This window comes from Leucoraja erinacea, chromosome 13 (assembly GCF_028641065.1).
Source record: "Leucoraja erinacea ecotype New England chromosome 13, Leri_hhj_1, whole genome shotgun sequence".
In the NCBI taxonomy this organism is placed as follows: domain Eukaryota; kingdom Metazoa; phylum Chordata; class Chondrichthyes; order Rajiformes; family Rajidae; genus Leucoraja; species Leucoraja erinaceus.
Window position 1 is genome coordinate 47,709,145 of NC_073389.1, and position 72,089 is coordinate 47,781,233.

Consider the following 72,089-nt stretch of genomic DNA (forward strand, 5'->3'; position numbering starts at 1 on the left):
ACCGTTTGTATCAGAGAGGGGGAGGTCTGGGGGATGGTGAACACATGGCAGGGGTGGGGGTTGGGGCCGGAGGAAGGCAGGTGAGTGGACTGAGGCCGAGGCGATGTCTGGTGGGTGGTCAGTAGGTAGGGTGGTATGAGGACTGTAGTGTTGGTGTGGAAGAGCTGGGGTCACATGGTTTGAGGGGAATGGGGAAGACCCAGTGGAACAGCCACTGAGATTACCAGGGTTGGGGGGGACTAGCATTAGGACCCAGCGCAGTCAAACCCGGGGGAGTGGGAGTCTGCAGAGTGGAAATTTCAGGCCCGGTGCTGTGTCCAGGCTGCAGGTAAGGCGATGGCTGCGGACTGCTGGAGGGCGGTGGAGTGGCCAGGGTCAGCAGGTGAAGAGTAGGAGGTCCCGGTGGGCGGATGGTCGGTGGAGGGGGGGGGGGGGGAGATGGATGAGATGAGAGGCAGGACAAAGCATGGCATGTAACTTGTGAACACAAGCAAGAGGGGATTTGCTGTGCAGGTGGTTGAACAAAGGCCAGAGATGCAAAAAGGTGTGAGACAAAACGATTGAAGAGTTGCAAATTATGAAGCCAGAGGAAGGAATGTAGGTGTGGGGGTAGGGGTGGCAGGGAGAAATAGGTGTGAATCTAGGTAGGGCGCAGAAAGAAAGGGGAAAGGGTCAGTGTGGAGGAGAAAGGGGAGGGGGAGGGGAGCGTTATTTGACGTAACCCAAAATTCGAGAATTCAATGTTCATACCATTGGGTTGTAAGCTACACAGACGGAATATGAGGTGTTGTTCCTCCAGCCATTGGAAATGGTCTCTTTCAATCTGCCCTGCCTCTTCCCTTCATGGCTTTCCACAAAGTGTAATCCATGCAAAGGCAAGTGCAACATCATGCATTAAAAAGACTGAGATTGGTGGGTTGTTATTACTTAAGGACAAATCTGGAGGAAGTATTAGATGGGAAACTATACTGCAATTCAGACATATCCGAGGACATTGCGGGAAACTAGAGAGGAAATTACAGGAGCCCTGGTTGAAATTTACGAGTCATCCGGAAGACTGGAGGGCGGCAAATGTTGTGCCTCAGAGACTGCAGGGACAATGTTGGGAACTATAGGCCGGTGAGCTTAACATCTGTAGCTGGAAAGTTACTAGAGAATATTCTGGGGGATAGGTTATACAGGCATTTGGATGGGCAAGAGCTGATTAGGGGTAGTCAGCATGGTTTTGCACATGGGAGGTCATGTCTCACAGATCTGATTTTTTTTTAAGACGTGACCAAAAAGGGCGATGAGGGCAGAGCTGTAGATGTTGTGTACATGGGTTTCAGTAACGCATTCGACAAGGTTCCGCATGGTATGCTTCTCCGAAAGGTTAGATTATCATTATCATTATCATCCTTTTATTGTCATCATGCAAAGCAACAATTGTACAATGCAAAATGAGAATACGTTCCCCAGGGAATACCGGAGCATCGCACATAAAAACTTGAACATTTCACGCATAAATAAAAACAATCCAGTTCCTGATAAAAAAACAGTACGAATACCACGAGGGTGGTAAAGAAAGCTTTTGGTGTGCTGGCCTTTATAAATCAGAGCATTGAGTATAGAAGTTGGGATGTAATGTTAAAATTGTACAAGGCATTGGTGAGGCCAATTCTGGAGTATGGTGTACAATTTTGGTCGCCTAATTATAGGAAGGATGTCAACAAAATAGAGAGAGTACAGAGGAGATTTACTAGAATGTTGCCTGGGTTTCAGCAACTACGTTACAGAGAAAGGTTGAACAAGTTAGGTCTTTATTCTTTGGAGCGCAGAAGGTTAAGGGGGACTTGATAGAGGTTTTTAAAATGATGAGAGGGATAGACAGAGTTGACGTGGAAAAGCTTTTCCCACTGAGAGTAGGGAAGATTCAAACAAGGGGACATGACATGAGAATTAAGGGACTAAAGTTTAGGGGTAACATGAGGGGGAACATCTTTACTCAGAGAGTGGTAGCTGTGTGGAATGAGCTTCCAGTGAAGGTGGTGGAGGCAGGTTCGTTTTTATCATTTAAAAATAAATTGGATAGTTATATGGATGGGAAGGGAATGGAGGGTTATGGTCTGAGCGCAGGTATATGGGACTAGGGGAAATTATGTGTTCGGCACGGACTAGAAGGGTCGAGATGGCCTGTTTCCGTGCTGTAATTGTTATATGGTTATATGGTTATATGGAATAGTTTAAAAAAGTGCAGGTAAAAAAAGCAACATTAAAATACAAGTAAAAAATTAAAATAAACAGTCATAAAATGTCCAGGGCAGCTGATTTAAGTGGCCTGAGCCAGTGCCAGAGTTATTACTCAGTGCCAGTTATTAAATTGTCAGTGCAAAAGCAGCAGAATCAGGTGGAGTGACTGTTTAGCAGCCTCACAGCCTGTGGAAGGAAACTGTTTAGCAGTCTGGTTGTCCGGGCTTTGATGCTACGGTATCTCTTGCCTGATGGCAGGAGATCCAGATGTGTGTGGAGGGGGCGCAGTTTGTCCTTTGCTATGCTCAGTGCTTTTTTCAAGCAGCGGCTCTGGAACAGTTCTTGTACCGAGGGTAGGGAGACGCCAATGATCCTCTCTGCTCCCCTCACTACCCTCTGCAGAGACTTCGTGTCTGAGCAGTTACAGTTGGAGTACCATGTGTTCATGCAGTATGTGAGTACAGACTCCACCGTGCCCCTGTAGAAAGTCCTGAGGTTGTTGGTGGGGAGTGAGGCCTGTTTGAGTTTCCTCAGGTAGATTGCGTGGGATCCAAGGAGAGATAGCTGAATGGATAGTAAATTGGCTCTATGGAAGGAAACAGAGGGTGATGGTGAAAGGTTGCTTCTCGAACTGGAGGCCTGTGACTAGTGGTGTGCCTCAGGGTTCTGTGCTGGGGCCCATTACTGTTTGTCATCTACATCAATGATTTGGATAAGAATACATAGCGCAAGATTAGCAAGTTTGCTGATGATACAAAAGTTAGTGGTTTTGCAGACAGTGAAGATGGTTGTGAATGATTGCAGCAGGATCTGGATCGATTGGCCAGGTGGGCGGAGGAATGGTTAATGGAATTTAAGTTGTCAAGAGAGTTTATTGTTAATACAGAGAAGTAGAGAAGTGAGGTGGTGCATCTTGCAACGTCGACAAGGGCAGGACCTACACAGTAAATGGTAGGCTTCTAGGTGGTGTTGTAGAGCAGAGGGATCTAGGAGTACAGGTGCATTGTTCCTTGTAGGTCGAGTCGCAGGTTGATAAGGTGGTCAAAGAGGCTTTTGGCACGTTGACCTTCATCAGTTAGAGTATTGAGTATAGAAGTTGGGAGGTCATGTTGCAGTTGTATAAGACATTGGTGAGACCGCATTTAAAATATTGTATACAGTTCTGGGCACCATGTTATGGTAAAGATATTGTCAAGTTTTAAAGGGTTCAGAAAAGATTTACGAGGAAGTTGCCAGGACTAGAGGGTGTGAGCTATAGGGAGTGGTTGAGTAGGCTGGGTCTCTATACCATGGAGCACAGGAGGATGAGGGGTGATCTTATAGAAGTGTACAAAATCATGACTAAATTGGGTAGATGCCCAGAGTAGGGGAATCGAGGACCAGAGGACACAGGTTCAAAGTGAAGGTGAAAAGATTTAATAGGAATCCGAGGGGTCACTTTTTCTCACAAAGGGTGGTGGGTGTTTGGAACAAGCTGCCAGAGGAGATAGTTGAGGCTGGGACTATCCCATCATTTAAGAAAGTGTTAGACAGGTACATGGATAGGACAGGGTTGAAGGGATATGGACCAAGCACAGGCAAGTGGGACTAGAGTAGCTGGGACATTGTTGGCCAGTGTGGGCAAGTTGGGCCACAGGGCCTGTTTCCAAACTGTATCACTCTATGACTCTAATTCAGCCATGCTCCAATTGAATGGTGAATGAAATTCAATAGGCTTACTCATATTCCTTCAAGAGTATTAATTAAATCAATAGAGAATCCAAACAATGTTAAAAATGCTGGCCTTCTCCTCACCCTGCTCCTAAATGTAGGTGTGCAATGAACAACAATGTGTGCAATGTGCAATTTCAATCAACCGCCTCTTGCCTCTTAACCGCCTCAACTCGCTGGAAAAGGTGTAGAAAAGATATACGAGGATGTTGCCAGAACTTGAGGGCCTGAGCTACAGGGAAAGGATGGGCGGTGATCATATAGAGGTGTATAAGTTAATGAGGGGAATAGATAGGGTGAATGCACACAGTCTTTTACCCAGATTAGGGAAGTCAAGAACCGGAGGACATAGGTTTAAGTTGAGTGTAGAAAGATTTAATGGGAACCTGTTGGGCAACTTTGTGTATTGGGACTAGTATATTATTCTAAATTCCAAAGGATCTAAGTCAACATTGAACAATCTTTCCTTAGAAGCATACAGCCATTTCAAGTATTTGTCTGATATACCAAATCTCAATTGTCTCAAATTCATCAACTTCTTTCCTTAAACAAAGCAATCAATATTGTCCACAGTACTTGAGAGTTGTTGCATAGTAACTCCTTAGTTTTGTAATCAATCGCAATAAATGATAACATTCTGTAGGCTTTCCTAATGACCTACTCTTCCTGCTTATACGCCTTTTGTTAATCATGTCTTTGCCCAGCTTTTCAGAAATGAAGCAAGGAAATACTTCGACAGATAAAGTATGGAAGAAATATGGAAGCTTTTATCCACAAATAGCAATTAAGATTTATACATTTCTCTACATTCATATAACTCTCCTATTCTCTTCACTCAGTTGATATTATGGTCTTTCAGTTGCTTTAGTGCGGTCACGGTGGTGCAGCGGTAGAGTTGCTGCCTTACAGCGAATGCAGCGCAGGAGACCCGGGTTCGATTCTGACTACGGGTGCTGTCTGTACGGAGTTCATACATTCTCCCCGTGACCTGCGTGGGTTTTCTCCAAGATCTTCGGTTTCCTCCCACACTCCAAAGACGTACAGGTTTGTAGGTTAGATCGCTCGGTAAATGTAAAAATTGTCCCCAGTGTGTGTAGGTTAGTGTTGATTCACGATAGCGGGCTGAAGGGCCTGTTTCGCGCTGTATCTCTAAACTAAAACATTTCAGAATGCAACAAAACTCATAAATTGATAGTCTATAGAAGGGGGAATACCTACTTAACGAAGTATTTGCTAAGGTCTTTAGTCACACAGAGGCAAAAGATATCCGTTATGTTTCCTGTGTTTGAAGTTAACTCTGGAGAACATTTGGTAAATATAAACTTTTTTTAACATCTTAAAAGAATCCTTATATCGGTTGAATGACCTAGTACAAAATCTAAATAATCTATTCACCTATTACTGGTCATGCCTTGTCCTGCCCCTCTTCTCTTCAAACCTTCATAGAAACATAGAAACATAGAAAATAGGTACAGGAGTAAGCCATTTGGCCCTTCGAGCCTGCACCGCCATTCAATATGATCATGGCTGATCATCCAACTCAGTATCCCGTACCTGCCTTCTCTCCATACCCCCTGATACCTTTAGCCACAAGGACCACATCTAACTCCCTCCTAAATATAGCCAATGAACTGGCCTCAACTACCCTCTGTGGCAGAGAATTCCAGAGATTCAACCCGCCATCCCCTGCAATCAGTCTGAAGATTGGGTTCCACCCCGAAACATCGCCTATCCATGTTCTCCAGGGTTGTTTAGGAAGGAACAGCAGATGCTGGTTTACACCAAAGATAAACACAAAATACTGTTGTACTCAGCAGGACAGGCAGCATCTATGGAGAGAAGGAATGGCTGATGTTTCAGGTCTGAAGTAGGGTCTCGACCCGAAACATCACCCATTCCTACTCTTCAGAGGTGCTCTGAGTTACCTCTGAGTTACTCCAGTCTTTTGTGTCTTTCTCCAGAGATGCTGCCTGACGCGCTGAGTTACTCTAGCATTTTGCGTCTTTCTAAATAGTTTTACCGTATTTTCCCCCTAATTTTCCATATATTTTTGACCAAATGTAGGGGTAAAACGAGGAGATTTCTTTTTTTCATTCAGTGTTGAATTTTTAGAACACAAAACATAGAAAAGTGTAGTTACACAAAAATGCTATTTCCTACGCTCCATAGATGCTGCTGCACCTGCTGAGTTTCTCCAGCATTTTTGTGTACCTTCGATTTTCCAGCATCTGCAGTTCCTTCTTAAACACTTAGAAAATAGTGCAGGAACAGGCCCTTCCATCCACATTATCAGCGCCAAACATGATACCAAAAAAAAACTAATCACCTCTGCCTGCACGTGATCTATATCCCTCCATTCCCTGCATAACCATGTGCCTATCTAAAAGCCTCTTAAACGCCACTTTCATATCTGCCTATGTTTTTGATTTCTCCTCCCTAAAGGTTTGTTGAGGTGTAGCCATTGAGTTCATTCAAAGTAGAGATCAACAAAGTATTGAATGTTAAAGAAATTAATGGATAAGTGAATGAGGCAGGGGGGAATGGGGTGACAGGAGAAATTCGGCCATGAATAGCAGAGAATGACTTCCTCCTATTTCTATTTTACGTGTTCATATGTAAACATATCTCAATAACTCATAGAAGGTATAAATTCTATTGGTGTGGTCAGAGTCAGACAACCATTCTCTCTTTGTGAACCAAAACATTCACATTTTCTAAAGGAATTAACTGCGTCCTGGGGGAGTTTATAAGAGGAAGATTCCTATCAACTTTACTCAAGTGACCATGGTTCATGTTTGAGGCTTGATGGATGTTGTCAAAAGCTATCAGACTAGAGGAAGAAGACAAATCAAATTTTATTTGCTTAGCATTCTGGCTAACGTTAGATATTTCCTTCCTTATGCCGGGATGTCAAAGGCAATTATACATAGTACATCAAAAGTGTTTCAGGTGAGATCAAGTCGCATAGCGTGGACAAAGGGTCAACCTTAGTATTTTTTTTGGACCATAACAAAGAAGTATGAACGTCTAACTGCATTACAAGATATTCCATGCATTAGAAATACACTTGAATGTTTATGAGGGATGAGAAAAAGTTCCATACATCAGCAAATCTTTCTTTTTTTAGTTTTAGCTATAAACATACAGTGTGGAAAGAGGCCCTTCGGCCCACCAAGTCCGCACTGACCGGCGATCCCCGTACATTAGCACTTCCTTAAACACACTAGGGATAATTTGACATTGCTACCAAGCCAAATAGCCTACAAACCCGTACATCTTTGGAGTGTTGGAGGAAACCGAAGATCTTGGAGAAAACCCACGCAGGTCACAGGGAGAATGTACAAACTCCATACAGATCAGCACCCGTAGTCAGGATCGAACCCGGGTCTCTGGTGCTGTAAGGCACTAGCTCTACTGCAATGCCACCATGCCGTCTTACTGTTTTAACTAGCTGAAACATCAGGGCTATTTGTTGAGCAACTTGATGTTCCAAAATATTGCCGGAACACACATGATTTCATTCCTTTCTATGTTACCATATGCTTTGGCTGACTTCCCTCACAGAATTGAAGTATTTCACTCCATCCATTTTCAATCTGGGAGAGAAAGGGTTAATTGTACTTAAAAACTTTTGTTTTGGTAGTTTACGACAACTTTTTCAAGAGCAAGAACGATAAGTCAAGGGTGAAAGTCTCATGCACAATTTGTAAACAATATGTTGCCACACGCAGTTAAGCTATTTATTTGTTGCAGAAGTGTGCTGGCATTAAATAATTTAACGATATGTTAGTGATGTTCAGAAGTTTGATTAAGATATTATCTTTTTTTTTCTCAAAGATTGAGTTTTAGTTGAGAAAAAGCCTTGACAATTTCCTTAAGCCCAGAAAAGGTTTGGATTCCCAGGACCTTTGTACCACTTTAACAGCAGGAATGAGATATACACGTCAAACAATCTACAGCTGCACTATCCATGACTATATATATACATCCATTGGACAATAGACGGAAAGGTGCAGCCATATTTAACATAGCAGACTAATGTAAAGGCATCAAAGTAGAGTTACATACCAACTTGAAAAGGAACATAAACATTAGGCGTGTACAAAATGGGATCATAAATGGAGTGAAAAAAATGTTAAACAAGATACAAAATAATGAAGCTAGATGAACGCAAAACAAAAAGCAGAGATCTGGAAAATCAAAATCAAATTTTAAATGTATGTTAACCAAAGCATACGGTAGCCTAGAATATAATGAAATAACATGTATTAAGGCAATATCATGAGGATCAGGTTGCCCAACAAATAGCCCTGATAGTTCAACTGATTAAAACAGTAAGATAGAAATGTATGGGCCAGTCTAGATTGCAGAGAAGGCGGAGAAGGGCAATGGGTGAAACAAAGGGAATTTCACTGATAGATTGATGTAACCATTAAGGACAGCGTAGGTTCACGAGATTGATCCCTGGGACGGTGGGACTGTCATATGAGGAAAGATTGAAAAGACTAAGCTTGTATTCACTGGAGTTTAGAGGGATGAGGGGGATCTTATAGAAACATATAAAATTATAAAAGGACTGGACAAGCTAGATGCTGGAAAAATGTTCCCAATGTTGGGCGAGTCCAGAACCAGGGGCCACAGTCTTAGAATAAAGGCGAGGCCATTTAAGACTGTGGTGAGATAAAACGTTTTCACCCAGATAGTTGTGAATTTATGGAATTCCCTGCCACAGAGGGCAGTGGAGGCCAAGTCATTGGGTGGATTTAAGAGAGAGTTAGATAGAGCTCTAGTGGCCAGTGGAGTCAAGGGATATGGGGAGAAGGCAGGCACGGGTTAGTGATAGGGGACGATCTGCCATGATCACAATGAATGGCGGTGCTGGCTCGAAGGGCCAAATGGCCTCCTGCTGCACCTATTTTCTATGCTTCTATGTTACCTTTGCTGTACCTGCATGAACAAAAAGTCCTTCTACATCATAGCACTCATACTGAATTGGTTTAAGAAAGACCCATTTCCCACAACTTCCTCCTGTTACAAGTAGCCCAGAAAGCAGCCCTTACCTTTCTCATATTGCATCATTCAATAGTACTCTATGAAGAACTATTCCTATGATAAAATCACCACTAATATGCTACATGTTGCAGTTCAACAGGCTATGACCTCTATAAGACTAGATGGTCACATATTGAGAGAGAATGAGATACTGCTTTCAGCAAAACCATGATGTTATGCAGGCCTCCTGTATATTTTTTTCTTCCTGTGGTTTCCAGATACTATAACTTGTACTCCAGTCAAGATTTTCCAGTACTTCATTAAAAACACAGTAATACCATTCTAAGAATAGCAACTACTTAGACTGAATTTAAGCTATAATTCTGCCACAGTTTTATGATAAGAACCATTTATCACTGCTGTGGTAAATTGCTATGTATTAGTAATTTAGGAGTCTACATACACATTTGGCAGACACTTCAATATGAACTGTAACATGAATTTATCTGAGATATTAAAAAAAAACATTGTAGTATTGGAGTGTTTTTTTTTCAATTCACCGTCAGGATGTCAGAAAGGCTGGTGTTCCATGTCCACCCAAATTTTTCTGAGATTGTGATTGAGTATTTTGAAGAATATTGAAGAAGGCTTACCAGCGTCTCTTCTTCCTGAGGAGACTGAAGAAGGTCCATCTGTCTCCTCAGATCCTGGTGAACTACCGCTGCACCATCGAGAGCATCCTTACCAACTGCATCACAGTATGGTATGGCAACTGCTCTGTCTCCGACCGGAAGGCATTGCAGAGGGTGGTGAAAATTGCCCAACGCATCACCGGTTCCTCGCTCCCCTCCATTGAGTCTGTCCAAAGCAAGCGTTGTCTGCGGAGGGCGCTCAGCATCGCCAAGGACTCCTCTCACCCCAACCATGGACTGTTTACCCTCCTACCATCCGGGAGGCGTTACAGGTCTCTCCGTTGCCGAACCAGCAGGTCGAGGAACAGCTTCTTCCCGGCGGCTGTCACTCTACTCAACAACATACCTCGGTGACTGCCAATCACCACACCCCCCGGACACTTATTATTATTTATTCAAATCATTTGCTATGTCGCTCTTCCAGGGAGATGCTAAATGCATTTCGTTGTCTCTGTACTGTACACTGACAATGACAATTAAAATTGAATCTGAATCTGAATCTGGATCTGAAGAAATAAAGGTTGATGAGGGCAAAGCCATAGATGTTGTCCAAATGGACTTCAGCAAAACAGTCTTACCTTCCACTACCTGCAACCTCCGACAACCACCTGCAACCTCCGGCAACCACCTTCAACTAACATCGCAACCGGCTTCGACTAAAAAATTACCGATTTTTAAAACGGCAACCTATTTTTAGTCGCGGCCGGTTTTTAATTTTTTGAAATAATCGCCGGAACATAGAAGAAGCGGAAACCACTTTCGACCATTAGGGCGACTGACAAAAACCTCCGGGAACCGCACGGAAACCTTGGGAGGGCCGCAAAGTCTCCAGAGGTTTCCGTTCAGGTTTCCTAAGTGGGACAGGGGCATTAGACCACATGGGATCCATGGAGAGCTAGTTGAATGAATGGAAAATTGGTTTCATGGAAGGAAGCAGAGGGTGATGATGGATGGTAGACAAAAGTGCTGGAGAAACTCAGAGGGTGCAGCAGCATCTATGGAGCATGGATGGATGGATGATGGATGGTGATGATGGATGGTGTTTTTTTTTGAATGAAGGCCTGTAAATAGTGGTGTGCCTCAGGGATCGATGCTGGGACCATTACTGTTTGTATTTTATATCAATGATTCGTGTGAGAATGTAGAAGGCATGATTAGTAAGTTTGCAGATGACACTAAAGTGGGTGGTATCGTAGATAACAAAGATGGTTATCAAAAATTACAGTAGGATTTTGATCAGTTGGCCATGTGTGCTGAGGAATGGTTAGTGGAGTTTATAATACAGTTATTGTAAATGGGAGGAGTTGCATTTTGGGGTCTAGCTGAAATATTTTTATGAATCTGACGATAATTTGGTACATACTTTGTCGTACCGTTCAAGATCACAGAAGTATTTTAATATAAATTTGAAATACATATGCAGAAGTCTGAAATGAAAACAAAAAATCCTGGATACACACATAGAAGACGCATTGTAAACCATACCACAATGGCACAATTTAATAGATTCAGTGGGTTGTCTTAATGGATGCAGTAGGTTATTTGTAAAGTATAACTATCTTTAGTGAATAAAATATTCAAGATCAGGAAGAGAAAGTAACAGACTTTAATTGAGAAAGTTGACAGGAGCTTCTTCAGACATGAAAGAAAATGCAGAATAATTGCATATGAAGAAACTGCAACAGATATTACACTCTGACCCACACAACAAGAATACGTCAGAGTGCAGCGGAAAATGATAGAAAAACCAGACAAATGAGAGATGAGACATTTTACTATGAGGGGTGATATTTGTAACCTGCTTATCTCTCAGAATGAAAGCTGCATATCATGGAAGAAAAAATCTCACAGGAGACATCATTGCCTATCTTTAGCTAGAACGGTGCAGATTGTAGGGAGGAAGAGTGATAAAGAGAAGAAGAGGAGAATTCTCTTCACTGCTTCTATAGTATTCATTTTAAAGATAGGATTGGGCACATTCTCTTGCACTAAATTGAATTCCCTTTATCAACTGTACACAGTATCTGTACACTGTGGATGGCACGACTGTAATCATGTATAGGAAGGAACAGCAGACGCTGGTTTAAACCGAAGGTAGACACAAAATGCTGGAATAACTTAGCAGAATAGGCAGCAGCTCTGGAGAGAAGGAATGGGTGACGTTTTGGGTCGAGACTCGTCTTCAGATTGTCTTTCTGCTGGCTGGTTAGCAAGCAACAAAAGATTTTCGCTGAACCTCGGTACACATGACAATAAACTAAACTAAACATATGTAAATATAAAGAGGTCACCTCTAAATTAACAATCTCAGATGCAATTCCACCCAGTACATTGTCTTTGGGCAAGCAATCAATGCACTGACTGTGGTCTATCTGTGCCAAGATGTATGGTGTGGAGGTGTCCTTAAAGGGTTTGTCCCACTTGCATGCGATTGCATGCGTTTGGCACGACCAAACAGAAGCGGAGTTCGCGCGAAGTTTGCGCATGACGTAATTTGCACCATACTTACCAATCACCTGGGCAGGAGGCGGACCGACTGAATTTGGGCGTTGCACGGCGTCGGGCGGTGACGTCATCACGCAACGCCACGCCGGGCGGTGACTTAATCGCGCAATGCCACGTGTTAGGCGTACGCCATCAAGACGCTGCGTACGCCATCAAGACGCTGCGTATGACCGCAATGCGCCTGCGTGCTGACAGGCCGTTGGTGCGCAAAGATTTCGGACACTGTTAGATTTTTGGAGCCCATGCGCGATCTCAGGACCAGCCCCCCACAACTCCGTGGGACCGTACGCCTCAAGCGACCACGTTTGGTCGCGCCAAACGCATGCAAGTTGGACAAGCCCTTCAGCACTTGCTCGTGATGGTCTCCAGAATGATTATAGATCAATGTATTGTGACAACATTACACTCATTATTTTCTGATGAAAAGCCCATTCAAAAACTGAAAGTTGAGGATGAAGGAAATGTGAAATATATAGATCCATACCTAAGGTGACAGGGTCAACTTCTGAAGAAGGGCCTCGACCCGAAACGTCACCCATTCCTTCTCTTCAGATATGCTGCGCTGCCTGTCCCGCTGAGTTACTCTAGCTTTTTGTGTGTATCTTCAGAGGTTGAATATTCGAATCAGTCTGGACATGTAAACTGAAAGGAGATCCTCTGCCATTCTACCTCTACACAAACCAAGCCTTTCGCCCTGCATGTACTCATCCCGCAGTCAGTCATGACTACCAAGAAAGGCAGGAGTAGCAGCAATATCACTGGGCAATTTCCTCTCAAAGTCACACATGGTCTTCGTTAAGAAATAGTTCATTCATCCTTACCATCACCGAACCAAATTCCAAGAATTCACTTCATCCTACTAATACCACTGTGGGTGCAACTTCATTTTCCAAATTGTTGTGGTTAAAGAGATCAGCCCAACAGTTTATCTTCAAGTTGACTTGAAGATGGGCAATTAGAAACATAGAAAATAGGTGCAGGAGTAGGCCTTCCGGCCCTTTGAGCCTGCACCGCCATTCAATGTGATCATTGCTGATCATCCAAAATCAGTACCCCGTTCCTGTTTTCTCCCCATATCCCTTGATTCTGTTAGTGCCAAGAGCTATATCTAACTCTCTCTTGAAAGCATCCAGCGAATTGGCCTCCACTGCCTTCTGTGGCAGAGAATTCCGCAAATTCACAACGCACTGGGTGAAAATGTTTTTCCTCATCTCAGTCTTAAATGGCCTACCCCTTATCCTTAAACTGTGACCCTTGGTTCTGAACTCCCCTGACATAAGGAACATTTTTCCTGCATCTAGCCAGCCCAATCTCATAAGAATTTTATATGTTTCTTTAAGATGCCCTCTCATCCTTCTAAACTCCAGTGAATATAAGCTCAGTCAATCCATTCTTTAATCAGATGTCAGTCCCGCCATCCCGGGAATTAATGTTGGTCTTTCCAACAAATCACATGTAAGAGAATTAAATCAAAAATCCTTCTCTTGGCTCGGCACTGACAATCTCCTACTACTTTGTTGCAGATTGTTGCAGACCTAATATCATGAGGAAAATTATTAGAAAATCAGTAAGGAAATTCAATGTGCATCATCAACTCTCACCAATTTCTACAGATGCACTACACAAAGCATCCTGTACCGATGTATCACAACTTAGATTGGCAAATGGCCTGCCCAAGACTGTTTATTGGTGGCTCAATGAATAAAAACACATTCATGGTAAAGTCCAACTTTATTTCATTGAGTACACTAGAGCATTTCAACAGCCAGTTGCTGCTTGCGTCTCGCTTACCAACTGGCCCCGAGCGAGAGAGAAAGTCTTTGTGTGAGTACCGTAATACTCTGTAAAAGGTGGCATGCATATTTGTGTGGTGAAGATTATAAATGGCATGAATTAATAAGGGTTAATAAGGGTTAATCTACATCCTTCCTCTTAAAGAAGTAAAGCATATATGGTGGTTAGTGGAGTAAATATGAAACACTAGTATAGGTGCGGCATTTATTATTTTACTGCATATGAGAGCACATAAACTAGACAGGTCATGCACAGTTCAGGTATAGCCAGTAAATTGTTCAATTAGCGGGTTTGGCTTGCAGACACGACCTGCGTGTGTACGATAATAACCTCCAGCAGACACCTCATCCTTTGTTGGGGAAGCAAGTCCCATATCGGGGGAACGCGGAGGAGAAGACACCGGTGGAGATTGGGGAACCGGGGAAGGCAGGGATGGCGCTGGCACCGGCAGAGGAATCGCTGGAGCGTGAGGGAAGACCGGCAAGCTGGTCCGGGTAGGGACGCTGGTTCATTAACTGGAAGGAGGTGTTGGCGGATTTGCCGATTAATGCCATTGTCCCTACTGACCAAGTACGAGCGTGGTTCCACAGTGGACCCCAGAATGACTCCGAGGCGGTCGTAACCACAGAGTGACCGCAAGCGGACGACCTGTCCCTTGTTGAGTTCAGTTCGCAGTCTCCTTTAATGAGGGTTAATCTACAAAGACCACAAGAAATGACAGTTGTGGACGCAGCACAGCCCAGTCCATCATGCAGACCAACCTCGGCCCCATTGACTCCATCTACACACTTCACACTGCTTTCGGGAAAGCAGCCAACATGATCAAGAACCATTCACGTCCTTGTTATCTCTTCTCTGCCGTGGGGCACAAGATATGAAGGCTGGGAAACACATACCCACAGATTCAAGAACATCTTCTTCCCCACTGTCCCCATATGTTTCCAATCTACCAATCTACCTCGTTGGAGCCCCTCAACTTTTTGTTATCAGCACCTTCGTGGTAGCTCCGACACCATGTTCTGTAGGCAGACACAAAGTGCTGGAGTAACTCAGCGGGTCTGGCAGCATCTCTGGAGAAAAGGAATAGGTGATGTTTCAGGCCCGACCTGAAATGTCACCTTTTCCTTTTCTCCAGAGATGCTGAATTACTCCAGCTTTTTGCGTCTATCTTCGGTGTAAACCAGCAACCGCAGTTCCTTCCTACACATATGTATTTGAATGTTATGCTCATCAAATGCCCAACTCCATTGAATTAAAATACACCCTCATTCATAATCTCCACACTTAATAGCATTCTGTCACTCAATCTATTTGTTACAGGAAAGGAAGGCTGGGGTTTGGCCTCAACAAACTGCGCAGCTGACAGATGCGGAGAGGAAATCCATGGAGATAAATGGCCCCTTCTGCTTCCCCAATAATTGGAGAAACTGCATCTGAGGATGCACAGATGTCTAATGACAACATTAAAATTATCTTTATAACTCATTTATTTCACCAATGAGTATGCTGATCGGCTGGATTGTTACATTAGATTGAATTTTTTCCTGTCTATTCTGTCTCCCAAGATTTTAGTCTGCTGAGCATTTTTATGTGGACATAACTGATATTGATTCCTGAGAAGAACTCTTTCCTATTTAAGAGCTTACTGTTTTAGAATGTAGTGGGCCTGTCCCACTTAGGCGACTTTTTAGGCGAGTGCTGGAGTCTGCGCTCGCCACACGATCGCCACATGTTCGCTGGTGATTCTCCTTCATGGTCGCAAGGAGATCCCGCATTCTGGGAACTCGTCGCGGCCTCAGTATGTTCGCCGCAAATTTTTCAACCATGGAGAAAATCGATAATCCTGTAGTCATAAGTGCAGTTGTAGTGGGGTTGCCATGTAGTTGAAGGTAGTCGAGGGAGTCGTAGGTAGTTTTAGTTAATCGCCTTTGCTGACCGGTCATTTTCATTGGCTCATTGGGGGAAAAAAAACGTAAGCACGAGTTTTCAGAACCAAGGATAACCGACCGGTAATGTTAAATGTCCGCCGAACTTCACAGCCGTGTAGCCCTGGCTTCTTAAAAGTTGTTTCTGCTCCTTCTGCTCACTGCCCCCTTCTCCCCTCCTCCCTTAAAGGACTTACCGTACACTGTGCTAGCCGTCTTAATTACAGCGCCAACCTCCCTGTTCATTGCGGTGTGTGCCTGTATCACCTTGGCTTTGCACCGTGTGAATTTCAGGCAGCGCTCCTCCCGCTTGCCCTGTCCCCCGCCTTTGCTGTGTGTGTGTGTGTGTGTCCCCCGCCTTTGCTGTGCGTGTGCGTGTGTGTGTGTGTGTGTGTGGGTGTGTGTGTGTGTGTGCGTGTGTGTGTGTGTGCGTGCATGTGTGCGTGCATGTGTGCGTGCATGTGTGCGTGCGTGTGAGTGTGTGAGTGAGTGTGTGTGTTCCACTCTAACAATCGCCGTTCCAGTTCCCGGTTTTTCAGGCGACTGCCGGCAACTTGACAGTCGCCAGCAGTCCGCTGAAACATCGCCTTAGACTCATGTAATGTGTTGGCTGTTGAGTTTTCAAGTTACCCTTCACTAGGATGGCCCGGTGGTGTAGGCCGTACAGCGCTAGAGACCTGGGTTCGATCCTGATTTTGGGTGCCTGTCTGTGCAGAGTTTGTACGTTCTCCCTGTGAGATCTTCAGTTTCCTTCGACATCCCAAAGACATGCAAGTTTGTAGGTTCATTGGCTTGGTATAAAACTGTAAATTGTCCCTAGTCTGTGTAGGATAGTGTTAGTGTGCGGGGATCGGTGCAGACTGGGTGGGTCCGCGCTGTTTCTCTAAATTAAACTAAACGAAAATAAATTAGAAATAGAATTGAGAACAACCTGAAGCCAGTAACTCCTGCTGCTGGGGAGAAGGGAATAACAATGTCCACCACCATTGCTGAACCCCAAGGGCTATCCCTGAGAAGAATGCTAGCCATGTGCTGACAGACGTGTAAAATATACTTCCTACAATAACAAAGACAACAGAAGAGCTGAACTCAAAAGATAGACACAAAATGCTGGAGTAACTCTGTGGGTCCGGCAGCATCTCTGGGGGGAAAAATAATATTGGACGATTTGGGTCGGAACCCTTCTTCAGACTGAAAGTAGAGGTGGGGGCTGGGGGGGGGGGGGGGGGGGGGGGGGGGGGGGGGGGGGGGGGCAGGAAATAAACTGTAGGTGATGAAATGCCAGAACAAATCTGGGCCTACAACATTTGACCTCAGGAAAGGTGGATCCCATAATGGCCCATTGTTGGCTGAGGAAGCTGTGCTAACGAGAGGGATACCAAGGGGAGAACAGTGGAACTGGTTGGATGACTAGGGTGAGGGGGGAGAGGGGGAATGCAGGAGTTTCTTAAAATTAGAGAAATCAGAATTCATGCCACTGGATTATAAGCTGCCCAAGCGAAATATGAGGTGCTGGTCCTCCAATTTGCGTGTGGCCTCACTCTGACATTGGAGGAGGCCCAGGATGGAAGGTTCAGTATGGGAATGGGAAGGACAGTTAAAATGTTTGGCAACCAGGAGTTTGCGTAGGCCAAGGCAGACTGAGCGTACATTTTCAGCGAAATGATCGCCAAGTCTACGCTTGAGCCCACACCGAGAATATCGGATACAGTGGATGACGTTGGGGGAGGTGCAAGTAAATTTTATCCTCACCTGAAAGGACTGTCGGGGTCCCTGGATGAAGTCGAGGGAGGTCAGGGTCCCTGGATAATAATGGAGTCGTTATTACAGGGAACTACAAGCTGACTGCATGGAGGTCCTTCACAGAGCTATCAGCACAGTTATGTGCCAGAAATGTCTGGTCTTTAGATAGGATGGCATTACAAGTTTATTATTATCATGTGTACCGAGATACAGTAAAACAAGCTTTGTTTTGTTTGTTATCCAGGCAAAACATATCATACACGAGTACAAAAAAAACCAAACACCAGTGGAACGAAAAGAGAAAGGAAACAAAATACTGAAAGTAGTCAAAAGGGTAGGGGGTAACTGCAGATGCTCAGAGTACCTCTGCGGGACAGGCAGCATCTCTGGAGAGAAGGAATGGGTGATGTTTCAGGTCGAGAACCTTCTTCAGACTGGGGTCAGCGGAGCTGGAATCTAGAGATATGGAAGGGTAAGGTATGAAAAAGACAGATCAAAGCAAATGATGCTAATGAAATGTAGAATGGTTCCTTGTTAGCTGAGGGCAAGGTGACAAGGAGGCATACAATCAGTAAAATTAATCAGAATTCAATTCAATTCAATTCAATTTTAATATAATTGCACAGATACAAGTATGGGTACAACGAAATGCAGTTTAGCGTCAGTCCGTAGTAATAGTGCAATATAGAAATATTGTATAGAATATAGAAATATAGAAAGGACAGTGAAACAAGTCATAGAACTAGGGTTGGGGAGATGGAGAGGGAAAGCAAGGGTTACTTGAAGTTGGAGAAATCAGCATTCATATGACTCCTATACATTGCTGTTAGCACTACCATACATTTTCCCATTATAATTGATATTTTCCTATTATAATTCCAAAAGACATAGGAGCAGAGTTAGGCCATTTGGCCCATCGAGTCTGCTCTGCCATCTGATTATAGTTGATCTATTCTTCCCGCTGAATCCCATTCTCCTGCTTTCTACCCGTAACCTACACCTGCTATATCTATGAGAATGAGACCAGGCAACAAGTGGTTCTTGTGCTGTATCCATTAACATACGTTTTAATAGATTTTCCATATTTAGTCTTTTCTTAAACTTTCATGCAGCTTGATTATTTTCTATCGTGATCAACATTTTTTTTCAGTCCATGTATGATCCTATTCTGTACACAACTAATGTTCATGTTCCTTTCCACGTTGGTCACACTACATTGTAGCCTTTACATTGGTCTGCTAGGTCAAACCTGGCTGCACCTCTCTGTCCAATGGATAGATATTGTCATAGATAGTGCAGCTGTAGATTGTTTGACTTGTACACCTCTACACAGACCTCCAGTTGTGGCTACACCGATGGTCCATAAAGTTCATTAAGTCATAGAGTATGCAACCAGGCCATTTTAACCCACCACATAGCTGCTGATCAGTAGGTTTCCATCCATATTAATCCCATCTCTAGACCTTTGCCGTTAGTGTTTACTGCCTTCGTGATTCAAATGCTAGATACTTCTTAAATACTGTTAGCAACCACTGCCCCTAACACTCTCCCAGTAAGTGTATTCCAACCACTCACCCTTCTCTGGGTGAAAAAAATACCCGCAGATCCCCTCGATATCTATTACCCTAAATCTGCGTCCATGTGATTTATCCACCACTAATATGGGGGCTAGGTTCGTGCAGTCGACCATACTTATACTACTCGTAATTTTCTACACCTCAATTTTGTCCCTTCTTATCCTCCTCTGCTCCAAGGAAACATAGAAAATCGGTGCAGGAGTAGGCCATTCGGCCCTTCGAGCCTGCACCGCCATTCAATATGATCATGGCTGATCATCCAACTCAGTATCCTGTACCTGCCTTCTCTCCATACCCCCTGATCCCTTTAGCCACAAGGGCCACATCTAACTCCCTCTTAAATATAGCCAATGAACTGGCCTCAACTACCTTCTGGCAGAAAATTCCAGAGATTCACCACTCTCTGTGTGAAAAATGTTTTTCTCATCTCAGTCCTAAAAGATTTCCCCTTATCCTTAAACTGTGACCTCTTGTTCTGGAAACAGACACAGACTCTCCATTACCTCCTAGTAACTGAAACACTCCGTGCCAGATGACATCCTAATGAAACTCCACTGGACCCTTTCCAGGAAAAATGTTTACACTAGCAAAATAACAAAAGGAGGTGTTTCTTTGTGAGGCTATTGAACAAACTTGGATTCTTTTCTCTGGAGAATCAGAGGCTGGGGAGATAACTGATAGAAGTGTTTACAATTATAAGAGACATAGATAGGTAGACAATCAGAAGCTTTATCCCTGAGTGGAAATGTCAAAGAGTAGAGGGTATAGCTGTAAGGTGAGATGGGCAAAAGTTTAAAGGTGATATGGATGGCAAGTTTTTTTACACAGAGAGTGGTGGATGCCTAGAACGTGCTGCCAGGAGTGGTGGTGGATAGATGTGATAGTGGCATTGAAGCAGCTTCTTCTTCTTCTTGAGTATGGCGTGCACAGCCTAAAGTTGTAGGACAACTTGTTCTATTTGATCTTATTTGATTGTGCACGCCAGGTTGATTGCATTAGTCGAAACAGGGCGGACCATGTGAAGGTTGCAATCTTCCACCCCATTGAAGCAGCTTTTGAATAGATACACTGGATATGCAAGGAATGGAGAACTGTAAGCACAAAATGCTGGAGTAACTCAGCGGGACAGGCAGCATCTCTGGAGAGAAGGTGTGGATGACGTTTCGGGTCGAGACCCTTCTTCAGACCACAGGCAGGCGAAGGAGATTAGTTGTTCAAGGAGGAACTGCAGATGCTGGAAGATCGAAGGTACACAAAATTGCTGGAGAAACTCAGCGGGTGCAGCAGCATCTATGGAGCGATGGAAATAGGCGACGTTTTGGGCCGAAACCCTTCTTCAGTCTGAAGAAGGGTTTCGGCCCAAAACGTCGCCTATTTCCTTCGCTCCATAGATGCTGCTGCACCCGCTGAGGTTCTCCAGCAATTTTGTGTACTGAAGGAGATTAGTTGTTCAGCAGAGACATTGTGGGCTCTAGGGCCTGTTCTTGTGATGTACTGTTCATGTTCCATGTTCCATGTTTTATCAAGTGTGCAGTTTTCATCTGGAAGTAGATATAATCATCCCTTTCAAATGAGAATTGGATAAATTCAACAAAGGTTTACAGTAGTGTCGACAAAAATCACAGCAGTGGGATTAATAAACGTATTTCAAAGAAGCAAAATGGATTGTGGGCTAAAATTATGTTTTTAAGGGCATGCCCAAAATATTTTAAATATATTATATATATTTGATGAGAATTTTCTTCCTATTTTGGAAAAAGTATTGGAAGATCAAGTTTTGGAAGGATGTACTATAAAAAGGATAACTAATTAATTTCCAATATCAAACTACAAAACCCATTACATTAGATGCTTCCTCACCCGCTGAGTTTCTCCAGCATTTTTGGGGGTGGGGGGTGAAACGGGGGCTGCTGTCACTCCCTTCGGGGGAATACGACCTTTTTGTCGTATCCCCCTTCTTTGCCTCCGTCTATGCTGAGGCCTAGCGGAGCCGGCGACCTCGGGACTCTGGAGGCAGCTGACAGGACTCGTCCTGGGCTCGCTCCCGGCCCAGCCCGGGATGGAACGGTGCTCCCGTGAGAGCGGCATGGTGAGGTGCTGGAGTGGCCCAGCCCGAGGGAGGAACGGCACTCCCGCTGGAGTGGCCCAGCCCGAGGGAGGAACGGCACTCCCGCTGGAGTGGCCCAGCCCGAGGGAGGAACGGCACTCCCGTCGGAGTGGCCCAGCCCGAGGGTGGAACGGCACTCCCGTCGGAGTGGCCCAGCCTGAGGGAGGAACGGCACTCCCGCTGGAGTGGCCCAGCCCGAGGGAGGAACGGCACTCCCGCTGGAGTGGCCCAGCCCAAGGGAGGAACGGCACTCCCGTCGGAGTGGCCCAGCCTGAGGGTGGAACGGTACTCACGTGAGGGCGATCCGGTCTGGGGGCTGGGACGGTGCTCCGGTGGCTGGGACGACGTTCTGGCGGCGGTGTCCAGAGTCTGGGTTCAGCCGCGGGCCGGCGGCTGCGTGTGCTGGACTGGAGGTGCGGCGACTTCGACCACCCCGGACCGCGGTGTTTGAGCTGGCCCGTTCTCGGGGTTCGGTGAGCTGCGGGACTGTTTATACCATCGCCCGGTGGGGAATCGCCTCAGCGCAGAGGGAGCAGAGGGAGAGACTGCAACCCTAAGATTTTTGCCTCCACCACAGTGAGGAGGTGTTTGGAGGACTCACTGTGGTGGATGTTATTTAGTGTTTATTGTTGTTATTATTGTATCATTGTATGTATGACTGCAGGCACAAAATTTCGTTCAGACCATAAGGTCTGAATGACAATAAAGGAAATTCTGATTCTTCTTCGATTTTTCCAGCATCTGCAGTTATCTCTGAAACATTTTATATTTAGGGCAGTTTCTTTTCCAATTATATTTTTTTCTTCAGCACAGAAACATTACATAAACGATTGTTACTATAAATACAATTACTTGGGATATAATTTAAAATGAAAACCAGGCTAAACCTCATCTTTAATGATGAACTGGGGCAAAATGTCCCATGTAACTCGTGACTCAGTATGTACCCACTGAGTCAGCACGTGGTGGATTGGAGTATCAACATAACGACTTTTGAACACAATTCGCGAGAAAGTGCTACTTTTTTTTTGTTGCAAATGCCGTCTTTCAGATGGGAGCCACAGAGGCCTTGAATGCTGTCTTCGTTGTAAACTATTTTTATTTGTAAACCATTCCGTGGAGCCACTTTGAAGATTAGGTGGATTACGTTTATCAAATGTTAGTGAGATCATTGATCGAATGAATGTGTGCTGAAGATAACAAGACTCGACGGATTTCGTGGAAATCACCATTAAAGTCAAAACACACTTCGTCGTCATCTGACGAGCTGGCGGTTGCTATAACAGCAGGAAGCAAACCCACTTGGCAAGTTAGCCTTGTTTGGCGATGCTTTTCTTTTCTAATATAACATTATCCCTCCTACTCCCGACGTTGTCCAATGAAGAGAAACCAACGAGCAAAGCGAAGTTGTGGACCTGATGTAAAAGGCGAGGCTCTGATAGCGCAGGGATAGATTGCTCAAGAGCCTGATCTCATATAGTTGATTGGGGGGGGAAATCGTAGCCAGTTTCCACTGGGATATAAACACTCGCCTGAAATTGACACGCGTCCATCAGCCGCGGATCTAACGAGCTCAGCCTGCGCGCTTTCGTGGTTCGTGGCGTGGGATATATACATGTATATGTGTAACAAAATACTCAAAAGAGATACAGTAAGTACAGGTTATTGTATGTAGGTAATAATTTACAAGTCTTGTTCTTGGACTGCGCGATGGAGATTCGGGGGTTAAGCGACCTTTGTTAAGGGATAGACATAAAAATACTGGAGTAAGTAACCCAGCGGGTCAGGGAGGCAGCATCTTTGATCTGTGTGTGTGTGTGTGTGGATTGTCTCGGATTTGAGCGGAATTGTTTGCCTTTCACCTACCGGTTGCTGTTCGCCATTTCAGTATCCAGATCTGAGAACAAACTCGCTATCTTGGAGATGGGGGGGGGGGGGGGGGGGGGGGTGGTTTTTGGTAGTGAATTATTAAATGATAACACAGGCAAAGGGGGAGGGGAGGGGAGGGGAGGGGGGCTTCTGTAAAAGGTGAAGGCGCTTCTGTAAAAACTGCCGGCAGGAACAAGATGAAAGCAACGGCGGCAGTCTGCACAACAAGACTGGCTCCACGGACGCTTGAAGCAGCGTGGGTGGGTTTTTCCCCCATGAGCGATGAGATAGAAGTCGCTGTGGTTTCAATGCTCATTTTGCACGCAGCCAAAGTGGTTTTTCAGAATGCATCGATGTAAAAAAAATGCAAACTCTCAAAGATTCATTTCTTTCCGGACTGCACCCACGACCTTATCTCTTTTGAGTCCGCCTTGCAAGATTGTGTTAACAGTGCCCTCCATTGTGAACCCAGCAAAGTTGCAATTGGGTTAATTTGAATGAAGTAGCTGTGTATACTTTCTTGTAGTGTATATATGGATCATTATATTTTACATGGATCATTATTATTTTACATGGATCTGGTGACAATATACGTACACGTTTTCTTTAATGCTATTTACAGCTTCATAGACAATCCTAGCAAATCGTTTGGGGGTAGATGTTACCTATCAGGACTAAGTTAATAACACAATACATTTATTTCACGTTTGCACTTTTTTTTGAAGACATCAATAAACGGGGGGTAGTGAGCATACTCTGCTATTCTATCAGATCATGGCGGATCTGAATGTTGGTCTCAACGCGATTTTTTTTGCCCACTCGCAGGTATTTTCATTTTTTTTTTAATTTTTGTGCCAATCTAAACATTGCATCCATAGCTCACTGGAGCAGAGATTTCTAAAGATTGACAACCTTCGGAGGAAATTTTTCCTCAAATGGCTGATCCATTCTCCTGAGATTATTCCTACTAATTTGAGATCACAGAATCATGACATCCAATACTTCAGGCTTCTTCCAACATGTTTTGATAAGATCACCTTTCTTTAACACAACATTTAACAGTAGAAGACCATCTAGGCAGGCACACCGTGTACTTTCTTTACCATTTTATCTACTTGTATGTCAATTGCAGATATGTGTGTGTGTGAGAAAACATTATTGTCCAGAACATGCCTTTCAGCCCACAAACTCTGTACCAAACATGTCAATTTAGTCTCTGCCCATTTTTTTGCCCACTTACAATTCTCAGTGTATCCATTTGCCCATCTATAAAATCTCTTAAATGTCACCGTCTTATCTGCTTCCACCACTACCTCTAACACGGCATTTCATGCATCCACCATTCTATGTGTATGGGGGATGGAAAAACCTTGTTCAGAATCTCTCCTTTAACAATTTCCCTTTCTGACCTTAAAGCTGCACTCTGGTTTTTAACATTTCCACCCTGGGGAAAAGGTTCTGACTATCTACCATATCTATGTATCTCATCATTTTATATACTTTGATCAGGTCTCCCCTTAACCTCTGAAGCTCCAGAGAAAGTAATCAGAGTTTGTCCAACCTGTCCTTATAACTAATATGTTCTGATCCAAGCAATGTTTGGATAAACCTCTTCGACACCCTCTTCAACACCTCCACATCCTTCCTGTAATGGGTTCATCAGTAATACACACCAAACTCCAAATGCAGCCTAACCAAAGCTTTTATAATGCTGCAACATGACTTTTATACTGAATGGCTCGACTGATGAAGGCAAGCATACCGATACATCTTTGTTGCCACTTTACTTGTATGGCCTCTTTCGGGGAACTATGAGCGTGGACTCCAAGATCCATCCCTCTGTATATCAATGTTGTGAAGGGTCTTGTATTATCTTAGTTCCAGAGGTCATAGACCTAATTTATTCAATCTTTCTTTGTCAAATATTCCCTTCATTTTATGGGTCTATCCAGTGAAACTCTCCTGTACCATTCCCAAGGCAAGTGTGTCCTTCCTTAACAGTGTAGTACAGTTAGGCTAATGTCCAAAATGAGAAGCCTGTTTTAATTATTTAAATATCGCCTGATAATATATGGGTGAGGCAAGTAAAATATGCATTAGTCATGTTAACTTATGCGAGCCAAGGTAGCATTTTGAAGCAAAAGAGGATTTTGATTTCTAAAGCACATTCCAAGGCTTTAACATCATCGGATGCTTTCATGGCTTTGAAGTCCGGTTGCTGTAGGAATAGAAGAAAGGTGGCAGCCAGTTTGCACACAGCAAGGTTCCCCAGACTGTCATGAGCTTACTTGGCAGGCTTGTTTCACCAATCTTGCTTAATATTGGCCTGGACTTAAAAGGGCAAACTACCCTGCTCTCTTTCAAAATGGGCATGCATCTCTTGCAGTCATCTGAACTATTATCAGTTTAACATCTCGGATGAAAGACCGTATCTCCTGATAGTGTGGCACTCCTCCAACACTGAAATCTTAGCGTGGATTGTGTGTTTGGCTCCAGTGCAATTTTGAAATGATAACATTTTGAATAAGTGGGAGATTGCTATCATTCTGTTGAGACGGGCAGAGTGGAGCAGTGCTGTTGTTGCTTTCCCTGATTTATTTCCAGATCAAGCAGGCCTTTGAATCAGATACTTCAATTTATTTAAACCTGTTTATTTCCAAATTAAGTTTTGCCCATGGGGTATTTCTGAACCAAAAAATGATGACTGGTTAATGGAATTTGAGAGAGAAGCTAGCTGTTATTACTTTATTATCACATACGTCAGGGTGCTATCCAATTCCTCGTTTGCAAGGGCGGTACAGTGGCGCAGCGATAGAATTGCAGCCTCGCAGCACCAGAGACCCAGGTACAATCCTGACTATGGGTGCTGTTAATACATTCTCCCCGTGACTGCGTGGGTTTTGTCCGGGTGCTCCGGTTTCCTCCCACACTCCAAAGACGAACAGATTTGTAGGTTAATTGGCTTCGGTAAAATTATAAAAGGTCCCTAGTGTGTGTAGGGTAATGCTAATGTACCAGCTGGTCAGCACGGACTCGGTGGGCCGAAGGGCCTGTTTCCGAGGTGCGTCTCGAGTCTAAAGAAGCTAATGATAGATACAATAATAAATATGAATACCAAATAACAGAATGATGTAATGATTACAATTCTTTTAATTAAAAAAAACTTAAAAAAAAAAAAAACTTAAATGGAAGAAACAAATGAGCAACAGTAGAGTATGTGGCAGGAACATCACATGAAGGTGGAGTGAAAAAGGTGGTTCAGGTATTTGGATATCTGGGCTTTCAAACTCCGAGGAGCTCCCAGAAGGTGGAAGAGAGACAGTGATCAGGAGGCATCCTTGGTGATATATTCAGCCTTCCTGGTGCAATGCACCATGACAATGGACTGGATGGAAGTGGTGAGCCTATTATGGACTGGGCTGTGTTCACCACTCTGTGCAGATGCAGTCAGTCAACTGCAGAGCAGTTGCCATACCAGGCTGAGATGCCTTCTGGCAGAATACTTTCTGAAGTTGAAGGGAGTCTTTGTGGACATTCCAAATCTTCTTGGACACCTAACAGAGTAGGCACTGTTGATCAGTGTGAAGAGACCAGTTTTGGAGCTCTTGACCAGCAGCTCCAGTGATGGTGACAGTAGTGCAGCGCTGCTCCACCTCCCGCTTCCTTGGGTCAACAAGCATTCTTTTTGGGGGGGGGGGGGGTTTCCTTGATGATATTAAGGGTTAGATTGTTGTTCTAATACCATGACTCAAAGTTCCCAATCTCCTTCCTGTACTACTTCTCATACCTGGTGTTGATCCTGCCAACAACAGTGGTATCTTTGGTGAATTTGGAGATGGAGTTGGCACTATATTTGGCAAGAGTCATGTGTGTATAGGAGGTAGAGCAGGGGACTGAGCACACAACCCTGACCCAGCACCAGTGCCGAGGGTCTATCTGGACATAGCATTCATATGTTGTCCAGAACAAGGGGTCACAGTTTAAGGGTAAGGGGGAAATCTTTTAGGACCGAGATGAAAAAACATTTTTCACACAGAGAGTGGTGAATCTCTGGAACTCTCTGCCACAGAGGGTAGTTGAGGCCAGTTCATTGGCTATATTTAAGAGGGAGTTAGATGTGGCCCTTGTGGCTAAAGGGATCAGGGGGTATGGAGAGAAGGCAGGTACGGGATACCGAGTTGGATGATCAGCCATGATCATATTGAATAGCGGTCGGTGCAGGCTCGAAGGGACGTATGGCCTACTCCTGCACCTATTTTCTATGTCTTGCAACATAGGAAAAGATGGTACTAAACCTGTCCTCCAGCATCTCCGATAGACTACCCAGGAACAACTAATCTCATTTAATTGTGTTTTGAAGGTTTATTTCGCCTCTTAAGATTTTCAGATAAAGTCTTCAAAGGAGACGGAGGTGTGGAGTCTGTTAAAGAGTAATCTAAAATATGCCTGACTCTAGTATGGTCTGATGGATTAAACATTAATCAGGGTAATATTGTGATGGAGGTTACCTTGACCAGCTGTCTGAGTGTGGGTGTATTTAATCTCACTGTAAATGAACATGATTGCCTGACAAATAGTGAATGAACCATACAAATCTAAACAGTCATATGATTAATCTAACTGATACATTCACCCTTGGCAATGTGTACAAAACAGAACAATAAGCTGATTAATATTGTCTGAGACCAGCATGGCTGGAGAGATAATAGAAATATAGAAAATCGGTGCAGGAGTAGGCCATTCGGCCCTTCGAGCCTGCACCGCCATTCAGTATGATTATGGCTGATCATAGATCATAGTCTTGTACATTTGCTGGAAAAATTATGGGATGCATCCCTACAATTTTATATTTATATTTCAAAGTATAATATGTATATATATATTTACGTGACCTGGTTTCTTTCAATTTAGGCTTAGTTTGTAGGTGCAGTGTGGGAACAGGCCCTTCGGCCCAACATGTCCGCACTGCCAGTGACCACCCTGGACACTAGTGCTAATTTACACACTAGGGACAATTTACAATCTTTACCGAAGCCAATTAACCTCCAAACCTATACGTCTTTGGAGTGTGGGTGGAAACTAGAGCACCTGTGGAAAACCCACGCAGTCACAGAGGAGAAGGTACAGATTCCATACAGTCGGCACCCGTATTCCGGCTCAAACCCAGATCTCTTGCACTGTAAGGCAGCAACTCTACCGCAGCACCATCAAGCCGCCCCTACTTGTAAATAAGGAGCTGAAACGTATGCAATCTACATTCCCTTCTGAAAAATGTACATTCTCACATGAGAGACAAGTTCGCATTTCAAAAGCCTTGTATACATTTCCACCCACACAAAACAGAAAATAATCAGTAAAATCTTTCCCATGTAAGTGGCTCGAGCTAATCTCTCTTTTCGTCTCTGCGCTTTATACCTGTTGCTCATATCTGCTTAGTTTAGAGGTGCAGCATGTAAACAGTCCCATCAGCCCACCAAATTTGTGCCAGTTCACCTGTTAACACACTAGTTCTGTTATCATCAATTCCCTACACACTAGGGGCAATTTACAGAGGCCAGTTAATCTGCAAACCTGCACTTCCTTGGGATGTGGGAGGGAACCGGAGCACCCGGTGGAAAACCCATGGAGTCACAGGGAGAACATGCAAACTCTGCACAGACAGCACTGGAGGTCAGATTCTAACCCGGGTCTCTGTGGCTGTGAGGCAGCACTCCACCAGCTGCGGCACTGAGCTGCCCAGAATCCATTTATAGTTATTTTACCAGAGTAAGCATGTATTCACAAGGGGATGGGATAAATTTAAAAGGAAGGCATTTGATAATTATGGAGAAAAAGCAGGGAAGTCGAGCCTATTAGATCTAATCTAATCTAATCTAATCTATTTGGAAGGTCCTTTCTAACAGAAACGTACAGACACACTCCAAAGTTAATTGGTTTGGTATCAATGTTAAATTGTCCCTAGTGTGTGTAGGGTAGTGATAATGTACGGGGATCGGTGTTCAGTGCGGACTCGGTGGGCCTGTTTCCGTGCTGTATCTCTAAACTGAAAAGGTATATTCATGGTGTCTTTTTAAATTTAAAAAAAAAAAAAAAAAAAAAAAAATCTTATCGAGATAATTTGTGTTTTGATGTTTGGACAGAACAGCCTCGCCTTATGTGCGTTCTAGCCTGCAGCAGTTATTCAAGCTATGGTTTCAGACCAACATGCATGTGCAAATCTGTGAGCTGTGTCTGACTCACGCCTACCTTGTACATTCATCAGGTGTAAATGGAATAGAATGTTATGTTGTCTGGTAATGTCAGTACTTGTCAAGTTCAATAGCAAACCAAAAACAACTCACCTGACACATTTGATTATGATGAAATGTTGACTTTGGCTATCGTGAAAGCAGTCATTCAACAAAAGTGCTTTGTGTTAAGTAAGTTTTACTAAATTCAACCAGACTTTACATTATCTAAACTTAAATAGACATTCCAATCTAGGCGGTCAGGAAACGGGACTCGATTGGCAAAAGTGCTTTACGTTTAAGTAACTTTCATTTTAACTTGCTAACAAAAATGCAGCTTGTTCCCAGAAAAGGGAATGTTTGAGCCATTTTAATTCGGTTTACTTTTTTGCCTCCACAGATCAAGATGTGTGATTTCTTGAGGGATCAGGAAGCCCCTGTCGTTTTGGAATCACGAGGCATGCTTAAGGTAAGGTTTAACATAGCGAGACAAACGACTATTGCAACATACTTAAATAATGTAAGAGCATGTAAGCCTTTCAAGCCTTGGAGAATGTGTTACAGCGTGCATAGGCTTTTTATTTCAGCCAAGTGTGTAGAGATTTAAAACTAATTCTGTTGTCAGAAGGAACATCTGGAGCCCAAATTTCTGTCAAAAATGGTGTAAAGTTCGGTGCCTGTTTACAAATTTGATTAGTACAGGTGTCGGGGGTTATGGGGAGCAGGCAGGAGAATGGGGTTAGGAGGGAGAGATAGATCAACCATGATTAAATAGTGGAATAGACTTGATGGGCCGAATGGCCTAATTCTGCTCTCATCACTTATGACATGTTAATTATTATCATTCATTCACTTCTTAAAATCGTAATTGCTGTTCCTTGGATTAATCGAGGAGTTTGCATAGGAGATTTTTATGGTGCTGATAAGTTTTGAAGAAAAGTTTTACTGTTGACTTGTGTGCAATAGACATTATCTACAAAGCAAGTAGGTTGTTTGGCTTTGGCTTTGGAACATTCTATCACCATGGATTAAGGCTATAACAACAGTATTCTAGTTCGGTGTGATACAGGTGCTGGACAATTCCTTTAATATTTAATTGAAGATATATTTTCTAATCTTCCTCCAAAGATGATCTGATTAAACAATGACAAAGGATGCAAGCCATTCCTTATGAATGAGCGTTTTTCTCTTATTCTAGATTAATGTTTCTTTGAAAATAAGGACACAAAGTGTTGGAGTAAGTCAGCAGGTCCGGCAGCATTCCAGGCGGTGACATTTCAGATTGAGACCCTTTTTCATACCGTAGAAGGGTCCTAACCCAAAACGTCGCCTATTCATGTACGCAGGGATGCTGCCTGACCTGGTGACTTACTCCAGCACTTTGTGTCCTTTTTTTGTAAGCCAGCATCTCCAGTTTCTTGTTTCTGCTTATTAATATTTCTTTAGGCAGGTTCTTGTTAAAACAGGATGATTTGACAACTTTTTAGTTATTCATCCAAAACCTTTAATTGCCTAGCAGTTTGCTGAACTACCCAAATTAAATCATGCGAACGCATTGTGTAAGTTGGAATGTAAAGTATTAGTGTGAGCATGTTCCACCCTTTAGTTCTATGTCATCGTTCTATGTCCATAGAACAATGCTCAAAAGGTGGCCTCTTATCCCAGGGTGCCTTTGCCACCCCTTTTGACCCATCCCTTATTACATTTTCCAAATCTGTTTAGTTTACTTTATCGTCAAGGTACAATGAAAAGATTTTGCATGCTGACCAGTCAGTGGAAAGACTATACATGATTACAATTTAGCCACCCACACTGTACAGATACACGATAAAGAAAATTACGTTTGATGCAAGATAAAGTCCGATTAAAGATAGTCCAATAGTTACACGTAGTATATGGTTAACTTCCTTCTAAAGTCATAACTGAATCCACTTGGGTAGACGCAAAATGCTGGAGTAACTCAGCGGATGAGGCTGATTAGATTCTTGATTAGCTTGGGGGATATGGGGAGAAGGCAGGAGAATGGAGTTAGGAGGGAGAGATAGATCTGCAATTATTGGATAGCGGAGCAGACTATATGGGCCGAATGGCCTAATTCTGATCCCATCACATGAGCTTTCACCGACTTTTCACGTTGTACATTTAAAATCATTTCAATTTCTTCCATGCAGTGTTCACTATTTTGTAGTCTGGAAATAAATGCAAAAGATACTTTAATCAGAAACAAACCGTATAAAGCATACATCAGTTATATCAGTAGACTACTGGATGAGTAATTCTACAAATGTTTAACTCGTACCATGCTTGGCGTTCCAGTTTACACAATGTGTGGGTGTGTTTTCATTGTATAGTCTGATGAATTTGTAGGTAATTCAAGTTTCTAGATAATCGCTTGGGGGGTGGGGAGAAAAACTCCATCCAGTTTAACAATGCAGTGTTCATGACTCTGGAATGGTTTACATGTTTTATTACAGTTTAATCTTGATCAACATTTTTTTTTTTTCTTTAATTTAATTCCACAACTTCTGCGTCACATCAGATTCATTGCTGTCAAGGATCTAGGCTCAAATCCAGCCAACAAGATCTTGACCAGAGAATACAACCAATTGGTGTGAAATGAGTTGTCAAAATTCTGCAATGAATCAGCCAGTGTGTGTGTGTGTGTGTAAATAAAATTGATATTGCTGTAGAAAGGAACTGCAGATGCTGATTTATATTGAAGATAGACACAAAGTGCTGGAGTAACTTGGCAGGCCCAGCATCTCTGTAGTAAAACTTGGGTGCCGTTTCAGATTGTGATCCTTCAGTCTGAAGAAGTGTCCCAACCTGAAACGTAATCCATGTTTTCTCTCCAGAGATGCTGTGCTGCCTGACCCGCTGAGTTTTAATATAGATATTCTGCTCGTATGTGGTGAAGCATGTAGCACTACAATTTTGCTTTTCAGTCCATATTTGCCAGCTGACTTCAAGTGTTTCCAGAATTTCCTGTTTTTAATTTCAGAATTCTGGCATCAGTAATTAAATTTTTGTTAACACACACCAAATATTCACACATCAATACACTCATTGTCCCTCACTTGCAGAATTTTTAATGTCACCATTGGTACTAGTTTTGAATGATGTTAATTTTGAATCTCTTCTAGTAGCAAGTGGAAATGGCAAATAATTGTTTGTAAATTAAATGTAATATAGTTGCAAGTTCTTAAGAACATTTGATTTCCTTTTTCAGCGCCAATCAGCATTTGACATGCATGAGGCATATGATACTGGACTTGACAGATTCCTGTCACATTTGGATGAAGAGCAGAGTGTGCAAGAGGTTCCAACAGGCATGTCCGCACTATTAAATGGTAAAGTACTTCAATAACTGGAAAATATTCATCTTTAACTGTTATCTCAGTAGAATGGCACATGTAATGCTGCAAGAGGATCTCGGCTTGGGGGGGGGGGGGGTCCACAGAGACCAGAGAGGGACCATTGGGGACTAAATGGAACACTTTGTAACTTTCGGCGCACTATATGTGGCGACTCTTTGCATACATTGTGTATGCAAAACAAAGAATCTCGCTGTGACATGTCACATGTGAAAATAAAGTATCGTTCATCTTCTTTCAATTTTGGTCGCCTTGTTGAAGGTATTGGTGCAGGGTTTGGTTGATGAACATATCGCCAGGGCTGGCATTTATAAATGCAAATCTCTGTAAAGGGCACAATGCTGGAGTAACTCGGCGTGTCAGGCAGTACCTCTGGGGTACATGGATAGGTGAAGTTTTGGGTCGAGACCCTTCTTGAAGGATCGTTGCCCAAAACATCTCCAGTCTGAAGAAGGATCCCAGCCCAAAATGACAATTAACCATGTTCCCCTGAACCAAGCTGCCTGACCCGCCAAGTTTCCCCAGCATTTGTGTCCTCTTGTGCCAATCAACATCTGCAATTCCTTGTTTCCACACTTCTCTTGTCTGTATTTCAATTCTAATTTTCTGCCGGTTCAGGAGTTGGAGGTGTTGTATTTGACCGCAATACTCGATTCTTTAGTGGGGTGGGGGTGGGAGATGATTTGCTCATTCTAAACCTCTGGATGTTACTGAAGGTTCGGTTTCAGCAGAGTTGAATGTCCACATGGGTCAGCTGGTTTTCTTTTTGGCAATCTCATCTTCAACCCGGTACGATGGTGCAGTGTCGGAGACCCGGGTTCGACCCCGACCACGGGTGCTGTCTGTACGGAGTTTGCACGTTCTCCCCGTGTGCTGCGTAGATTTTCTCTGAAATCTTTGGTTTTATCCCACGCTCCAAAGACATACAGGATTTGTAGGTTAATTGGCTTGGTAAATGTAAAATTTGGCCCTAGTGTGAGTACATTAGTGTTAATGTGCGGGGATCGCTGATTGCTGGATCGCTGGATTTCCCTTTTTTCAGAAATGATCTGATCGCTAAATGCAATCGCTTTCAAAATTAAACTTTCATTTCCCCTAAGGCTCAATGCTGTGGTTATATTTGCATGGAATTACCAGATTCAGCATTGTGCAGTCCATTTTTGTTCCAGGAAGGAAAAGTAGAACTAGAACAGAAGTCGGCTGGAATCTGAAATGAAACAGAAATGTTGGAAGAACTCGACTAGTCAGTTAGCATCTGTGGGGAAAAATAAACCAGTCTGTGTTTTGGGTCAACGTGGTTCTGGGGCAATAAATTAATGATATTTCAGTGCCAGTTCTGAGGAAGGGTCACTACCAAAAAATAATGACTGGTTTCTCATTCCAAAGATGCTGCTTGACTGTCTGAGTTCTTCTAGCATTCATGGTTTTTATTGCATCATTGTCCCCTCACTGTTCGCCATTATAACATATTGCAATGACAGTAACCCAGCTTGCTGTGAAATTCTAAGGTCCCATTTTGACTTTGAACTTCTTTCTCATTATGTTTGTGAGAACTCTACTCCACTCCAATCCAATATTTTCATCAATCAACTATGATACCAAGCCAAGTATCTGTCTCCAGTATCCAAGGGCACTATTCAGAAGAAGAATTAAGGATAATTATCCCTGGTGTCCTGCTCTTGTTTTGTTGCCAAACCAGTATTTGGAAAAGCTTGTTGTGTACAAGGGGGCTACATTACAACAGTGACTCCATTGGCTTGAAAGGGCTTTGAGATATTCTGAAAGGCATTTGGAAATGTCCATATTAATCGTGTGCTTTCTATAAATAATTGCTAATCTCTTTGTAACCTGTGTCACTTTTGATGAAGTGACTATTTTAATAAATTTGTGTGCAATGGTTGGAACTCCAGCCACTTTAAATGTTTATCTTAAAAAATGACTTCATGTAGTTCTTGAGTCAGATTGATGTATCCAGAATATCAACAAAAGTAAACATTGTAATTTAACACTTGACTCGTGGATTGTCATTTTCATTTGTCAAAAAGGGAGAAAGATTAAAATATATAACACGTTTATATTTCCTCTTTCGAGGGAATTTTTTTTTTCGTGGTGAAAATATGATTCCTCGCAGCTTATTTTTGTTGTCTCACTCACTGTAGATGTTGGAGCCAATGAAGTACCGCTCCTTACGCCAGTCAGCAAGGCTGTTATGAGCCAGGCACTCAAGGAGAGCTTCAGTGGTTTTGTCAAGGAGAGGCGACGTCTTGGTATCCCAAAAGGTAACCAGTTTTACAGTAGTCGCTGTGTTTAATAAAATGAGAATAAAAGGATGTGCCTTTAGAATGGAGTAGTGGAAGAATTTCTTTACAAGTTACAGTAGCAGAATTAGGCCATTTGGCCCATCAGGTCTTCTCTGTCATTCAATCATGGCTGATCTATCATTCCCTCTCAGCCCCATTCTCTTGTCCTCTCCCCATAACCCATGATACCCGTTCTAAGTATGAATCTATCTGCACCTTATTGAATTCCACAGATTCACCACACTGACTAAAGAAATTCCTCCTCATCTCCTTTCTAAAGGTACGTCCTTTTATTCTGAGGCTATGTCCTCTGGTCCTAAACTCCCACTAGTGGAAATATCCTCTCTACATCCACTGTATCCAGGACTTTCACTATTTTGTAAGTTTCTATGACCTATTTTCGTGCCATGTCGTTATATGACTAAGTTATGACTCGGATAATTTGACGCAATTCCTACCACTCGCAGGCAGGCTGAGCAGAAGGAGGAAACTAAATTCATAATAGGAAACAGTTTTCAAGATGAAGATGCAATTTCCTTTAGGAAAGTGGAAGGACACATTGAGTACCCTCTCTGAACCGTTGCTAAGTGACGCTTTCTGAGAAACATGTAGTTATGAATGGTGAATACAATCGGAGGGGAACTCTTTTCTTTGACCACACGTCTGAATGAATCACCAGCTTCAATTGAATGAAAGAAGCTGACTTAACATTTTATTTCTCTTTAACTCCCCTCCCCCTCCCTATTTTTGGAAACCGCAATGTTAATTCCCTTTTTAAACAACCTGGGTAGCGCAAGGGCAGCACGATGGCGCAGCGGTAGAGTTGCTGCCTTACAGCGCTTGCACAGCCGAAGACCCAGGTTCGATCCCGACTACGGTTGCTGTCTGTACGAAGTTTGTACGTTCTCCTCATGACCACGTGGGTTTTTTTCCACAGAGATCCTCGGTTTTCCTCCCACACTCCAAAGACGTACAGGTTTTGGATTAATTGGCTTGATATAAGTAAAAAATTGTCCCCAGTGTGTGTAGGATGGTGTTTGTGTGGAGGGATCACTGGTCAGTGTGGACTCGGTGGGCCGAAGGGCATGTTTCCACGCTGCATCTCGAAACTAAACTAAAGATTAGCACAAAGAATAAATGTATTAATCCATTCGCTACCCATGTAGGAAAAACCTGGACCTGGTCTTAAACTGAACCAAAGAATTCTGTCTTTGAGAAACTGAACAAATGATTAGTCTATCTTGAGAAGGAGATTTTAGTTGAAGCTTTGCAGTAACTCTACATTTGTCATTTGTTTCCAGACCCTCACATTTGGACTGAACAGCATGTTAATCAATGGTTACACTGGGCCGTGAATGAATTCAGTCTGCAAAATGTCAACTTCCAAAAATTCTACATGATGGGTCAAGTTCTTTGTGATCTTGGGAAAGAATGTTTCCTGGAGCTGGCACCTGACTTCATTGGAGACATCCTCTGGGAACACTTGGATCAACTAATGAAAGGTACAGTGGTGTCCTGAAATAGTTCCTGGAAGAAACAAAATGAAGCATGAGATTCAAAATACACAGCGCTTCTTAATTCAGGAGAAACCATTGTGTATTATTTTAAAATGTTTACTTATGGATGTAATGAAGGACATGTTGGCCGGTGTGGGCATGTTGTTCCAAAGGGCCTGTTTCCACACTGTATCATGCCAGGACTCTTATGGATACTTTTTTTTTAATTAAAATCCAATCTTTGCCCTTGCCCTTCTCTCCAGTATAATAATCTTCTGTTATTATAGTCCTGCAGCATGGAAACTGGTCCTTTGGCCCAACTCATCCACGCCAACCAAGTTGACCCATCTAAGCCAGTCCCATTTATCCTTGTTTTGCCTACATCCCTCTGAACCATTCATATCCATCCATGTACCTGTCCAAATGTTTTCCAATGTTGTAATTATACCTGCCTCAATTGCATTCTCTAGCAGCTACATTTGTTGTTCACAAATACTTTGTCTCGATTGGGGTAGCGCGGTGGTAGAGTTGCTGTCTTTGCAGCGCCAGAGACCAGGGTTCAATCCCGACTACAGGTGCTGTCTGTACGGAGTTTGTACGTTCCCTCGATGACCGCGTGGGTTTTCTCCGGGTGCTCCAGGTTTCTCCCACATTCAAAAGACCTTTGTAGGTTAATAGGCTCCTGTAATATTATCCCTGGTGTGTGTAGGATACAGCTAGTGTATGGGGTGATCGCTGGCCGGCACGAACTCAGTGGGCCAAAGGGCCTGTTTCTGTACTGTATCTCAAGTCTAAAAGTCTAAAGCTTTTATGTGAATCCTGACCATAGATGTGACCATTCAATAACAAACCGCATCATCCTGCCCTTGTCAAGAATGCACACATGTGCTCCAGCAGTGACATGCACCAGGGAACCCTGCCATGTCTATATTACTTGGAACCTAGAGGCCAGGTCCATTCCATCTACCTCACCTTGGTAGAGGAGCAAACACCAGTGATCAAAGCTTAGATCTTCCAGAGTCTTACAACTCAGTTACCCACTGGATAAGCCACTTTGTTGGTCAGCTTTATGTCCAAGTCATCCATTAAAGCTCATTCTGTTTGTTATAAAGGTTTGTACAATCATATCCCCAATTCAGTTTGGCATCTACCAGATGTAAACTCTCTCACTTGTTCGCTAAAGTTGAAATGTTCACCTTAACTCACAATGTTATGGTGGCACTGGAGCATGGAGACTCTTTGTAAGGCCCCAGAGGGGAATCCACTATCATCAAATATAATCTCCCTACTTTTCAAAATCTCTCTTCCACTTGTTGATCCAGCACAACTCCATTATACTTGAGTTTGGCTTGATTGTATTCATGCATAGTATTATTTGATTTGATGGGATAGCATGCAAAACAAAGCTTTTTTTCTAGATGCAGTGTGGAAATAGGCCCTCGGGACAACCGAGTGTGTGTCAACCAGCGATCCCTGCACACTAACACTATCCTACACACACTAGGGACAATTTACAATTTTACCAAGCCAATTGATCCTACAAACCTGTACGTCTTTGGAGTGTGGGAGGAAACTGGGGCTCCCAGAGAAAACCCACGCAGTTCACAGGGGGAACGGACAAAATCCGTACAGACCACACCTGAACCCAGGTCCCTGGCAGTAAATCTACTGCAACACCACCGTGCCGCCATTGTACCTTGATACGCGTGACATTAATAAACGTAAAGCTGAGCATCCTCTTTCACTAAGTGGCCTTGCTTTTTGTTTTACAACCTAGCCAGTGATACAGATCAAGTAAGGAATGAGATTGCAGAAATTCATTTTGACGCAGGCCCTCACACTCTAAGCTATACTTGAAGATGCCAGAGGACTAATTCACTTCAACACGTTTGATCGGAAAAATGATTTGGTGAATGGGATTTGACTTGAATCCCTTTGGACTGTCCAAGCTGTTAACTGCAGATTAGCACTACAAGAGCCATTTTACATATGGGTATTGAAACAAAGTGCAGGGGCGCCCCCAAGCTTTCAATTGTTTTTTTAAATGATAAAACCCAGCTGCACACGTACTACATCTCATTTTGAAGCATTTGTTTCTGTCAGCCGGTTTGTTTTCACTTTTAGTTGGTATCTTTGATTTCACATCACAGAACACTGAAAGGCTGAGGCGGAGACCAGACTCTTGAATGCTTTTGTGGCTTGTCTGATTCTTATCACTTTGTTTGTGATTCAGTTACTGCAATAAAGATCTTTCAAACCTTTTGGTTTCTACATGCGAAAAGTCTGCAGGTTTGCAAAATTGGTTTCAGATTCAGATTCAGATTAAATTTTAATTGTCATTGTCAGTGTACAGTACAGAGACAACAAAATGGTTTCTGGCATGCACTGAGTTCTGGATCTCGTATAGCCTGTCAAAATGACCGAGGCAAGTCCTTATGATGCAACTTACTGGGGAGAAACCCGAGATTCCAGTCAACCCTTGAGTGATCTCTCTGAAGTATTCTATTTCAATTTTTGTGATGTTAAAAAAAAAAAAGAAAAAAAGAATTGCCACGTTTATTAATTAATTTATTTTTTGTTCTAGGTTCCCAGGAATCATCTCAGCTGAACTATCCAGGGAACTCTGCTCTTATCAGTGGAAGCTCAAACTGGGTGGATAATAATTCATTTGGTATGTCCTTGCCAATTCCATTGAGTGGTACATTTTGACAATTACTTTTGTAGTCCAAGTGAACTGATTCCTTGTAATAAGATGAAAATGGGGTAGAAGATTGCAACCTTCACGTGGTCCGCCCTGTTTCAACGAATGCAATCAAATAAGATCAAATAGAACAAGTTGATCTACAACTTTAGGCTTGCGCAAGAAGATGAAAGTGCCTGTTTTTGTGATGCTTTGATCTCTGGCCACCAAGACACTCCATCTATTTTTTTTTAGAGCGGAAGGAAAGATCTTTTTGTATATTGCTGCCATGCAGGGTTATTAATGCTGATAATCACTAGTTATTTGTGTGGTGCAATAGAACTGTGGTCAGAAGTTTGCCACATGCTTCCCAAAACCATTTTATATGAATAGATTAGATTTCTTGTTTATGTCTGCCCAGAAAAATAGTCACAGGATGAATGCTGATTTTAACCGACTTTACTGATTTTTGATCTAAAGTGGTTTCCTTGACCCCAAATAAACGTTTCCTTCTCTGAATCAATATAAATTGACCTCTTAAAAACATTATGCAAGCCACTTTTCATATTACAGCTTATGGGAAAACTGTGTGTTTATTTTTCTGGCTTGGTGTTTGCAAGTGTAAGCAGGAGGTCAAAGCAAAATAGTTGATCAAGTTTCCAAGCTGTGGTCAGTTTAGTCAGCTCAATTGATGTGTAGTGGGTTGGAGAGAGAATGAACCTGGGGGAGTATATATACATATTGGAGCAACTCGAGCTGCCACATAGGAACCAAGTGGTGGCAGCCAACATAATACATTAAAAATAACTCCAGGTAATATTAGAAGTAACTGCTGATGTATTTTGAAGTCAGTTGGGTTTTTGTTGGCTGCATCCCAGTCAAAGAAAACAGTTTGTATATCATTCCTGACGATCTTTTCCTTCAAATATTTTTAGAATTCAACTCGAGTCAACCTCCGTGTGGGAGTCATGTCTCTGACTTTACTGGAAGTTTCCTCTCTGAGTTGTGTCAGATTTCGTCAGATTTGAATAACCAGGATTTTCTTGGCTTGAACCGCGACCTCTCGATCCTTGAGATGGGTTATTATTCCATGCAGCAAAAGCAAATGAGCGGCAGCAATCTGCACGTGGCTGCAACTGGCACTGGTGAGTATGTGCGGAGGTAGCTAAGTGATGAGATGAAAAGTAAAATGGCCGACCCTGTGGTAGCAAGGAGCTGGAGGGGGTGAACTATTGGTGGTGATAAAATTTAGGTTACTGCCTTCAAGGCCCGAGTAAAATATTTTATGCATTAGAACAAAGTGGCAGAAAGAAGGAATTTGAATAAGATACTGAAATCATTTTTATTTATTTATTAATATTTTTATTAGGAGCAATGTACAATAATATAAAACATGAATAGCATATTACATTTCCTGCACAACTTCTTATTTTTAATTTAATAATAAGAAAAACATAAGAAAAGCAAGAAACAGAAAGAGAATATTATATAAAGTAGTGACATTGTTAGATACTGAAATTATGACTGGTTATTTACATTGATGGGAGAAAGTAAAAAATGGGTTACAAAAAAGGATTTAAATCTGAAGTGATTAGGGATATCTTTCGGAAAGAGTCAAGAGTATTTAATTGTCACATGCACCGACAACAGAACAATTAAATTCTTACCTGCTGCAGGATATTGGGCTTGTAAATGTATGTGAATAATAATTTGATAACTTGATAACCCAAATACTGGTGCAAAAAATATAAGCCAAAATCCTTATACTAAAGACTGCCCATAGTTCATAGGTGAGATTAGTGTTGTGTTGAAGACCCTGAGGGTGATGAATCTCTAACTACCGTCCCAACTTTGTGGAGGTTTGATCACTAAGTAATTAAAGATGGGATGAGTTTTTTTTTCTTTGGAAAGAATGGGGAATTGAGGGCTAAGTGGGACAGATGAGTTGAGGGCTGAGGTAGATTGGGAGGTGGGGGTGGATGATGCTGCTTTCATAAGTCGTGAGTAGAATTAGGCCATTCGAAAATCAAGTCTACACTGCCATTCAATCATGGCTGATCTATCTTTCCCTCATAATCCCATTCTCCTGCCTTCTCCCCCTAACCTCTTACACCGTATTAATCAAGAATCTATCTATCTCTGCCTTAAACACTGACTTTAAGTATGATCATGTACATTCAGTATGATACTAAATGGAACTTTTTTTCTTCAGTTGAGACCATAAACCAAGGTTCTCTTGAAAGTATGGACAGCTTCGATGGTGCGGACCCCCTGTTGAAATCTTGGAACAGTCAGTCGTCTTTATGCGATGTGCAGCGTGTTCCTTCTCAAGACAGTTTTGAAGATGATTGCGCCCATTCCTTGTGTCCAAGCAAACCCAATATCTCGTTCAAAGATTACATCGAAGAGAGGAAAGACCCATTGGAACAAGGAAAACCTGTCATCCCTGCTGCCGTGCTTGCTGGATTCACAGGTAACAGACCCTTTGGTCATAGAACAGTAAAGCACAGAAAAGAGGTCCCATGGCCTACAATGTCCATGATGCCAATTTCAACTATTCTCCTCAGCGCACTCGTGATCCATATCTCTCCAATTCCCTGCGTATCCACATGGCTATCTAAAAGTCCCTTAAATGCCATTATGCTATCGATGCCCACTGCTCTGTGTCCCAAAAAAACCTGCCTCGCTCATCTCCTTCACACTTAGTTATTCTCATCTTAAAAGCTATGCCCACAAGTCTTTGATAATTGGAGTTATGGGACGAAGGCAGGAGAATGGGGTTGGGAGGAAAAGATAAATCAGCCATGATTGAACGGTAGTTTAGAATTGATGGGCCGAATGGCCTATTTTCTCCCAGAACTTGTAATTCCATTATTGGGGGGGGGGGGGGGGGGGGAGGTTCTGATCCTTATTTGCTTTGGTTGTTCTAAACCAATAAAGGAGGCATTGCTTTAAAGTTGAACAATTGCTATTCTGCCAGAAACTGTCAAATTTGAAAGAAAACAAACATTGTCTGATTTTGAAGAAGATTTCTATCTTCTAGGATGGAGGAGTTAAATGTCCTCCCTTTGTAGATCTACAATCTCTTTCATTCCGTAATCAGCCATTTTGCTTCTCGTATACACTAGTCAGCTATGACAAGCTAGTGTTTAGTATGGAGGTGCAGCATGGAGTCTGGTCCTTCGGCCCACAGAATCCCTGCCGACCATCAATCACCAACTCGCATTACTATGTTATCCCGCTTCCCCATCCACTCCCTATACACGAGGGGCAATTTAGAGGCCAATTGACCTACAAACTCGCACATCATTGGGATGTGGGAGGAAACCCACATGGTCACAAGGGAGAAAGTGCAAACTCCACACAGACAGCACCCGAGGTCAGGATCGGACCTGTGTCTCTGACGCTGCGAGGCAGCCACGCTACTAGCTGCGCCCCTGTGCCGCCCTGTGTAATTGTACCTTTGCAAGCTGTTCCTCCTCCTTCTAGGAGATGGGGAAACTGCTTATTTCTTCTTGCGTACTCCTGTTTTGTTTTACGCCATAATGAAAATTGATTGCCTTTTGCCAGAGAAAGTTGCTAGAATCCAGATCCGTGGTATTGAAAATATAACTTTCATCTTCTTTAATTTATTTGTACAGGAAGCGGACCCATTCAACTTTGGCAGTTCCTCTTGGAATTACTGACTGATAAATCCTGCCAGACATTTATCAGCTGGACGGGGGATGGTTGGGAGTTTAAACTGACCGACCCAGATGAAGTAAGGCTCTTCGTGTTGTCAGATTATTTGCGTGTGAAAAATGTGGTGTGGGCAGTCACACAAGAAACATAACAGAACAAGATAAATGCAATGCACTTGGCTGATTCTGAAGGCTACACTCTGAGAAGACAAAAGTCTGAAAATCTCCAAGTCCGACACTAATTAGTTTCTTCAGTTTTCAGATTTTTGGCATGGACCAACAAAAGTGAACTAAAAATGACTCTTTGCATTAACCAAGTTTAGATATGATATTACCAAATTAAACACTTGGGATTTTTTTTTTAAAGTGGATACATGTGGAAGTGTAAAATATGGAATTTTTTGGAGGTGTCTTTTGAATATAATGCCCCTGTCCCACTTGGGGAAACCTGAACGGAAACCTCTGGAGACTTTGCGCCCACCCAAGGTTTCTGTGCAGTTCCCGGAGGTTTTTGTCAGTCTCCCTACCTGCTTCCACTACCTGCAACCTCTGGCAACCACCTGCAACCTACGGGAACCGCACGGAAACCTTGGGTGGGGCGCAAAGTCTCCAGAGGTTTCCGTTCAGGTTTCCTAAGTGGGACGGGTATAAGGCATCAAATGCTTTCTGCATAAGTAGGACATATTGGCATCTTGTTTTTATTCTTCTTCAAATCTGTTTTCTCTCAAACTCCACTGGCAACATAACAAAAAGGATGCTGCCTGACCCATTGAGTTACTCCAGCATGTTGTGTCTATCTAACTAAAGTTCTGTTCACTGGCTAGTATTCACATTGTCCTTGCTTCAAGAGATGACACTTTTCTTCTTGTATCATGTGATGCCTGGTGCCAACATGACCTTGAAGATTAGAGCAGAGTTAAGGTGCTCCAGAAAAACGAATAGTCAGGACAAGGCATTACTCATTGAAGATAGGTACAAAACACAGGAGTAACTCGGCGGGACTTTTTTCCTCTCTCGGTTCCCCTGTCATGTACTATGTTTACATATTCACATATTCTGTTGTGCTGCAGCAAGTAAGAATTTCATTGTCCCATCCGGGACATATGACAATGAAACACTCTCGACTTGGCTTGGCATTTCAGGTTGAGACCCTTCCTCAGACTGGGAGTCGGGGAAGAGGGAAACTAGAGATATAGAAGGGTACAAAGAACATGTAAGGTGTGAAAAGGATAGATCAAAGCAAATTATTATCAATTTACCAGGTTCATTCTTGGATGAGGGAAAGATGACAAGGAGACATACAAACAGTAAAATGAATCGGAAGGACAGTGAAACTAGTATGGGGACTAGTGGTGAGGGAGGGCATGGGGAGAGAGGGAAAGCAAAGGTGACTTGAAGTTGGAGAAATCAATATTCATACCACTGGGTTAAAGCCTAGTAAACAAAAATTTAACTGCTCACTCAGTGTGTACAATGGATTTTAGAAGGTGATGCAAAAAGATCATGAGAGGTGGGAGAGATCGAGAAACTAATTATAGTTGCAGTGGACAGCCAACTCTTCTCCCAGCTAACTGCAGTCTATGCTACATTTTCCTTGATTTTAATTCCTATTTTCACACCTTACACTTGCTTATCTATGTATCTCCCTCTCCCCCGACATCAGTCTGAAAAGGGGTCTCGACCCGAAACGTCACCTATTCCTTCTAACCAGAGATGCTGCCTGTTACTCCAGCATTTTGTGTCCATCTTTGCTTCACACCTTTGTTTTGTTGGCCATTGTTTATTCCGGTCCCACGGGGATCGGTTATTTCCTGCCATTGTAGTACGAAACCCTAAAGCTTTTTCATTTCTTTTCCGCAAACACAGGTAGCTCGTCGGTGGGGCAAGCGGAAGAACAAGCCCAAAATGAACTATGAAAAGTTGAGCCGGGGGCTGCGTTATTACTATGACAAAAACATCATCCACAAGACGTCGGGCAAGAGATATGTCTACCGCTTCGTCTGTGACCTCCACAACCTTCTGGGATACACGGCAGAGGATCTTCATGCAATACTTGGAGTGCAACCAGACACTGAGGATTGATGCGTTTACTGTCGCTGCGTGGTTACAACTGCTAGCGGTGTGAATGTTACTGGTGTGCGGTCAACCCTCTGAGCTGGTCTGGTGCAGTGGGGACGCAGTGGTTACACAATGCGGAACGTTGCCACAGAGGCACCTTGCTTTTCCAAAGATACAACTGGTGACAAAACCTTTTTCCCCTGTGCTCTTACCTTTTGTAGAGTTGTGCAGTATTAACCAGTTATATCATCAGTTTAGCTTAGCAATGTGGTCATTTTTAAAAATATCCTTCTGATCTGAGAATTGCCAAATTGTAAAACGAGCTTTTAATTGAAAGAGCTCAACTTAAAAGCCATCTAGCAACAACTTGTTTAACATGGCGTGGGTAAGTTTGTTATTATAGTTTCAGACCAAAGACGTTGCCATAGTGGGAGGCTTTTATTTGCATGCACAGCACACTCTGAAGAGCATAATCCTGCCCTTCTGTGATATCTTGTCACCTGTGGCCAACTAATAATTCTGCACATGATACTGATCAGATTCCTATGTCAAAAATTAACTTGATATAGATACGAGTGGCTAGATTTACATTTTGTGTCCGCAAAAATGTAGGGGGTTTGCAGACGACAACGAATTCTCATTTGTGTTTATTACTTTGCTAAATCAAACGATTGCTCAAGGTCAACTTCTGCTAAACAAAATGTGGCAGTATTAAACTGTGGCCTAGCAACTATCAGTAAATATTTTAACAACATTTTACATGAGATCGCCCATGTTTTTTCGTTATTTGTAGCAATGGTCACTGCTTGTAAATCCCAAAATGTTTCCATCTTTTTTTTAAATTCCACCTATTGCTCCAAATGGTGGTGTTCCTCCAACATGTCCACTTTACCAGGTATGTGAAAGGTATCATTTTAAAAATCAAAGTGTAAATATTGCAACACAACCGTACAAGTCTCTGGCAGCTGCTTCCTATCACAGGTCTTTGCTGCCAAGGTTGGGTCATTGTGAAAGTCAACAAACGCATGCTTTTCAGAACGCAATAAGGAGACGGCAGCCTCTTCAGTGTGGCATTCAGCGGAAGTATATTGTCAGAGACGCTTTTTTAAATTTTTCTTGAGTTTCTGTAAATATTTCATAACTATGGCTTAATAGTAGGGATGCAACACAAATATTTTTGATACCTCTCCGCACTTTCAATGTAGTAGCTACCCATTGATTCCGTGGTTATTCAATGGAAAAATTAAATAAAACTTGTGCATGACTGGGTCATGGATTGCAAGCTGGTTCCAGGAGATAGATGCTCATTTAATGGAACCGATCTTTAATTATCAAAGTGATTAAAATGAATGTAAAAGTTTTTTTTTCTTTAGATGTTATCCCCTGTAATACCTCAAACCTGTTTTCAGAAAGAGCCTCAATGCAGACTTTAAATAGTCCAACCTGAACGTACCAGTTAGCTACTGAAATGCTTTCATTCTAGACCCAAACTTTCTGCATGCTAGCTCACTTTAGGACAGGATAGAAGGGGACTAATTTTTACACATAAATTATAACCCACCTCTGGGCTGATGTTGCAGCTGGTTATCTGCACTGAATCTTAAAATTGTTTTAAATTGAATGAGTGAAGAAAGTCTTTTGATACCATAAGGTTTTCTGAATGCAAAACAATGTATAGTTTTTTTTTTGTATAGTGATGAGAATTTGAACATTAAATATCAATTGTTTGTATAAATGGTTGTGGTTTTGATATATTTTTGAAATAAATCCATTTCCTGAAATAACTGTTGTACTTTTTTTTTTAAATTGCAAACTGCGAGAATTAAACATGACTCAAATCTTTATAATGTAGACTATAATCAAAAGTATTTGTAACCAAAGGTCAGGGCCTGATGGAAAATAAACTAGCCTTAGATGATATTTCCACAGACAACATGGTTTGTCATTGCATTATTATTTGCTTTATATTCTCATAAGCAAAGTGCATGGGCAGATCATCTTGTGTTTTAATAAAAAAGAGGTTGTACATGCAAGGGTTGCTCAGGGATTGGTGATTTGAATGAAGTGTACAAGTTCCTGAGTCCTTTTAACATGGTGGAATTGGGGCAGGCATTTTCTCTTGCTCTGTGGTTCCAGTTTATAGATTATCTTTTTAATAAAAATCTTGACCTACCTCTATTTCTCTCTGTGTGGCAAGAAACTGCAGATGCTGGTTTAAATCGAAGATAGACACAAAATGCTAGAGTAACTCAGCGGGCCAGGCAGCATCTCTGGAGAGAGGGAACGGGTGACGTTTTGGGTTGAGACCCTTCGTCAGACTGATGAAGTTCTCTCCTACTTTCAGTCCTGACTTGCAACGTTGCCCATCTTTTTTTCTCCAGAGATGATGTCTGACCCGTTGAGTCACTCCAGCACTTTGTGTCTATCTTCGATGTAAACTAGCATCTGTCTTCTTTTCCACAGATGACATTAAGTTTCTCGAGTGTCAGTGTTGCAATGCCTTGGGGACATGCCTTGGGGACATACAAATGCATCCAAAGCACTTAAATGGGCATACTGTATTTTTATCAACTGATCATAAAAATGTGATGACATTTATATAATGCCTTAATTGTAGTACCATGTGTCTGAATCCTTAATTCTTGATTCCTTGAGGACTTTCATATGAAGAAAGACTGGATATGACTTGGCTTGTACTCGCTAGAATTTAGAAGATTGAGGGGGGATCTAATAGAAACTTACAAAATTCTTAAGGGGTTGGACAGGCTAGATGCAGGAAGATTGTTTCCGATGTTGGGGAAGTCCAGCACAAGGGATCACAGTTTAAGGATAAAGGGGAAATCCTTTAGGACTGAGATGAGAAAAACATTTTTCACACAGAGAGTGGTGAATTTCTGGAACTCTCTGCCACAGAAGGTAGTTGAGGCCAGTTCATTGGCCATATTTAAGAGGGAGTTAGATGTGGCCCTTATGGCTAAAGGGATCGGGGGGGTATGGAGAGAAGGCAGGTGCAGGATACTGAGTTGGATGATCAGCCATGATCATATTGAATGGCGGTGCAGACTCAAAGGGCCGAATGGCCTACTCCTGCACCTATTTTCTATGTTAAATAGTGTCATTAGATGAAAATATTATAGGAAATCGTGAGAGGAATAGATCGGGGAGATGCACAGTCTCTTGCCCACAGGATATGAATTGAGGGCTGGAGGACATAGGTTAAAGGTAAAGGGAAAGATTTAATAAGAATCTGAGTGATAACTTTATCACACAAATGGTGGTGGGGGCATGGAACAAGCTTGCCAGAGGAGGTAGTTGAGCAAGGGACTATCACACTATTTAAGAAACAGACAGGTACATGGATAGAACAGATTTGGTGGGATATGGGCCAAATGCGGGTAGGTGGAACTAATGCAACCGGGCATACATGTATTGGCTGGTGTGGGCAAGTCGGGCCGAAGGGCCTGTTTCCACACTGTATCACTCTGACTAATAAATGGTAAAAGGCCTTGTTAATAATAATGATATTGAATGATTTTACAATAGCGACGATTTAGGTCAATAGAAGAGGCTGGGCAAGGGTGGAGCAAAGCGACATTGTAAAGTTCTTTGTGACCACAGAGGTAAATCGGTACAATTCCTGCCTTCCAGCTCCAGAGACCCGGGTTTGATCCTGGGTGCTGTCTGTGCGGAGCTTGCATGTTCTCCCTGTGACCACGTGTGTTTGCTCCGGTTTCTTCCCACATTCGAAGCGTGCAAGTTTGTAGGTTCATTGGCTTCTGGCTTCTGCAAATTTTGCCTAGTGTGCCAGATAGAACGTGTAGCGTGATCATTGATCGACGTGGGCCGAACGGCCTGTTTCCACACTGTATCTCTAAACTAAACTAATATGTTGGATACTTACCAAATATGGTAATTTCCTGACACTTGCAAGGTATGAATGTTATCAGCCTAAGCACCTGGTACAAATGGTTACAAATGCTCAGCCTTTTATGATAAATCAACATTTGGTATTCACGTTTACTTGCAGCTTTATTTGAAATTTCAGAATTAAATTTGTATTTCCAGCAATATTAGCACAGCCTTTAGATTATTATTCAAAAGCAAAAATGGAATTTTGAGATAAAGACACAAGGTGCTGGAGTTACACAGCGGGTCAGGCAGAATACCTGGAGAACATGGATAGGTGATGTATCGGATCGGGCCCCTTCTTCAGACTAATTATTGTTGGGGGGTGGGGAGACTGGTTGAATCATGTTCATAAGTTAAGGGAGCAAAATTATGCCATTTGGTGCATCAAGTCTACTCTGCCATTCAATCATGGCTGATCTTTTTCTTTCAACCCCATTCTTCTGCCTTCTCCCCATACCCCCTGACGTCCATACCAATCAATTCACTGATAGTTTTCTAGTATTGCCCACTTTAAAAAGTCCTGTTCCTCTGAGTCCTAGGATTTCCAATTGTTCATATCATCCTGAGGCAGGCCCGTTATTTATCCTGGGAACTGGCCACTGAAACTTCAGCAGGTAACAATGTGCATGGTTTGCAACTCAATTCATTACCATGGGGATTTTATGGCGGTGTGGAAGAACAGGTCCAGCAGGTAAGATATTTTCACAGGCTATTGTTCACTGATTCTCAACACCCCATGATGAGACACCATTACTTCCTGGCGGGAACATACAGTCCTTACAGCACTGCTGCACCCACCCAAACCATGTCTGATTGCGTAACATAAAGCAATTATGCCAGTGCCAAAAGACATCTTGTCCAATATCATGTGTGGGAAGGACCTGCAGATGCTGCTTTACACTGAAGATGGACACAAAATGCTGCAGTAACTCAGCGCGACTGGCAGCATCTCTGGATAGAAGGAATGGGTGATGTTTTGAGTCGAGACCCTTCTTGATCTCCAAATCTGAGGAAGGACATTATTGCCATAGAGGGAGTGCAGAGACGGTTCACCAGACTGATTCCTGGGATGTCAGGACTGTCTTATGAAGAAAGACTGGATAGACTTGGTTTATACTCTCAAGAATTTAGAAGATTGAGAGGGGATCTTATAGAAACTTACAAAATTCTTAAGGGGTTGGACAGGCTAGATGCAGGAAGATTGTTCCCGATGTTAGGGAAGTCCAGGACAAGGGATCACAGCTTAAGGATAAAGGGGAAATCCTTTAAAACCGAGATGAGAAGAACTTTTTTCACACAGAGAGTGCTGAATCTCTGGAACAAACTCTCTGCCACAGAGGGTAGTTGAGGCCAGTTCATTGGCTATATTTAAGAGGGAGTTAGATGTGGCCCTTGTGGCTAAGGGGATCAGGGGGTATGGAGAGAAGGCAGGTACGGGATACTGAGTTGGATGATCAGCCATGATCATATTGAATGGCGGTGCAGGCTCGAAGGGCCGAATGGCCTACTCCTGCACCTAATTTCTATGTTTCTATGTTTCTTCTCACCGTCTGAAATACTCCAGCATTTTGTGTCTATCTTCTATTATCCAATATCATCTCAAGTCTTAAGGGCCTGCCCCACTTAGCGATTTTTTTGGCGACTGCCGGCATCATTGACTGACGTATCAGGTCACCGAAACGTTTGCGGCGTGATGAGGCGTGATGCGGCGGTGACGCTGCGTGATGACGTTTTGAAGCGCGGTGTTTTTCCAAGTGTCGCAACGTTTTTTTGTCGCCACTTGATTTTGAAATGTTCAAAACCTTTTGGCGTCACAGATATGACGCCGGCAGTCGCCGAAAAAAATCGCTAAGTGGGACTGGCCCTTTAATGTTCAGTGAGTGAGCTGGTCATTCTGAGAATCTGCAGAAACAAGGAAATGCAGATGCTGGTTTACCAAGGAAAGACACAAAATGCTGGTGTAATTCAGCGGGTCAGGTGGTATTCAACCCATCAAGCCTACTCCATCATTCAATACTGGCTAATCTAAATTTCCTCTCAACCCCATTCTCCTGCGTTGTCTCCATAATCCCTGACATCCCTACGAATCAAGAATCTGGCAATCTCCGCCTTAAAAATACCCAACGACTTGGTCTCCACAACCGTCTGTGGCAATGAATTGCACAGATTCATCACCCTCTGACTAAAGAAATTCCTCCTCATCTCCTTTCTCAAGGTATGTTCTTTTATTCTGAGTCTATAGCCTCTGTTCCTAGACTCTTCCACCAATGGCAGCATCCTCTCCACATCCACTCTATCCAGGCCATTCATATTTCCTTGCCAGGTAATGCGTTGGAGTTGAGGGAGACTTACTTCCAATACAGTTTTGTACGTTCAGAGGTGGTTGATGAGGCCAATGTTAAATCCACTGATTGTACCACAGTTAGAATAGCAGTGTTTGTCAGGGAAAGACTGGCAGATTAACTCAGCGGGTCAGGCAGCATGCCGGGAGAACATATAGATAGGTGACATTTTGTGTCCGGACCCTGCTTCAGCTAGGTCCCAACCCGAAACCTCTTCTTGGCTGAGTTGTTTGGAGGTGTCAGGAGTTATGGGGAGAAGGCAGGAGAATGGGGTTAGATGGGAGAGGTAGATCAGCCATGATTGAATGACGGATGCGATTTGACGGGCTGAATGGCCTAATTCTACCCCTATTCCTTATGATATTATGAGTATGCAAATTGTGCAGTCATTTCACCATTCCCCATGCTCCCAAAATAGAGACTCATGGTTATCACTGCCTTCCCTGATGATCTTTCCCAGTTTTGACACGGATCAAGGTTTCCCATGAGTCAGTGAGGACGTTACACTATTTTCAGGAGGCTTTGAGAACATCCTTGGAATGTTTTGTCTGACCTCCCTGTAATCTAGTGTCCTGCTGGAATTCAGAATAGACTGCCTGCTTCAGTAATCTGCCGTTGGCCTGTCCTTCGAAGCCAGCAAGAGTAAGTGGAGCCATGATGCTGGCCATGGTTGGCTCGGGAGATGAGACTAACCTTGGTTTGCTTAAGGGCCTGTCCCACCAGCATGCGATTGCATGTGTCTAGCGCGACTATATGTGGTCGCTTGAGGCGTACGGCCTCGCAGGGCCGGTCCCACTTCGATCGGCGGAGGCGTATGGAGTTGTGCGGGGCTGGTCCCGACATCGCGCGGGGCTCCAAAAATCTCGCACTGTCCGAAAATCCCGCGCGACAACGGCCTGTTGGCCCGCAGCCGCATTGAGGCCGTATGCAACGTCTCGACGGGTGTACGCAGCGTCTTGACGTCGTACGCAGCGTCTTGACAGCGTATGCCTAGCGCGTGGCGTTGCGCGATTACATCACCGCCCAATGCCGTGCGACGTCCAAATTCAGTCGGCCCGCCTCCTGCCTAGCTGATTGGTGAGTTTGACGTAAATTACGTCACGAGCGTACTTAGCGCACACTCAGCGCGAACTCCGCTTCCGTTTGGTCGCGTTAGATGCATGCTGGTGAGACAGGCCCTTTACCTTGCTGGTGAATTTGGAGGTTTGTCCAGGGCAAACATTGGAAACACCTCTCCAGTACTGCTACACAGTCCCCATTACGCAGGTGTGCAGGAGGACGATGCCTGGCACACAATGAGCTTTAGAATTTGGATTTTAGAGATGCAGCGTGGAAACAGGCCCTTCAGCGCACCGAGTCCATGCCTACCGAGTCCACCCCAATATACTAGCAATTGTTGTCCTACACATTTGGGACAACTTACATTTTTTTTACTGAAGCCACCGAACCTACAAACTTGCACGTCTGTGGAATGTGGGTAGAAACCAGAACACCCAGAGAAACTTTTTGTTGTGTGATAACGTCAGCAGAAGGACTGTACATGATTACATAGAAACATAGAAACATAGTAAATAGGTGCAAGAGTAGGTCATTCGGCCCTTCGAGCCTGCACCGCCATTCAATATGATCATGGCTGATCATCCAACTCTGTATCCTGTATCTGCCTTCTCTCCATACCCCCTGATCCCTTTAGCCACAAGGGCCACATCTAACTCCCTCTTAAATATAACCAATGAACTGGCCTCAACTACCTTCTGAGGCAGAGAATTCCAGAGATTCACCACTCTCTGTGTGAAAAAAGTTTTTCTCATCTCGGTCCTAAAAGATTTCCCCCTTATCCTTAAACTGTGACCCCTTGTTCTGGACTTCCCCAACATCGGGAACAATCTTCCTGCATCTAACCTGTCCAACCCCTTAAGAACTTTGTAAGTTTCTATAAGATCCCCCCTCAATCTTCTAAATTCTAGCGAGTACAAGCCGAGTCTATCCAGTCTTTCTTCATATGAAAGTCCTGACATCCCAGGAATCAGTCTGGTGAACCTTCTCTGTACTCCCTCTATGGCAAGAATGTCTTTCCTCAGATTAGGGGGCCAAAACAGTATGCAATACTCCAGGTGTGGTCTCACCAAGACCCTGTACAACTGCAGTAGAACCTCCTTACATTCTAGCCGTCCACAGTGGACAAATACATGATAAAGTGAATAACATTTAGTGCAGGATAAAGTCTGATTATGTCTTCAATGAGGTAGATAGTATCTCAGGACCGCTCTCCAGCTGTTGGTCCTGCTTAACTGGCCAGTAATGTTACCACTGAAGATAGACACGAAAGTTGGAGTAACTCAGCGGGACAGGCAACATCTCTGGAGAGAAGGAATGGGTGATGTTTCGGGTCGAGATTTCTTCAAACTAGTCAAGGGAAAGTGAAACAAGAGATATAGACGATGATATAGAGAGATAATGAACGGTGAATGAAAGGTATGCAAAAAAGTGACGATGATAAAGCAAGCAGGCCATTGTTAGCTGTTTGTTGGGTGAAAACAAGAAGCTGGTGCGACTTAGGTGGGGGAGGGATGGAGAGAGAGGGAATGCCGGGGTTACTTGAAGTTAGAAAAATCAATATACCACTGGGCTGTAAGCTGACCAAGCAAAATATGACACGCTGTTCCTCCAATTTGCATTTAGCCTCTCTGACAATGGAGGAGACCTAGGACAGCAAGGTCATTGTGGTAAAATGAAGGACATGAGACACATATTAATCGGGTGGCTCAGCAGCCAAATACAGGAGAATAAAACACTCCCTGTAGCTTGTGACACATTCCATGGGAACTGTTTGAGAGTCTGTGCTCAGTTCTGACGGAGCTCAGTTCAGGCCCCATATGTACATAAGGTAACAGTTTAAACAGTGAGAAAAACAAGACATGTCGCAATGCTCTCCTAATTACACTGAAACTATTCCACACGAGTTGCGTTGTGAGGTGTACTGTTCCATTGTTCGTGGTCCGAATCGTCTGGTGTGTGACCAGTGACTCCATTAGAGATCCACCTGCCACTGGCCCCTGTGTCTGCCAATTTGGATCATGCTTGGAAGCACTCAATGCAGTTTTGCAATATTTGATCAAAAATAGAATCACTAAGCAAATATACCTGGGTGTTTGGATTGTGTAGTGTTTAAAAGTGTAACATTATCAATTTTCATCGGAGCAGAATTAGGCAATTCTGCTCCAATGAAAATATCTGAGTTATTACATAGTTTCCCAGTCAAAAAGTCAATCCATGCAATGGCAACTCCTACCTAATGTAATCCTGCAATTGATGTTGCCATCAGTTCCTGCTTCCTCTGCTCTTCCTGCTCCTTCTGCTGAAGATCCTTAGCAAGGAGTCTGTTCTCCTGCTGGCTTAGTTTAGAGATACAGCATGGAAACGGGTCCTTCGGCCTACCGAGTCCACATCTACCCATTCTCAATAGTTCAATGTTATCGCACCTTCTCATCCAGTCCCTATGCACGAGGGGCAGTTTACAGAGGGCCAATTTGGGATACGGGAGGAAACCGGAGAACCCGGAGAAAACCCAGGCTGTCACAGGGAGAACTTGCAAACTCCACACAGTTGATGATCACAAAGTCTGAAAAGCTTTCTGGTAAGTACTGAAGACACTGGTGCAGACAACTGAATCTCATCTTCTGGAATACAGCAGCGACCCCTATTAAACCTCTGATGAACACCTGCTCTTCAGTGGCGAACAGACAGATACATAGAGGGAGTGGATAGATCCAGCGTGCTCAAGATTTAACTGTTTGTAGCTTCTCGTGGAAGCAGGAATGGCACAACCTGTAGATACATCTGTCAGAGTTGTGGTGTGCAGGAATTTGCCTGACCACGAACAGCAGAGGTTTAAATTTAAGTTTAGATATACAGCATGGAAACAGGCCCTTAGGCCCACTGAGTCCATGCTGACCCATACACTAGTTGTATCCGAGACACGAGGGACAATTTATAGAGGGGCCAATTAATCTATAAATCTGCACGTCTTTGCGGTGTTGGAGGAAACCGGTGTACCCGGAAAAAGCCACAAACACCGTACACACAGCACCCGTAGTTGGGATTGAACCCGGGTCTCTGGCGCTGTCAGGCAGCAACTCTACCGCTATGCCACTGTGTCACGCTACAGAAGATCATGTATTATATAGAAAAAATATAGTTTCTGGATTGACCAGCAAGGATCTCTGGAGATTCTGTGTATTAGGGTCAGAGGCCATAAACCATTCAATATCTCTTCCATTAGGTTGTGGTCAGCATTTCCAACACTGATATGGTCGAAGTCATCCAGCACACTCATGGGTCTATGCAAGTACTCATTGATAATACAAGGATTTAAAGTGCTGAACTGGCAATGAGCCACACCCAGATATTTGTAATTAGGGACGGCACAGCGGTGTGGTGGTAGAGCTGCTGCCTTGAGGGCCTGTCCCTCGAGCATGTGGCTGCATGCGGCAAGCGCGACCTAACGTGGTCGCTTGAGCCGTACGGCCTCGCGGGGCCGGTCCCACTTCGATCGCCGGAGCCGTATGGAGTTGTGGTCCCGACATCGCGCAAGGCTCCGAAAAACTGACACTGACCAAAAATTCCGCGCGGTAACGGCTGGCCGGCCCGCAACCGCATTGAGGCCGTACGCAGCTTCTTGACGGCGTACGCCTAGCGCGAACTTCCCGCGGACTTCGCTCGAACTTCACATCAACTCGTACGGGATCACTCGACCTCCGCGCGGCCCCCACTTCCGGTTTGGTCGTGCTCGCCGCATGCAGTCGCATGCTCGTGGGACAGGCCCTGTACGGGGATCTCTCGACCTCCGTGCGGCCCCCCTGTGGCCCCCGCTTCTGGTTTGGTCGTGCTTGCCGCATGCAGTCGCATGCTCGCGGGACAGGCCCTTTACAGCACCAGAGACCTGGGTTTGATCCTGACTACGGGTGCTGGCTATACAGAGTTTGTACGTTCTCCCTGTGACAACATGTATTTCTCCGGGTGCTCCAGTTTCCCCCACACTCCAAAGCATACAGATTTATAAGTTAAAGATAGACAAAAAATGCTGGAGTAACTCAGCGGGACAGGAAGAAAAGAAGGAATGGGTGACGTTTCAGTGCCTGTCCCGCTGAGTTACTCCGTCATTTTGTGTCTATCTTCGAATTAAACCAGCATCTGCTGTTCTTTCCTACACATTTTTACAAGTTAATTTGGCATCAATAAAATTGTAAATTGGCCCGAGAGTGTAGGATCGATCGTGCTAGTGATTGCTGGTCGACGCAATCTCAGTACTGGTTTCCAAGCTATATCTCCGAGGTCTAAAGTCCACAAGTCCAATAGGTGGCTATGCAGTACGTAGCAGAATGAATGAAACTAAAACTGAAAATGTGAAGGACCCTGTAAATCAGAGGTAGAAAAACATTTTCAATGGTTCTTTTTGGGTTATCTGTCACCATGGTTGATGCACTTTTGGAGAGCGTTGCATAATTTCCACTGGCAACAATTTAAAACAGCATTGCTTGAGCAATTATATAATTATATTTGCATGTAAAAGAAAAACAGGTCACCATCAGATGTGCAATCTGCAACAAAAGTTTCTGGAGTGACACAAAATGACAAGCGGTGACACATTTTATTCCAAGGCACCTAGATTTTTATCTATGAGGTGTGAAGAAATAAGCACCAGACGACCACATTTCTAGATCAACAATTTCAAGAGATGGAGATCAAAGTGGCATTGGAAGATGGTGAAGATGGAGAATGTACCTATAACGTACGTTCAATCAATCAGATTTGACTGGACTGCACCTCAGTTATTTATCCCTTGATACTCTTCCCCAAAACATATTTAATGATCTTAATTTGAATCAAACGCCCAAGCTCTTCTGAGGAGAAATTTCCAGAATTCCGATAAGCTTTATGTGAAAAAGTACTTACAGTCAGTGGCGGACTGGCCAGGGTGTCAGCTTGCCCGATGGCAAGTGGGCCCCTGATGGTGCTTGCAAAAAAAATGACTATTGGTTCTAAAATGCTTGCAAAAAATGTCTATTGTTTCTAAAGCTTGCAAAAAATGTCTATTGGTTCTAAAGCTTGCAAAAAGTATCTATTGGTTCTAAAGCTTGCAAAAAGTGTCTCTTTTCGTTCTGTAAAGAATGTGTCTATTGGTTCTAAATGCTTGCAAAAAATGTATATTGGTTCTAAAGCTTGCAAAAATGTCTATTGGTTCTAAAGCTTGCAAAAAAATGTCTATTGGTTCTAAAGCTTGCAAAAAAGGTGTCTATTGGTTCTAAATGCTTGCAAAAAGTGTCTATTGGTTCTAAAATGTTTGCAAAAAGTGTCTATTGGTTCTAAAATGTTTGCAAAAAAGTGTCTTGTTTGGTTCTACAAATGCAGAATGTGTCTTCTTTTGGTTCTACAATGTTTGCAAAAAGTGTCTCTTTTGGTTCTACAATGCTTGGCAAAAAAATGTCTATTGGTTCTAAAGCTTGCAAAAAAATGTCTATTGGTTCTAAAGCTTGCAAAAAAATGCCTATTGGTTCTAAAGCTTGCAAAAAAATGTCTATTGGTTCTAAAGCTTGCAAAAAAAATGTCTATTGGTTCTAAAATGCTTGCAAAAAGTGTCTCTATTGGTTCTAAAATGCTTGCAAAGGTGGGAGGGGGAGGGACTATAAAACCCGGAAGTGGTGTGCCTCACAGTCTCTTCAAGATGGAGGAAGGCAGAGGGTCACGTTTCTCTGAGCTGTGAATAACACATGTCTACTCAAATGTGAGTGCTCTCAGTGGTTCTAAAATGCTTGCAAAAAGTGTTTATTGGTTCTAAAATATTTGCAAAAAATGTCTATTGGTTCTAAAATGCTTGCAAAAAGTGTCTATTGGTTCTAAAATGTTTGCAAAAAGTGTCTCTTTTGGTTCTACAATGCTTGCAGAGTGTGTCTTTTTTGGTTCTAAAATGCTTGCAAAAAATGTCTATTGGTTCTAAAGCTTACAAAAAAAATGTCTATTGGTTCTAAAATGCTTGCAAAAAAAGTCTATTGGTTCTAAAATGCTTGCAAAAAAGTCTATTGGTTCTAAAATGCTTGCAAAAAAAAGTCTATTGGTTCTAAAATGCTTGCAAAAAGTGTCTATAGGCTCTAAAATGTTTGCAAAAATGTCTATTGGTTCTAAAATGTTTGTAAAAAGTGTCTCTTTTTGGTTCTACAATGCTTGCAGAATGTGTCTTTTTTGGTTCTAAAATGTTTGCAAAAGAGTTGCTGTGTCTTTGTAAGTGTCTGTGGATGAGTGTGTGAGTGGCTGTGTACGAGTGTGTGTATGTGTGAGTGTCTGTATGTGTGTGCGTGTTTGACTGTGTCTCTGTGTATGAGTGTATGAGTGTCTGTATGTGTGTCTGAGTGTGTGTCTGCGTGAGTGTCTGAGTATTTGTGTGTGTGTGTCTGTGTGAATGCACGTGTGCGTGTGTGTGTGTCTGTGTGTCTGTGTGGAGAGCCACTAAGAGTGCATGGGGGGAGATTGAGGGGAGAAGGACTGAATGCGTGTGGGGGAGGGGAATGGCATGGAGCAGAGTGGGGGGGAGAAGGGAAGAGGCGTGACTGAGTGAACTGCCACCACCAGCTGTGAGTGACTGGGCTGCCAGCCCACCAGCCATGAGTAAGTGAAATGCCAGCCCACCAGCTGTAAGTGATTGAAGTGCCAGCCCACCACCCATGACTTAGTGAACTGCAAGTCCAAAAATCCATTCGGTCCACAATGTCCATACTAGCCCTCTGGAAAACAGTTCCTTCAGTGCACAACAGCCTGAGTGACTGAGCTGCCCGGCCAGAGTGACTGAGCTGCCCGGCCAGAGTGACTGAGCTGCCCGGCCAGAGTGACTGAGCTGCCAGCCAAATAATCCATTCATCCCACAATGCCCATACTAGCCCTCTGGAAGCCAGTCCCTTTGACCCACAACACACATATTAGCGCTCCAGAAACCCCCCCACTGCCCAGCAATATTGGAATTGGTGGAGAGGTGGAATATTGCGTTGGGGGACCAGCCCTCCCGTGTGATGCTGGGACCCAACGGGTCCCACTTAGTCTAGTATATATATATAATCATATAACAATATAATCATATAACAATTACAGCATGGAAACGGGCCATCTCGGCTCTACAAGTCCGTGCCGAACACTTATTTTCCCCTAGTCCCATCTACCTGCACTCAGACCATAATCCTCCATTCCTTTCCCATCCATATACCTATCCAATTTATTTTTAAATGATAAAATCGAACCTGCCACCACCACTTCCACTTCCACACAGCTACCACTCTCTGAGTAAAGAAGTCCCCCTCATGCTACCCCTAAACTTCTGTCCCTTAATTCTGAAGTCATGTCCATAAATATTGCCTCTCCTTCTCAGGCCTTGAGCAAGCACAGGCACAGATCATCTTCAATTGGTAGAGAGATTGCCAACTGCAGATATTGAGGATGAAGGCAACATCTTCCACCTGGTAGGATGTGATGAAAAAGTCTCCCGGGGATCCCTTTTGGGGTTTCATGCCAAGGGTATTCATATTGCATCCATTTTCCAAATAGACCATTTAAGAATCAAAGTTAGATGTGTGGTTAGGAGTCAAGGGTCAAGAGTGTTTTATTGACATTTATTTGTCATATACGTATAATACACAAACACACTGATCTTGTTTTCATGTTTATTATATTGTTTACAGTCAGTGTACTATTTTTTCATATTCAGTTGTGCTGCTGTAAGTAAGAATTTCATTGTTCTTCAACTGACAATAAAACACTCTAGACTCCGAACCACACACCTAACTTTGATTCTTAGATGGTCTATTTGGAAAATGGATGCAATATGAATACCCTTGGCATAAAACCCCAAAAAGAATCACCGGGAAACTTTTTCATCACATCCTAAGGGACTGAAGTTTAGGGGTAACATGAGGGGGAACTTCTTTACTCAGAGAGTGGTAGCTGTGTGGAATGAGCTTCCAGTGAAGGTGGTGGAGGCAGGTTCGTTTTTATCATTTAAAAATAAATTGGATAGTTATATGGATGGGAAGGGAATGGAGGGTTATGGTCTGAGCGCAGGTATATGGGACTAGGGGAGATTATGTGTTCGGCACGGAATAGAAGGGTCGAGATGGCCTGTTTCCGTGCTGTAATTGTTATATGGTTATATGGTTATCCTACCAGGTGGAGAATGTTGCCTTCATCCTCAATATCTGCTCACTACTTTTCAACCAACTTTACAGTGATATTCCGCCATGAGACTGATCACATTTGTTTGACTTCAATCCCATTAAAACATCCCTGCTGCATTCTTCAATCTGCTGGACAGTCACTGCCTTGTCGAAGCCTGCCTGCTCTCTGTTTGCAGGAATGCAGTTGGCAATCTCTCTACCGATTTAAGATAATCTGTGCCTGCGCTTGCTCAAGGCCTGAGAAGGAGAAGCAACATGACAGCGTGTTTCAACAAGATACGCCTCTTATTTTTGTTGGCAACTTTCCATCGATGCAAACTGCATGAAAATTAGCAATGACAACCAACAGTAAGAAGGGGCGGCAAAGATGCTTGGGTTGGATTTTTCTTTAATCACTTCAACATAGAGTCACACAGCATAGAAACTGGCTCCTCAGTCCAACTTGTCCATGGTAACCAAAGTGACTATCAAAGCTAGTCCCATTTGTTTAAACAAATCCCCTTGAAACCTGTCCAGTCCATGTACCTGTCTTTTTACCTGCCTCAACTACCTCCTCTGGCGGCTCGTTCCATGGTTGTACCCTCCTCAGAGAGGAAATGTTGCCCCTTAGGTTCATATTAAAACTTTTCCTTCTTGGGTTTAGGTTTAGGCTTATTGTTGTCACGTGTACTGAGGTACAGTGAAAAGCTTTGTTTTGCATGCTATCCAAACAGATCAGATAATTCCATACATAAATACAATCAAGTCTAATTCAAGTACAAATAGGTTAAGCAAAGGGCAAGATACAGAGTGCAGAATATAGTTGTCAAAATTGTAACTGTCCAAAGTTCCCAATGGAAATAGGAGAGGCACCTCTTTTAATGCAAGGAAATTAGGGTTAATTGACCTAATTTTGTCACCTGTGCTATTGATACCTCTACCATCAGTTTGGCAACATATTTTGAAGCTAAGCACAATGTGTCAAAGCATTTATAGACATATTTGTTGTTTGATGGTTGTTTGTTTGTCTCTTTGCACAAAGTCCGCGAGCATTGCCACTTTTCATTTCACTGCACATCTCGTATGTGTATGTGAAGTATAAACTTGACTCGACTTGACTTGACTATTATAGACAGATGTCTACTATAGAATGGCATTATAGACAGGTGGGATAGATGCTAGATGCTCTATGCTATGCGGCACGGTGGCGCAGCGGTAGAGTTGCCACATTATGGTCCTTACAGTACCAGAGACTCATGTGTTCGATCCTGGCTACGGTTTCTTGTCTGTACAAAGTTTATACGTTCTCCCCGTGACCGCCTGGGTTTTCTCCGAGATCTTTGGCTTCCTCCCACACTCAAAAGACGTACAGATTACTAGGTTAATTGGCTTGGTATAATTGTATATTGTCTCTAGTATGTGTAGGATAGTGTTAATGAGCAGGGACCGCTGGTCTGTGTGGACTCGGTGGGCCGAAGGGCATGTTTCCGCACTGTATCTCTAAACTAAACTAAACTAAACTCAACTATTGTATTAAAATGTGTACCTTTAGGAGAAATCCTTTCCATGACACAGTGTCAGAATGAAGAAACAGTTTGCAACCTTTAGTCTCTGGTGTTTATGAACCCTTTGACTCTATATCATAAATAAAACAGCTAGTCACCCTCTGATACTCCAGTCCTAGTGTATGCCAAGCTAAAGGCCAGCATTCCCTTATCCATTCTGATTATATTCAATGCCTCTACCTGTCCTTGATATTTTAAGGATAAATGTAGCAACTGGTGACTGTGCAGCATATTAATATGCATACCAAGGTTGTATTTTAGTTACAGGAAGCAAGCTGAAGGATGAAAGGGCAGGCGTAAAGGTTGGTTATCATTATTCATACAGGCGAGCAAAGATACATTAAAATCAACACCCTTCAATAAGTAGCCCACAATTCTATGTGCACGAGGACATGAGCCTTCTGTTCAGCAAGTATGCACTAACTTTAACTCAAAATTGAGCCTTATTTAAACGGTACGAGTTCATTCCAAGAGCTCTCCCGAGTTTGCCCTGATTCGAATTTGGAGATTCACGGTAAAGGCCACTCGTCGGTACTCGGGGCTCGCGTGGACATTTTTCAACATGTTGAAAAATCTTCACGTGTCTTCCCGTGCTTACCTGCCGTTAGCGAGTCTTCCCGAGTACCTGCCGTTGGACACTGCACACGGACACAATAACTAAGAAAGCCCGCCAGCGGCTCTTTTTCCTGAGAAGACTGAGGATGTTTAGCATGAACGCCAGCATCCTCACAAACCTCTACAGTTGCACCATCGAGAGTCTGCGGACGGGCTGCATCACGGTCTGGTACAGGAACTGTTTTGTCCACAGCCGCAAATCACTACAGAGAGTGGTGTAGGCGGCACAGCACATCACTGGCAACTGTCTCCCGGCCATTCAGGACATTTTCCACAGGCGGTGCCTGCAGAAGCCACACAGCATCATCAAGGACCGCAGCCACCCAGCACACAGACTGTTCTCCTTGTTACCGTCAGGCAGACGATACAGGAGCAAGGCTGCACGTACCACCAGACTTAAGAACAGTTTTTATCATCAGGCCATCAGGTTTCTGATCTCATAAACACATCATATATGTTGATTATTTTATTTATTATTGTCTTTTACCTACCAATGTCACTTTTATCGTATCTTTTTTAATTTTAATTTTATCCTTGCAATATCATTGCTGAGGTGACTCGTTGTCTTGTCAAACACATTTCATTGTGCCGTTGACCCTGTGTTAACCTACAGATGACAAATAAAACTCTCTTTCTGCCAGCGGGTTAGCACGCAACAAGTCTTTTCACTATACACGTGATAATAAACTAAACTGAACTGAAACTGAATTGAACTGAACTGACCTGACTCCCATTGCACCATGACCATTCTCTCTCAAGCCTGCTAGCATGTAATGGATGCTCCCTGTTAAAAGAACATGCACAGCCACAATGGATGCAAATCATCCTCGACCTTACGGCATGAACATTGAATTCTCTAATTATAAGTGGCGCTCACCTCCCCTCTTCCCTTGGGTCTTATTTCGCTCCAGACTCTTATCTCCCTCCAGCCCCTTTTCTGCCACGTGTACTGAACTTCCCCTTTTTGATTCATTTGCCGATTTTGAAAACTAAGTTGCAAGGTACAGCATCCTATCAGCGTAGATAGACACAAAACGCTGGAGTAACTCAAGCGGGACAGGCAGCATCTCTGGAGAAAAGGAATGGGTGACGTTTCGGGTCACAACCTTTCTTCGGACAACCTATCAGTTGGAAGGTGGGGGGAACCGGTCCACCTGGAGTAAATCTACCCGGTTACAGGGAGAAGGTGCAACGTCTGCACAGACCTCAATCATATTTCTTGAGTGACATTCGGGTTAGCATTAACTCTTTGCCACATTTTTAGAACATTGAGTACCGCCACACTTTTTAGCAGCATTGACTGCCTACGGCGCACCATCAAAGAGATTTGAGATCAGCTATCTCAGCGGAAACCAGCAGCAGCTTTGCTGTTGTTTCAAAGCACACCACAGCTGGTTATTTTATTCTTTTGGGCAATCTGTTCTTTGAAAAAATGTGAAGTACCATGCCACGCACTAGATTCCAGGAAGTCAGACATGAGGTACTTTAATTCAGGATTTCCCCAATTCTAAATTTATCAGCTCTGCAGAAAGCAGAGGATAATTCAAGCAGCACAAGCCATGCATACCAGGAATGCACATAAGCTCCGGTCTGTGATGGATTACAACTGATCACAAACATGCTTTATGCAGAATGTTAGAATCCGCCATGACCATCTTCTCCCACCTGGGTTTAAACAGCAGGGGAAGAAGCAATAACCAGCATGATTCCTGCGTCTGGTTACTGTGTAAGCAATGGTGCATCCCAACACTTTGCTCAGTCTTTCTCAATGCTTTTCTGCGCAAAGCTGCACCTCAACTCCAATAAGCTTTCTGTTGGGGGTGAAATTAATCCATTGGACTAATGGGAAACTGTTCAACCTGCATTGCCATCTGGCCAGAACCAAGGTCACCTCAAGCTCTGACGTCAAGCAGCAATAAGCACAGACACTTGCACAGCACACATTCACAGTGGCAACCCCGGACGATAAAATTCCACAACGATTGAGGAAAACTTGGCCATATTAGCCACGAGGTTAATTCCCGGGATGGCGGGACTGTCATATGTTGACAGAATGGAGCAGCTGGGCTTGTACACTCTGGAATTTAGAAGGATGAGAGGACACCTTATTGAAACATATAAGATTATTAAGGGTTTGGACACGCTAGAGGCAGGAAACATGTTCCCGATGTTGGGGGAGACCAGAACCAGGGGCCACAGTTTATGCATAAGGGGTAAGCCATTTAAGAACGGAGATGAGGAAAAACCTTTTCACACAGAGGGTTGTGAATCTGTGGAATTCTCTGCCTCAGAAGGCAGTGGGGGGGCAATTTTCTGGGTACTTTCAAGAGAGAGTTAGATAGAGCTCTTAAAGATAGAAAAGTCAGGGGAGAAGGCAGGAACGGGGTACTGATTGTGGATGATCAGCCATGATCACAGTGAATGGCTGAATGGCCTTCTCCTGCACCTATTGTCTATTTAGTTTACTTAGAGATACAGCGCGGAAACAGGACCTTCTGCGCCAATCGGTCTGAAGAAGGGTCCTGACCCGAAACTTCCTCCATCCACTCCATCCACAGATGCTGCCTGACCTGCTGAGTTCCCCCAACACTTTGCGGTTTGCTAAAAAAATCGATTTACTTTTCACAGCATACAAAACCACCGTGGATGTATTAGGACATTATGAATTGCATTTCACTGGGCATGTTTGATGTTAGATATAGAAATTGAGGAAGACATGATTATTCAACTGGACCAAGTGAACAACATACCTTCATTAAAACTGCCTGCATTTTTACAATAACCGTATAAAATCTAACATTATGACAATGTGCAAAAAAGTTTACTTTGTTTATGGCAGGAGATACACAGAGGACCATGTTTACATATCGGGTGTGCTGCTGCATAATAATTTCATAGTTTCCCCTCAGGTTCCTATCAAATCTTTCCCTCTCTCACTTTAAACCTCTGTCCTCTGGTTTTTGATTGCCCTACTCTGGGTAAAAGACTCTGAGCCCTAGGTATTCCCCTCATGATTTAATACACCTCTAAACGATCGTCAAACAGCCTCCTGAGCTCCAGGGAATAAAGTCACTTCTGAGCCGAGTCAGTTGCTATTAGTGGGATTTTCAGCCATGGAAAGAGAGCACAAAGTCCAATCACGTGATCACTTGTTGTTTATAAATAACTTTAGCAGTCCATGGACAGCCAGCCGAAACAGGTAAACTCCTCCCACAACCAGACATGCTGCAGTTAACTTTAATGCACTCAAATGATTTACATATTTGCAATTAAACCATCGTATGGTGTGCACTTCCAGTTAATGGCATGCTTATATTCTGTATTGTTTTCTTATTTGTATTACCCTGATGTAACTTGCAGGTGTACTTTGCAGGTAACTTCTTTAGATTTCAAATATATTTACAAAATCAAATACTTTATTGGTTGCTAGTAACAATTGACAGCACAGTGGCACAGGACTGGAGTTGCTGCATTACAGAGACCAGGTTCGATCCTCACTATGGGTGCTATCTGTATGGAGTTTGCACATTTTCCCTGTGATCGTGTGGGTTTCCACCGGGTGCTCTGGTTTCTTCCCACATTCCAAAGACATGCAGGTTTGTAGGTTGTGTAGGAAGGAGCTGCAGGTGCTGGTTTAGTTTAGTTCCCACCAGGTCCGTGCCGAGTAACGATCTCCGCACATTAACACTATCCTACACACACAACACACGAGGGACAATGCTTACATTTACCAAGCCAATTAACCTACAAGCCTGTACGTCATTGGAGTGTGGGAGGAAACTGAAGATCTCGGAGAAACCCCACGCAGGTCATGGGGAGCTCGCACAAACTCCATACAGACAGCACCCGTACTTGGGATCGAACCCGGGTCTCCTGCGCTGCATTTGCTGTAAGGCATCTACTCTACCATTGAGCAGCAGTGCCGCCCCTTTAAGCCTTTGGTTTAAACTGAAGATAGACCCAAAATGCTGGAGTAACTCAGCGGGACATTTCTTCAGACTCATTCAGACCCAGTTTGAAGAAGGGTGTCGACCCGAAACGTCGCCCATTCCTTCTCTCCAGAGATGCTGCCTGTCCCGCTGAATTACTCCAGCATTTAGTGTCTATCCAGGTTTGTAGGCTAATTGGCGGCAATGAATTGTCCCTAGTGTGTAGGATAGAACTAATGTATGGGTGATCGTTGGTTGGCGTGGGCCGAACGGCCTGTTTTCACGCTGTATCACTAAACCTATAACTATACTAAATTATACTAAACGAAACTAAACTAAACAATCTTAAAGCTTAAAGCCTCCTCCAAGTTAATTCCTCCATTGATCTAATGTGATAGCCACTGAGCCATGAAATGGAGACACAAGAGACTGCAGTTGCTGAACCACTTGTAAAACCACAAATAAACTTGACTTGACTTGACTTGACTTGACTTGACAAAGTGTTGGAGGAACTGAACAAGTCAGGGGAGGGAATGGACAGGCGATGTTTCAGGTCAGGACCCTTCCTCAGCCCGAACTATAATTGACTGAGATTGACTCTTTCTCGTAATTTGTAATTTTTCACCGCTCGTTACGTTATTTTGGAGAAATTATCCTGCCTCTATCAGCAGCCATTGCTGTAAGTCCACTTTCCCCCATTCTTTAAGTTAACTCTGCTTTCAGAGAAACTTGCCTTAGTTTACTTTATAAAACATTGTTTGGTGCGAGTCATCCTACACCACATCCAAGTCATTGTCTGACAATGTTATCTCAATAAATATTCCGTGCTTTATTTCATCAAGCAGAAATTCCAGTCAATCTGGCTCCAACTAATGAAAAAATGTTATAAATGTAATCTTTCTCAAAACAATGCAAAAGTGCAGTTTCGAAGTTTTATACTGTACAAAAGAATGACATTGTTCTTATGTAGTGGTGTTTCCTCCTGGGCCATTAGTCTCGGATATACCTTACTGAAAAGCTTCCTACAGTACCTGCCCCTGGAATTCACTCAGTTGAAGACCAGCAGGTTTCAGCCAAAGCACAAAAAATCTTTGACCAAATATGTCACACAACATATTCTTCCCAGTGTATAGGAAGTAACTGCAGATGCTGGTTTACATCGAAGATGAACACAAAATGCTTGAGTAACTCAGCAGGACAGGCAGCGTCTCTGGAGAGAAGGAATGGGTGACGTTTCGGGTTGAGACCCTTCTTCAGACGAAGTAAGAACGCTTAGAGTCATGGAAGATTCTTCGTGTTATACCCAGTCTGGTAGTTCATTGCCCTGTAAATCCTTGCACTATTTCACATATCCTCCAAGGGTCATAAGGTTATAAGGTCATAAGTGATAGGAGTAGAATTAGGCCGTTCAGCCCATCAGGTCTACTCCACCATTCAATCATGGCTGATCTATCTCTCCCTCCTAACCCCATTCTCCTGCCTTCTCCCTATAACCTCTGACACCTGTACTAATCAAAAATCGATGTTTCTCTGCCTTAAAAATATCCACTGACCTGGCCTCCACAGCCTTCTGTGGCAAAGAATTCCACAGAGCCACCCTCTGACTTAAAGAGATTTCTCTTCATTTCCTTCCTAAAAGAACTTCCTTTAATTCTGAGGCTATGACCTCTAGTCCTAGACTCTCGCACTAGTGGAAACATCCTCTCCACATCCACTCTATCCAAGCCTTTCACTATTCTGCATGTTTCAATGAGGTCCCCCCCCCATTCTTCTAAACTCCAGCGAGTACAGGCCCAGTGCCGACAAACGCTCATCATAGGTTAACCTACTCGTTCCTGGGATCAATGAGGTCGTCACTCAGCGGGATCCATGTCATGTGATATCTGCTGATATCATCAACTCCGAGGCACAGGACTAGCAGAAAGAATCGTTCATCAACAAGATGAGCAGTCAAATGTGGATCGTTCTCTCGCTTCAAGATGCAATTCAAAGTTTGGGCCTGAGGCCAAATTGTTTAGACTCAAGCGTAGGCGGTGTTCAGACGAAAGAGGTCATGGTTACAAAACCAAAGTACATTCAGTTGCACAAAGAACTGTAATATGTAACTACGACATGTGACTTTCAGAGGCACCCTTTGTTTTCTAATCAATCTTTACCACCTGAAAAGAAAGTTGACTTTCTGCTTCTTGACCTCAAGTGCAGATTATTGAACCTTGCAGAATACAGCAGTGAATCTATTTCGCAAGTAGTTCATTGACTATGAATATCAGTCAAGGGAGCTGACAAACTCTTCCACAGAAATTATATAAATCATAGAACTGCAATGAACAAGAGGGAACCTGTGCTGACTCTGAAAAAAAAAATATTACCCCATAATCATGCAAGTACTATTCTGGCATTAAGCAAAGAAATTGTGGAATATGCTCCCATGTTAAATCCATACATTTAAAGGAACAGAGATCCTGGGGAAAAATATAATAGCAAGCATTTGTTGAGTTTAGCTACGGGTGGGGTAAAGGAGAGGAGGGAGTTGTTGCTGAAGAAAGGAATCAATGGCTGTATCTAACACTCACAGAGCATAGAGTAGTACAGCACAGGAACAGGCCCTTCGGCCCACAATGTCCGTGCCCACAATGTCTGTGCCGAACATGATGCAATTTCAAATATTTTACTTGCCCACTGACTTATGACGCTGTGTTGGACAATCCTCTGGAGAGGCGGGTTAGCGATTCGAATAGTTTATCAATGAACTGCAACAATATTTTAACTGACATTTACATTTTTGGTAATTAATACCTACAGGTCCATGTTATGTTTTTTCTTACAACGATCAGTTCACTCGTTGGAGAAGCTCTTGTTCTCTATAAATTCAGCCGTATACTTTGGCTAAAATTTTGCTCTTTATTTTCATTCAATTTGCAATTAAATATTTTAATTCTCCTTTGTTTACAAAGCAAATATTTCTAGATTTGAAGGGTTTCGGCTCGAAACGTTGCCTATTTCCTTCGCTCCATAGATGCTGCTGCACCCGCTGAGTTACTCCAGCTTTTTTGTGTACCTTTCTCTAGATTTAGTTGGGTACCTGTAATAATACCTAAGCCGGCAGTAAGCTGTAGAGGGTGCAGAAAAGATTCACGAGGATATTGCCTGGATTGGAGGGCTGGTGTTCTACGGGGAAATTGGAGAAGGTGGGTCTTTTCTGCATGGAGGCCCAGAGGTGACACGATGGAGGTATATAAATACCAGGTGGCACGGTGGTACAGCAGTAGAGTTGCTGCTTTACAGTTTCAATAAGTCTGAAGAAGGTTCTCGACCCGAAACGTCACCCGTTCCTTCTCTCCAGAGACGCTGCCTGTCCCGCTGAGTTACTCCAACTTTTTGTCTATATTACCAGATCCAGTTTAGTTTATTGTCACGTGTACCGAGGTACAGTGAAAAGCTTTTTGTTGCAGGCTCACCAGTCAGCAGAAAGACAAAACAGGATTACAATCAAGCCATTTACAATGTATAGATACATGATACAGCGCCAGAGACCCAGGTTCAATCCTGACTACGGGTGCTTGTCTGCACGGAGTTTGTACATTCTCCCCGTGACCTGCATGGGTTTTCTCCGGGATCTCCAGTTTCCTCCCACACTCCAAAGACGTACAGGTTTGTAGGTTAATTGGCTCAGTATAATTGTTAATTGTTCCCAGTGCATAGTATAGTGTTAGTGTGCGGGGATCACTGGTCAGCGCGGACTCCGTGGGCCACAGGGCTTGTTTCTGTGCTGTATCTCTAAACTAAATTAAAAAAACTATAACATTATAAGAGGCACAGATAGCGTAGATAAGCAGCGACCGTTTCCAACAGCCCTTCAGCCCAACTTGTCCATGCAGACCAAGATGGCCCTATATGCCAGTCATATTTGCCTGTGTTTGACCCATATCCCTTTAAACCTTTCCTCTCTATAGACCTGTCCAAACCTCTTTTAAATGGTGGATAATAGTACCTGTGTAAGAAGGAACTGCAGGTGCTAGTTTAAACCGAAGATAGACACAAAAAGCTGGAGTAACTCAGCAGGACAGGCAGCATCTCTGGAGAGAAGGAATGGGTGACGTTTCGGGTCGAGAAGTGTCTCGAATAAGGAATAAGGGGTAAGCCATTTGGAACAGGTACGAGGAAACACTTTTTCACACAGAGTTGCGAGTCTGTGGAATTCTCTGCCTCAGAGGGCGGTGGATGCCGGTTCTCTGGATACTTTCAAGAGAGAGCTAGATAAGGCTCTTGAAGATAGCGGAGTCAGGGGATATGGGGAGAAAGCAGGAATGGGGTACTGATTGTGGATGACCAGCCATGATCACATTGAAAGACGGTGCTGGCTTGAAGGGCCGAAGGGCCTACTCCTGCACCTATTGTCTATTGTCCAGAGATGCTACCTGTCCCACTGTCTCCAGCTTTTTGTGTCTATCTTTTGTAATAGAACCCCCTCAACTACTTCTTCTGGCAGTTAGTTTCATATATGTACCACCCTCGGTGTGGAAAAAAAAACGAGTTTCAAGTTTGTGTTAAAACTATTCCCTCTCACCTTAAACCTATGTCCTCTGGTTTTGGATTTGCCAACCTAGGGGAAAAAGGCTGTTGGTATCTGGGATCAGCTGCCAGAGGCGGCAGTGGGGGAAGGAACAATAACAACATTTAGGAAGCATTTGGACAGGTACTTGAATAAGATCTATGGGATTATTACAGGCACATAGGATTAGCAGCGACAGGCATGATGGTCGGTATAGAACCTGTTTCTAAAATGTACAAACCTATTGCTCGATGATAACAAAATTAAACTAGCTGTTGAATACATCCCTTGGAAGAGCGGGCTATTTGTAAAACATAAATTACTGGAACCATGAATCGTCCCCCATTGCAATGATCTCAGTAAACCTCCGCAGCAACAAAGGGTTTGAACAAGGTTTTTTTTTAACGAGAAATGTTTTCTTTGCATGTTAGCAAATATCATATCATATCCCTGCTCCAGACTCTTAGGCACTGCAGCGAATCTAGAAGCAATTAAGTATCAAGGTTGTTTAATATGTGCTTTGTTTATCTTTCACCTTTCATTCTCCCCTCACCTCCTTGTGATGTTGCTGAGTTTCATTAGAATGCTTCATTCTAACACTCCCGCTGCACAAAACATTTCTAGCTTCTAGCTGTTTGAAATACTACTTCCCGCAGCAGAAAATTGTGGGCTAAAGATTTATGTTAAGAAAGGAACTGCAAGTGCTGGTTTATTCCAAAGATAAGCACAAAGTGCTGGAGCAACTCAGTGGGTCAGGCAGCACCTCTGGAGAAATTGTTTAGTTTGGTTTAGTTTAGTTTGGCTCAGCTTAGATTAGTTTAATTTAGTTTAGATTAGTTTAGAGGTACAACATGGAAACAGGTCCTTCAACCCATTGAGTCCGTGCAAACCAGCAATCACCTGTTCACTAGTTCTATCCCATAGCTCTGCATTCAATACGGTCATCCCCACCAAGTTCACCACAAAACTCCACCAGCTAGGCGTCAGCTCGCCGATATGCGATTCGATCCTGAACTTTCTGACGG

The 72,089-nt window shown here is 43.3% G+C and overlaps 1 protein-coding gene across 1 annotated transcript; it reads left to right on the top strand.

The window, feature by feature from the left end:
- The first annotated feature begins 22,725 nt into the window (after positions 1–22,725).
- ets2 (v-ets avian erythroblastosis virus E26 oncogene homolog 2) lies at positions 22,726–46,742 on the top strand. The gene is made up of 10 exons (XM_055645163.1): positions 22,726–22,925; positions 29,771–29,839; positions 32,600–32,720; positions 34,904–35,023; positions 36,346–36,546; positions 39,125–39,211; positions 40,156–40,365; positions 41,433–41,693; positions 42,862–42,980; positions 44,767–46,742. Exons 1-10 carry the CDS (start codon positions 22,890–22,892, stop codon positions 44,980–44,982), a joined length of 1,440 nt encoding a protein of 479 aa, XP_055501138.1. The 5' UTR covers positions 22,726–22,889; the 3' UTR covers positions 44,983–46,742.
- The last annotated feature ends 25,347 nt before the right edge of the window (positions 46,743–72,089 follow it).

Excerpts from the sequence above, each read along its gene's own strand:
- ets2 (XM_055645163.1), top strand. The coding sequence starts at position 22,890 with ATGTATATGTGTAACAAAATACTCAAAAGAGATACA. Across the intron at positions 32,721-34,903 it reads CATGTCCGCACTATTAAATG|ATGTTGGAGCCAATGAAGTA; the intron begins GTAAAGTACTTC and ends CACTCACTGTAG. Across the intron at positions 39,212-40,155 it reads GGTGGATAATAATTCATTTG|AATTCAACTCGAGTCAACCT; the intron begins GTATGTCCTTGC and ends AAATATTTTTAG.